This window comes from Thalia democratica, chromosome 2 (genome assembly GCF_965202585.1).
Source record: "Thalia democratica chromosome 2, ktThaDemo2.hap1.1, whole genome shotgun sequence".
Lineage (NCBI taxonomy): Eukaryota > Metazoa > Chordata > Thaliacea > Salpida > Salpidae > Thalia > Thalia democratica.
The window spans coordinates 28,261,570-28,333,658 of NC_139166.1; the positions used below are offsets into that span (position 1 = coordinate 28,261,570).

At 25.3% G+C, this 72,089-nt stretch overlaps 2 protein-coding genes and 1 pseudogene across 2 annotated transcripts; 1 reads left to right on the forward strand and 2 right to left on the reverse strand.

Annotated features, from left to right (window-relative positions):
- The first annotated feature begins 9,720 nt into the window (after positions 1 to 9,720).
- Positions 9,721 to 16,286, forward strand: LOC145829365 (MIT domain-containing protein 1-like). The gene is made up of 4 exons (XM_082937133.1): positions 9,721 to 9,874; positions 11,090 to 11,328; positions 14,161 to 14,365; positions 15,233 to 16,286. Exons 1-4 carry the CDS (start codon positions 9,739 to 9,741, stop codon positions 15,373 to 15,375), a joined length of 723 nt encoding a protein of 240 aa, XP_082793259.1. The 5' UTR covers positions 9,721 to 9,738; the 3' UTR covers positions 15,376 to 16,286.
- A 20,009-nt stretch (positions 16,287 to 36,295) lies between these two features.
- LOC145829603 (interferon-related developmental regulator 2-like) lies at positions 36,296 to 46,208 on the reverse strand. Its single transcript, XM_082937445.1, has 6 exons — positions 45,952 to 46,208; positions 43,026 to 43,126; positions 40,645 to 40,811; positions 38,614 to 38,923; positions 37,676 to 37,861; positions 36,296 to 37,407 (listed from the first exon to the last, which is right to left on the reverse strand). Exons 1-6 carry the CDS (start codon positions 46,187 to 46,189, stop codon positions 37,075 to 37,077), a joined length of 1,335 nt encoding a protein of 444 aa, XP_082793571.1. The 5' UTR covers positions 46,190 to 46,208; the 3' UTR covers positions 36,296 to 37,074.
- A 21,644-nt stretch (positions 46,209 to 67,852) lies between these two features.
- Positions 67,853 to 68,688, reverse strand: LOC145828507 (pyrimidine-specific ribonucleoside hydrolase RihB-like; annotated as a pseudogene).
- Between the last annotated feature and the right edge of the window lie 3,401 nt (positions 68,689 to 72,089).

Consider the following 72,089-nt stretch of genomic DNA (forward strand, 5'->3'; position numbering starts at 1 on the left):
TCAATTGATCATATGTTTATACTAGTGAAAACTAAAAACAGATTTCAAAAAATCTTATATTCAAAAGCTCAATTCTAGTTTTTATTTTTACATATTGTTTTTAGGCTTAAAAATATTCTACAGCCAGAGACGGGGTTGCAACACTTTAAGGCAATAAAGCCTGCCGGAGTGACCAAAAACTAGTCTGTGTAACATTAAGCTAGGCTGAATCTGTCTGTAAAAAAATAAAACTTAAATTGAGCAAAAAAGTGAAAAAATTACTTTAAATATATATTCAAAAATACTAAAATGTTAACAAAAATACCTAACACTTTTTCAAAGCAAAAGTAAGTCTCTATTTACACTTTAATTATGATTTTTTATTCATTTATTTTCAAAATTTGTTTTCTAAAATCTAAAATTTTTTAAAATATTGTAAGGAATATTCCTTGAAAGCTTGAATTCAACAGCTTGATAATTATAATTGAAAACTATTTTTAGTGATGCTTTTTGTAACTTTAATTTGTGTGTACACATGTTTTTTTTTATCATTTTCAAAAAAGATTTTCAGCTAAATATGCGACATACCAGGGCAAATATAAAAAAAAGGTTTCTCTTCAGCTCTTAATGTTGACTCAATTTCAACAACTTACTTGTCATGTTTTTGAACTATATTTGTATCATTATTAAACCAACTTTAAATCGTTTTGTTGTTACAAGGTTATTTTTTAAATAAAATTGATCATGGTGACTCGATAACCGAAAGGTCATTGAGTTTGACTCATACTTTTTCGTACAACAGGCCAGGTCTTTAGAAAAAATTTTTTAAGACTTTTTTTATTTAAAAAATTTTAATAATAAAAAAAGTAATAGAAAATAGTTTTCTAGTTTTATTTTTAAAGAATCTATACTATTATATTATATTAAGTTAGTCAAAACCAGGGACGTAGCTAGCTCAAAAAAGTTACGAGTCTGCAAAAACTAAAACATCTGAAATAACACGTCCTAGCGGGAACACAGCAATTTAAACTACCTCTAATATTATTGAATTTAATCTGAAAATATGCAGTTATGTTAATACATCAAAAATTTAATGCTGAATTACGAGTGATAACTGTATACAAGGCAGTTTATTTTGCTCCACACCCCATATGACTCTTTATGTCATTCCACTTGTGTAAACCCAGAAAAAATTCATAAAAAAAAATCCCAATTTAACTCAAAAACATAAATATTGTTTTCATTCAAACACTTAAACGTATAAAATCAAACATTTGACGTAGTCAATAGTAACAACAAGTTATGCAAACTTTTGTAACATAAAATTGTATGATTTTGATTTTTGAAGCTACAGCTTCCAATAGGTTTAATTTTGCATTGTAGCTTTTTGACAAAACAAAGCTTTAACGCGCTAAATGTTACAATTTGGATGTATTTAATTCGTTCAATTTTTTACGACACTAAAAATTCTAAAGAGTACATATATGTCAAAATTATCTCTCAGGAGTGCAAAACTAAGCATAAATGAATACTAAAAGCTAAGAAAGCAGCGTCTTATCAAGCTGAAATAAAAGCATGTTTTTTCGCACATAAGTATACGTTTCTGTAGATTTGCAGAAACGTACCAAGCCACGTCCCTGGTCAAAACTAATAATTTAAAAAAAAAAGCATAACAATTAGTTTTGTATTCAGTTTATTAACAATATACGAAATACCAAGGCTTGTAAAGAGTATTAAAATTGACGATATTATTTATGCAATTAAGAAAGACTAGTAAATAATAGTAAATAAAGATTTTGCTAGTCAAAATCATTTCAATCAACTATCTTTCTAATTCTAATTACTATAAAACTGTAGTATAAAAGGGTTTTATTAGACTAATTAAAAGAGTATGTTTTATTTTGCAAAATTTCAAAAATCATAAACGTTACTACGTAAAAATTTAAATAATACACTTTATTAAAATTAAAAAATAAAGAAATCCAAACTGTAGAAATTAAGCAAAGGTTGACTTAGCAGGTCGTAGGCCAACGTTTAAAATTTAAGATATCTAATGTAAGTTTCGAAAATCGGTATAATTAACCTAAGCCTTTTTTTTCTCTTCACTTTAAAACAAAAATATCTAGAGTAAACTTTAAAATTTTCTTAAGTTGACCACATCTGCATTCTTTCTTCGCGCGCCGGCTGTACCTATTATTTGCTGATCTCATTTAAAGTAAAAACATAATTGCAGGCCGCACTTTTACTCTTTATGGGCCGCATGTGACCCGCAGGCAACAGGGGAAAAAGGAAAATTGTCTTTGTTAACCTGTTGTTCTATTTAGTTTTTAGTACGACTAAATTTAAAAATAAAGTGGCATAATGTATAATTTTTATTAATTGTACTTTAAAACCCGATATTATTATAAAAAAAATTTGTTGGTGAACTGTTTGGAACACTGATTACTTTAAAATTGTATTTATAAAACTTTATGTCTAAATAAACTATGTAGTTAACCACAATGACAATTTGGAATTAAAATCAATAGTTTTGTATTAATTTATTTTTTAAATTCACTATAAACTAAAGAAGTGACCAAAAACTTTATTATTTTAAGAAACATAAATACTCTGTTTTACTGCAAAGCGGATTTTTAAACTGTAAATCTGTAATAAGATAAAAGAATCATCTATAAAAAATAAATAAATTACAATTAGTATAAAGTTTGGGTGAATTAAGTTACATCTCCTTCTTGGATAGATTATTCTTTCAAATTTTTTTAAACCTGTTTAATATATAAATTTATTCTTTCAAGATTTTGTTTTACAAACTAAGTTTCGGTCAAAGACTTCGTCAGTGCTTAAATAAATCTTATTCAAACAGAATTATATATAAAAATATATATTATATGTTATGGATATATATATATAGATATATATTGTATAACCAAAACTATGTTCACTGAGAATAACTTACTAAAACTAAAACTATTTTAATAGGACCGACTATCCTTAAAAAGTTATTTACAAGAGATTTTGTATTTGGGTAAGTACCATAGTTAAAATAAAAATGTTGAGATAATTCTCTTTTTTGTTATTCTACTGGTTAAAATATTATACTTAATTATTTTTCTTCATAAATTTTTTGCTTTAGCTCAGTAGGCAAATTACAATCTTTAATTTTACTTACCCTTAATTTATCCAAGATTCGGCTGAAATAACTGGTTTTTAAATAAATAAATCTAATAGGTTTGCCACTCACTATTTCTTACTCAGACTAGTTTGAAATTTTTTACTTAGGTTGTTTTCCTATTCTCTACCATTTTTTTACATAATTTTAATAGTTTTTTTTAAATAGTTTTGCATAATGGCATAGGGATCCAAATGATGGCTTTAAAAACTCTCTGATTTAGAGTCAGTGCTGACTGTTGAAACAAAAACATTAGAAAAAAACTACTTAAAATATTTAGAACAAGATGAAACGTTATAGCACAAATTTCCAAACCACATAAGAAAATTAAATTGCACTAAAACAGTTACAAATTATAATGATAAATACTATGCTAAACACAACAACAATACTTGCATAATTTGTAAAGTATAAAAATTAAAATTAAAAGTTGAGAAATATGATTAAATAAATGTTTATTACAAGTATTTTGTCTTAAATAGCCGATTATGACATCAATAGTTGTTTTAATATTTAGAAACTTATAATCCAAAGCAAAGAGCTTTATTAGATTAGCTCTACAAAATATTTAAAGGATATTGTAAGTAAAAATTGAAATAAATCAAATAGTGTTGAATATGAAACTTTGCCTTTGAATATAGAGCCAACTATAGAAACGTAAAACCCTGATAAAATTGAAGTTTCTTTGGCTCCATTTTCCTAAGCTGCTAAATATATTTTGAATACAATGCTGTCATACACTCATGCTACTCATAATAACTCAGGGTACTTTTTTTATTTAAAAATTTTGAACAACTTAGGCTAGTTAAGGATTAAAAAAAAACTTATGCTGACTAAGGTTTTTTTTTTTGTAAAACTCCAGCTACTTATCATTAAATGCTATTCTTAAATCTTAGGCTAGTTTTTTCTTTTTTTAAATGTTTTTGTAAAATGCTTTATAAAATGTTTTTGATACCATATTTCTATTTTAGATCTTTAAAGTTTTTTGAATTTTTTTTTAGAAAAATATTAGAACTCACTCTCCCCTTTTTAACAATAAACGTTTTCTCAAGGTCAAGCAAGTGAGTTTGAGCTCATCATGTGTTATTCCACCTGTCCTGTCTTAAAATTTATTAAGTAAAAATTTAACTTTTAATTAAAAAATAAAAATAAATCTATCTATAGCAAAAAAAAAAAAACAGAACTTTTATTTTTAACTAACAAAAAAAAAAACTAATCCTAACCCTTAATTGAAAAAAAATCCTGGTGACACGTTGTTTAGCAAACACTCACAAGGTTAAAATCTCAACATTAAAAACCACATAGTGTTTAAAAGTCTGAAGCTCAAATCCCCTAGCAAGTGCTGCCGAAGTTCTGAACAAAACAACAATCCAATTATGATATCACTGCCACCAAGTGAATCCACAAATAGTTGTTTAAAATTCAAGTAGCAAATACCATTAAGCAGTATAAGTTATAAACAAACAACTACAAAATAACAAACTTCTAAAAAAAACTAGTGTAATTTGTTGCTAGCAGGCACGTAGCTTGGTACGTTTCTGCAAATCTACAGAAACATAAACATTTGTGCAAAAAAACTGGTTTTTCTTTCGATTATTCAGCTTTTAAGACCTTGTTTCTTATCGTTTATACTTTGTTTTGCACTCCTGAGAAATAATTTTATTTTTACGGACTCTGTAGCACTTTTAGTGTCGTAAATATTGAATAAATTGAATACATCTAAATTGTATACAAATAGCTTGGTGTAAAAATCTATTATCACATAGCAAACTATTGTAAAATATCCATTTCGAAGCTGTAGATTTATTTGGTTTAAATGATGTGAGAGAATAAAAAATAGTAAGTGTGAGAGAGGATCTTGTACTATTGAAATGTTTGTGGTGAGTCAAAAAGAACTTTACGCTTTTTGAAATATACATTTTTTTGTCTTAGAAAAGAGCAAATACAAATACTAGATATATGAAAAGATAAATTTTACAATAGATGAACCTCAAAGTAAAGTAACATGAACAATTAACTTTTTTTTTCAATCAAATTGACTCTCTGAGTTGAATGTTTTAAGATTAAATCCCTGTGGTTGACAAATATACAAAAATAAAAAAAACATTCAAAACAGTGATGATAAACTCACTTCCTTAAGTTTTATCAAGAAAATAAGAATCTATTAAATCAGAAAAAAATAAAAAATAAGACAAATAGCTTGAAACAAGTAGAAAAATTGAAAAAATCAATAATATTAACATTTTTTCAAGAATAATATAAACAATTTTTTTTTTTAATACTTTAGAACTTTATTTTTTAATTAAAACTTGTTTTAAAGATTTTACAAATGCTTAGTAAGTTAAAGTTTTTCTTTTTCAAGATTAATATAAACAAATTATAATTTTTTTATTGTATTTTAGAACTTTACTTTTTAATTAAAATTGGTTTTAAAGATTTTATAACTGCTTACCTTAGTTAAAGTTTTTATTGCATATTTTAGCAAAGTTAAAATATTTGAATTGTATATTGTAGCCACACACTCAAAGTATTCTGGATAACTCTAGGATTTTTAGAGTTTTATTTATGAACTAAGGCTGACTCAGTATATTTTTTTTATCTATGAAAATCTAAGGACATTTTAGGTTTGTTAATAATGTCATGACAGTTGTTTTTCTAGATTTGAATGAGATTTTGCTACCTAGTTTTAATAAATTTTTATTTTATAACTAATTTTGTAAAAAAATCATTGATAAATTTGAAAAGTCAGTCTTATTTCAAAAAAAAAAAAAATTCAAAAAGTAAAATCCTGGAATTGGTGTTGGTCATAGGGTAGAGCTGTTGTTAATACTATTTTACTTGTATTGTTATATTATTTGTTTACAATGAGTTTGTTGTCTATGCATATTGTTTTATTATATGAAGATTTTTTCAGAGTTTTTGGTTTTATTCCCACCTTTTAAAGGTTTTTCATTATCTCTGTTTTTTTATCTTTATATTAACAATTTTTAAGTAGTTTACAAAATTACAAAAAATTTAATTAGTACATTTGTATTTTCTAGTTAGCTTTACATTTTGAAAATTGTTTTTGAACTTTATTTGTATTACTACTGTAAACTTGGTACACTATGTGTGGACTTTAACAAATTTAGTTGTTTTACAGATTTTTAAAACTAAGTTTAAAAGTTAAGTTTTCTAAAGTTAAAATTATGCAAATATCATTTGAAAGTAAAATAACCCACTTTGTACCATTGACACTCAAAGCTATTAACAAAATCAATCAATCTGAGGTTTAGTTTGTTGCAATGAGTTCCAGATAAGTACTTCAAGAAAAAACTCTTTGAATGTTATTTTCAGACAACTATGTAAAATATAAAGTTTGTTTCAACTTGTTTTTAAATATTACTGTAAATTTTATTTTTCTACAAGCAATGTTGTTTACAATATGAAGATTTTTTAATTTTATATTTTCTTTAAACCTATAAAAGAATATGGATTGTATCTGTTGTGTTAAAATAAGTTTATAAATTTTAGAGTGGTTTACTAAATTTCAAAAATATATCAGTTTAATTCTTTAATCTATGTTTGATAAATGATAAAAAGTTATAAAATGAGTTTTATATAATGTTTTCAATCTAAGATTAAAAAGAATAAGTTATTACTATTTATTTAAACAAGTATATAGTTGTATTATAAATTCATAACAAGTTTAAAAAAAAAAAAGTTTATTTTATGTATAAAAATCTTTGTGTTTGAATTCGTTTATATGTTTCACATTGTATCTGAAAAATATTAATGTTTAATATTCAAAGTTTGTAGTTATTTAAATAAGTTGTTTTATTTAACAACTTTGTTTTGTAAAAAAAAAGTTTGATTCTTTTTTACAGCTTTTTTTTAACAATTTTATTTTTTTAAGAAAATGTTTTATTTTTTTTTACAGTTTAAACCTTTATGCTACCAAAGCTAGTAATAACACTTACAAATACGTGTACTCTTCCTTTCTATATAAATTATTTTTGACAAAATAAAGTAATTGTACATCTGAATTTTATCTAATGTTGTTAACTTTTTTATTTTATATCATTTTTGTTTTTTATTCAACTTTTAAATTTTATGATTTTTATATTAATAAAAGCAACAATTTTTGCAAATATTTTCTGAAGTGGAGAAACTGTTTTCAAAGTTATATATTTTAGGCCTATCAGTAATACTGATAAAATTAAATTCTTACTTAATATTTTTATTTAAATAAAAGGTTTTATAGGCTCATAAAAGTTTCAACACATAAAGAATTATAGGGGGTCAAGAGCAGTACAAATTGCCTTGTATTCAGTTATTCATTATACTTCAACATTCTTTTATTTTTAAACTTTTAATAAAACTGCACGCTTTCAATATAAAATTAAAGGTAGTCAAAACTACTCTATCCGGTTATGACGTCATCACACGTTATTCTTGATTTTTTTTTGCAGATTCGTAACTTTTTTTAGCTAGCTACGTCCCTGGTTGGCCAAGTCTTGCTCTAGATCTTTTAGTTACGAAATTTACTTTATTGGAAAACCTTGTGTTGTGTGAGTGAAGAGAAGTAGCAAGAGTAAAACTTTTATGCTCAACATCAAATCCAGTCATACTATTCTGCATTATTTTACAAACTTGCAATTAAACACATCATTTAATTTCAGCAGACAAGTTTTTACAAACAAAGGGTTTGTTGGACTCAAAGCAGGCACATGGCAAACATACCTCACTTTTCTTTTTTGCATACTAACAATTTGTTTAAAATAACATTCAGCAGCACCACCCTAAGCATGTATACAGAATTGAATATGCGGATAAAACAGACTATAATACACCATTTAAGTGTACTCACATCCATATACTACCTCAATTTTGACAACGCAAAACAACTTCTAGACAGTTTTGAACTAAGAGATCTTAAGTGAGCCCTCCATTTTAGTTTTTCATCCAAAATCACACCTAAATATTTTATACTTTCACTCTGTTTAATAATAAATTCATTTATATATACTTTAAAATCATAGTTTTTAAACGTGTTGTTAAAATGCAAAAATTTAGCTTTAAAATAGTTAATTAAAAGTTTATTAGCATGCAACCATACATCAACTTTTCTCAGCTCTTTATTAATAATACTGTTCACACAAGCAGGATCACTATATTGGTAGCTTAAGCAGGCATAATCAGCAAAATATCTCATATTTATCTATCTCAGTAGAAGAAAAAATAACATTTATATGCACAAAAAACAATAAAGGACCCAAACAAGAACCTTGCAGTATTCCAACATTCACAATTGCACGCTCAGACACAACATTATTTATAACAGTTGATTGGCTTCTATTATTCAAATAGCTTAGTAGTAAATTTAAGATAGATCCTTTAACATTATAACCTTTTAATTTTGACAAGAGTATTTTATGATTGACCGTATTGAATGCATTTGCTAAATTTAAAAAAACAGGACAATTAACTAACTTTTTTTCACCAGCCTCATTCAACTCATCCACAATTTGATTCACAGCCAGCTCAGTTGTACTATTTTTCCTAAACCATATTTTTGTGCAATACATCATTTAACAAAAAATAAATGTTCAACCTCTCACACACTAAGAACTCAAAAAAATCTTGAAAAGGAAATAAAGAAAAGTAGGTCTATAGTTATTAAAATTACTTTTTATTTACCAGACTTTTAAATTGGTATCACTTCAGCATATTTAAGCGACTCAGGAAACACACCATAATCTACACATTTGTTAAACAATTTACATAAATAAGGAGCAATAACTTTTGCATTTAGTTTTATAAATTGAATACTTGATACATCAGATCGCACACTTTTATTTGATCTTTTGTGCAAACTACTTAAACCTTTTGTCCGTTTTTCTCATAAGCATAAAATTAAAGTAGGGGTAGGGAGCACATCACATTTTTGGTCAAATTTTCATGGACTGGTATGTTTCGGAGATGTTCTGGCTTCATTCAGAATAATCTAAAAATATCCCAAATAGGAATTTTCCTAAAAGTGCATCTTAAAAAAAAAATTAACTGTTTTGAACTTAATGAAATTGTTCGAAAAACCTGAAATTTCAATGTCATTTAGCAACAATGTGCTTTTAAAGAACAAAATTAAACAATATTTATAAAATTAGCAAAAATTTATTGATATAATAACTAAGAAGTGTAGAATCATGTTTTTAAAGTTATTTTTTTAGTTTTCCACTTTATATCAACTAACTTACTTTTTAAAACAATATTTTGTATCTAAAACCTTTTAACAGGTTCTTTAAAAAAAAAGTTCAAGTTCCTCAAATTAAATAACTGTGACCTAATTTGGATTATAAGCTCTAGAAAAATTCAGAAATTTTAAATTTATTTTATTAAGAAATACACATACATTCTAATTAAATACTTTTTTTTTTCTTTTAAAACTTCTGTTGTAAAAACAGCTTAGTTATTTTATTAACTTATCTATACTGTAATGATTTTTTTCATTTATATTATTTTCTAACTTCTTTAAGATAAAGATTATAATTTTAATTTCCTAAAAAATAAAAGCATTTTTAATATGTAGAAAAGTAGTTTTTTCTAGCAAAATGGACAATAATAATATTAAGGATGAAGGTGTAAAACAAATTACAAAAGCCATTGATTACGAAAAAGAAAGTAGATTTAAAGAATCTTGTGAGTACTATGAGAAAGGAATACAACTTTTAATACAGTATACAAAAAGTATGTTGTTTTTTTTTTTGAAAGTATATAATTCTATATATAAGATAAATAGTTCAATAAATAAATTTTTAACTTATATCTTTATTAAACGTTTTTCACTGAAAGTATGTTGAGCCAATATTAGTAAATTGTAATGATAAAAAAGTAGCATTTGAGCCAAAAAGTTGGATTTTAGATTTTCTTGTTTACCACTAACTAAACAAATATTGTTTTTCAACAAATTTTACCCTTTGAAAAATTAATTGTCTTATTTTTTTTTAATAACTAGCTGTAATTTCAATTAAAATATAATTTGTTTAAAACTTGTTAAATAAGTATTTTTTTAATATTGTTATTAAGTATGTATATTAACTAAAATCAAATATGTGTATTTTTTATATTTGTTATGCATTAATATTTTTCTAAAACTTTCTCAATATCGAAACACACAGTTACAGATTTTAATTTTTTAATATATTTAATGCTATATTCTCAAAACTTTATTGCTATTTTGATAAAAATAATCATTCTTAACTGTTTAAAGTCATAAATAGTTACAAAAAAAACACTCAAGCTTACGAATAACTTTTAGTCAAAACATTGTTTGTTGTTAAACAGTTCATATTGAAACTTTAAAAACCTTGTTTTTAAAACTTTGTTTAGCCTGATAAAAAAATTGTTAACTGTTTTAGTCTTTAGACTCTTTAAATTTTCAGTATAAATTTTCGTTTTGAACTACTTATTCTAAAAGTTAAAAAAAAATTTGATCAGCACAAAAATTATTTTATATGAACAATCTTTGTTTTAAAACTGAAGATTTTTTTTATTGGAAAAATATGTTAATATCTAAATATTATGCAAAACTTTGAATGAACTGTATGGTCTTGATACATTTTCAGATATGTTTTTAAAAACTACAACCTTTTTAGTATAATACTAATATGTTTAGTAATACACAAACTGAAATAAAATCTTTTCACAAAATCATTTATTTACTTTTTTTAGTGAGTAAAGTTTAAACTTGCAATTTTTTTTAAATTAATATAAAGGAAAATAAAGTATATTTTTATACACTTGTTTTCTTTAACAAAATTCTTTTAACTAATATGTTTTATAAAAATTTGAAAATTATTTTAGTCAATAAAGCAGAAAAAAAAACATCATTATTTAAGTAGATTTTAATTTTAAATTTAAAAAGAAATAGATTTCATAATTAATGTATAAATTTATTTCTAGATATATCAGACAAAAAAACAAAAGTTGCTGTTTCATCAAAAATTAACCATTATGTGGAACGTTATGAGGAAATAAAGAAAACTTTAAAAATAATAAAGGAAAAATCAGAAGCTGTACAAACAATTAAAATAAAGGAGGACTCAACAGGACATAGTTATAATACAATATTTGGACCATATTTGCAAGAAACAGTCTCTGAGATTGAAATAGAAGATGCTTACATAAGAATATATCACCAGGTAACAATAGTTTCTAAAGTTCATGTCTTAATTAAAATACAATAAAAATTGTGTTCATTTCTCTTATCAATCCTCCAAACTTTGAGTATATTTTTTTTTACTGAAAATAACATTGGGTCTTATATAAAAGCTTAAAGTACAAACTACAAGCCAGTTTTTATAGAATTAGAAAAATTAAATTAAACTTTAGAGATATTGTAATTTTTATAAAAATTTTCTGATACAAACGTATGGACCGCAAATTTTTCAAAGTTAATTTTCTCTGAAATTTAAAAAATCACTAAAAATCTATCTTCTCCTTCATTTTTTTAGCTAGAGACCTCAAACTTTTAGAAAACGTTCGTTTTATAGTTTAAAAGACTTTGAATGTTGGAATTAAAAAAAAAAAAATTAGATTAAAAAAACAAAATATAGGTGTTTTTTTTTTTTTCAAATTTTAAAAAGTTCCTGTATTTAATCTTTTTAAAATTTAATAATACACTTTCTGTAAAATTTTGAAGAAGATTACTTAAAAAATGAAGTAGAAGATAGATTTTTAGTGAAATGGTCTTTTTTTGCGTTTTTAGTTTTTGCCTTCCATTAGGAACCTATTGAGGTCACCAACTTTGTTCGGTCATATCTCAAAAGCTACTATGATTTTTTTCACGTGGTTAAAAATGTCTGATAGCTCAGAAAAAACTCTATAAAAAAGATCAACTTGTAAAAATCAAGGTAGACCCCCTATGCATTTAAACTGTTGTCTAAATCTCTGCACAACGTGTTTTTGTAAAAAAATTCTTGCTAAAAACTCTAAAGTTGCATTTTTGGGTCTCAGTTTGCATTGGAGTGATTTTAAATTAACCTAAAAGTGTTAGAATGATGTTTCTTTAAAACATCTTAAATTTTCCACAAGGCGTTTTTGTGTTATTTGCTAATAAAAATAAATCAGCTGAAAACTCAAAGGTTGCCCGTTTTATACCTAATGTGTATTTAAAACCAAATGTGTATGCTTCTGTATGAGAATTTAGAAGATTCAACGCTGAAATTTAAATCAATTATGATTTAAAAAACTAAATTTGTGGATAATTTTATGCAACCATGTTAGTTAACTTTATATATGATAGAAATTAGTTTAAATTTTTAATTGGTGCATAGCTTTACTAAAATATTTGACAACACACGTTTCAAAATAAATAATTTTTTTAGAGAATTTTCAAATAAGGCTTCTTAATACAAAATATAATTAGACTGAAACAAAGTTATATCAAAATCTAATTTAAGAATTTAAAACTTTATAAAATATATAATGACATAGTGTTAGTAGTCAAATAAACAATTTGAATTAAAGTTAATCAAGACTTAATGCTAAAACAATTTTCCTGTTTACTTACTGTAAATAAGTTATTAAATTTAATAAATCATAATGATGCAAACCACTGATAAAAACTTAGAATAATAAAATTAAACTTCTAAAATGTTTAAGAAAAAAGTACTATAAAATTATAAAGTTCTAGTCTGATAAACAAAAAAATTCTGTCTACATAAAGTGGGCTTTAATTATCGTAAACATGAAGTTTGTAGAATATGTAGCTGAAAAGAGTTCTTAGCTCGCAATAATATAAAGTTAGTACTTTTACTAGTTACTGAAACACTCAAAATTGTTGATGTGTTGGTCAACTTTATTTCATACATGTACATAAGTTAGTAGGCTTAAACTAAGTTGACAGAGAATTCTGTTTCAAATTTATTTTTGGTTCTTACATGCAATATTTAAATCCAACTTAGTTTTTTTTTTTCTAAATTGAAAAGAAACTTAGAAACTATATTTTTTTTAAATCTTATCTTATTTTTCAATAAAGCTATACCATTTTTAAGATAAATGGCTGATATAATACTAATATATAACATTTTTGGTATTTTGTGTAGATTTTACAAATCGTATTTTGACTAAAACTATGAAGGATTTTTAGTATTTGTACAACCGAATAACTGCAAAAACCAGTTTTAATTAAACTTATATATATTCTAAAATACATGAAGCAAAAAAGAAACAAAACCAGTTTTGAAACCAATGAACTCAAATCCACCCAAGACTTGGTTTATTTTTCAAGTCAATTTCTGCCAATTTCTGCTTGACCTCTTTTTTAATCCCATTATGCAATATTAAAATACAAAAGTGTGTTTTATTTAATAAGTTTTCCAATAAACAATACAAATAATTTACATTTAGTATTTATGGACATAATTTATTTAGTTAGTAAGTTAAACCTTATTTTCTCCTGTTTTTTTTTTCATATTAATTTATAATTACGTAATGTTTTTTACATGATTATAAAATCACTAAAAAGTTGTATGAAAATTATATCATCATTTTTCAAAAATTGCTACAATTTTTTTTTTAATTTAGTTATTGTATTATATAAAACTAATTTCCTTTAGGCTTTTTTGATGATTTTGGTTTAGATAAAGTATTTGGAATTAGTTACCAGATAAAGCAGCAATTTAAGCAATACTGATTTTCTGGCTTAGTTTGTTCTTTAAGATTTGAATAGACTCTTTTTGCTTAATTATTTTATGTGTTATAACATACAGAAGTCGTTCAAACGTTTGTTTAAACTATTTATTTGTTGTTAATAATTCTTAAGCAATTCAAAAGGAGCTCAAGAATAAATTATTTATTTTAAACTTCTTTTAAAAAGAATTATCAATTTTTAATAAACTTAATTGTTTTATTATATCTTTACTATTTTTTGGTGTCAATAAAAAATACTTTTTTTTTTCTTTGTCTATTTTAGGTATAAAAAATAATAAGTTATATATAACATATGTCTCTGAAACATTTATTTTCAACAGTTTTGCAATTTTATGAGATTTTGTGAAATAGCAGTGTTAAGATGTCCGAGATTGAAACGAATTTGTTTGAAAACTAAAAGAGACAACACTCAGAACCAGGAGGAAGCCCTGAAAGAGATGGCAGAAAGTTTGAAAACAAAGAATGTTACACTTAGTGTATGCTACGTTGAAAGTTTGCACGATCGCATGATAAAACTAAGTACAGGTTTAGAATATTTTACAAAAATAATATGTTATAATTAGCTTGATAATTTTATTTTTTATAAATGTTTTGAAGTACTGACTTATAGTATCAAATTCATTTGATATATAGAAAGTTAGAACTTTTTTTTGATAAACAGTGGTATGTTTTATAGAAAATGGTTTTTAGACTAATGTTTAAATAATAAATTATAAGCAATAAGTTACTAAAACATTTTAATTATTATTAACCAAAACATAGAAAGTTTGATTGTATTGAAAAATTAAAACAAAAAATATAATTTATATTTTTGAGAAGTATTTAAAAGTAGCAGTTTTTTTTTTCGATCTTATTATATTCTACTGTGAAATTCTTATACGCATTTCTTTTGAAAAAATTTTTCTTATGAAGTATTTTCAAAAAAGGAATAATTGAAAAACTTTTTTTCAAGTTTATATCCTAGTTTAGTAAAAAGTGACATAAATTTGAGTTCTTGATCTCAATGTAAAAGCAAAAACTATATCTGCAAAGAAACACTATATAATTTGAATTTTACAAAATGGAAACTTGTTAATGTTCTAAATATTTAAACAAGTGTTACAAGTTATTTTTATTTCTCAAAGGAAAATTTTATTAACAATATGTATTTTTTCTGCAGAAAGGTACTGAAAAAAAATGATTTAATAATTTATAGAGACTGAAATTTTGTTTCAAAATGCACTGAGTTAAAAGACGAAAATAATAAGTTTAGAATATCATTTAAAATTTTGTTTTCAATTTTTAAATGATTTGTTTATTTATCAGCGCATATTGAATAAGATTTAATAAGTTTTTATTAAGTAAAATAATATAATAGTTTTTAGAGATCAAAGTATTTTTCAAAACTTACAGGCTGGATTATAAAAATAGGCAGAGGACTGGACTACTTTAAGAAAGTGGAAAAGTGGTCGCTTGGAATGTACGAATGGGACCACAGACCATGCCATGAAACTACAGTCGAAATATTCCATGACAGTAAACAAGTGTTCAGCTAAATTAATTTTTTATTCAAAATTTTAACTTCTTTTAATTTTGTTAATAATATTTCTATTAAGACTATAGTGATTTTGAAAAACAATTTTTGAACAGTTAGCTTTTTGACAAGAAATTAATGAAGAGGTAACTATTTGATATTTTGTCTACTAAATTTTAATATCAGTTTATGTGTTCTATTGCTAAATACATAGACAATTATTAAAACAGTTTAGTTTGAAGTTTAAAAGAAAAACAAAATATATTTTCTTATCAAAAATTTATCTCATAGATTTTTAATTCATAACATTTTTTTTTTTAACAAAATAAATTTATGGTTTTTACTTGAGAGAAATACTTCTTAACATTTTAATACATATACAACTCTGATTTTTATAGACTTGAAAACAAGTATAACAAAAAGGAAGATTTTATTTCTAAGCTTGCTGTCAAGAATAAGTATTTTATAAGTTTTTAAAACCTCTAAACTCTAGATAAGTTTTTGTTTTACTATAACTAAGTTACTTTCAACTTGGTATGCTTAGTACAACTTTAGTGCATTGTCAGTTGAAAATAGGTTAAAGATAAATTAATTTTTTGCACTAATTCTTATATTTAGTTATTGTAACGGACGTAATTACTTCAATGTGCTTTAATTCAGAACTTTAAGTACGCTTTGGTAAAACATTTTGTTTTAATCCCTAATTAAACTATGCATAGCTGAAATTATCAAAGCTTTTTAATGCCAAATTTTTTTAGTATTTGTGTAAAATTTTATTTTTTAAAGTACTTACTATAATTTTAAAGAAACTGAATTTTAATTTTTTGAAGTGAGTTATGTTTTTATTGATATTTGCTGCTTTCCAATGATTCTTTCTCACGTTTAGTTTTAAATAAGTTTTTATCTGCATTTATTTTCTAATTAGATTAATGTGATGACGTATTCTCAAATAGTCATCATTTTTGTTTATAACTATTGATTTAAAGTAACTTACATACACACAGTTAAAAGAAATTACAAAAATAATTTATAAATAAATTTGGTTTTGTAAATAACGGCGTCTTTAAATTATTGATTAAAGATATACAACTTTTATATAGTTTTTAGTATTATTACTTTTTTTAGTTTTCAAAAAATTCCTGGTAATGATACTTATATAAAGATTTCTACCTCGTCATAAATATACTTATTGTCTTAGACTTTATATCTAAGATATTGTTATTTTATCTGGAAGTACAAAACAGATAGGTATGTCTTATTAAAATTTTATGTAAGATCTACATTGCTTCATAAAATAAACTTGTGTGAAACAGTAGTCAACTTCGATAAAACTGAAGACCAAATTAGTGTTACTTGAAATCTAAAAGCAATTTTATTCTGTTTTTTTTTATAGAATTCAAACTGAAAATGATAATGAAATAACGCAGGGATTTAACCTTAATGTTAGTAAAATTTTTGAGGTGCAATTAATAAACTTAATCAAGCCTCTATTTTTAGTTAAGTATTACTTGTCTAAATTATTAAAAACAGCTATAACTAACTACTGGTTTCTTTAGTTACAACACCACTTTATAAATTTGTAATTAATAAAATTGATGTCTGCAAGATTCTTAGTGTCAAGTGTTGTATTGTTTTCTAATTATAAAAACTAACTAGTGTAAGTAACAGCTTTGTAAAAAAAATTCTATCAACTCTGATTGATTTTTGTATAATTTTTTTTAGTTTTACGATTCTAATACAGCCATTAATAAAAGTCATAGTCTTCTGCTAAGTCTTAGTTGCTTAGGTTTACTAATTTCGCTACAGGTAATTTTAAACTGCCTAACGATTTAGTTTATGAATTTTTATCTAATTAATGTTTATTTTTTTAAATAAATAAATAAAAATTGTAAGACTTGTCTAGTTCAAATGGTTGAATATTGATGAACATTATCTACAGTACCTATATACAGATGTAGCTAAAGTTCTTAGCCTAAGTAGTTCAATTTTAAAGCAAGATTTCTTTTGTTAGTTTCTTTTACAAATTGAGTTTGAGAAGTTACAGATCTTATAACAAAAAAACAAATCCTATTGATCGAACTTAAACTTGAGCCTTGTTTATAAACCACTTTTAATGAATATATAGTTTTAAAACCTTTGGTTACTTTGAAAGCATGAGTTTTTATTTTGTAACTAGAATATTTCTAGTTAAAATCCATTTACTTGCACAAAAAATCTTAACTAACTGTATTTTAAGGGAACGGGTCTAAATTGCGCGAAGACAAAATTGCACGAGGTTACTAAATTGCACGTGGGGACTAAATTGCACGAGAACAAAATTGCACGAGGGGACAAAATTGCACGAAGACTAATTTGCACGGAAGCTCAATTTTGCACGGAAGCTCAATTTTGCACGACAGACAGTTTTGCACAGAGGGTCAATTTTGCACAAAATAGTACTAACTTAAAATAACTAAATAAAAAATATATTAAAACCTTTATATTTTATTAAAAAAATAAAATAAGCATGTATTAGTGTAGTTAATTTTAAGTTATTTAGGTTTATATTAGTTATATTTTTAATTTATTTAGCCTTTTTTAAATTGAAACTAAATTATTGTGTTTAAAAACTAATAAAAAATTAAAAAAGTTTTTAATATAAATAAAAATAGGGTTTTATTTTAATAAAAATATCCCTTATTAAAGAATAAACATGTATTGATGTAAAATTTAATTAAAATTTTACTAAACTTCATTATAAATTAAAACAAGATTAAAAAATAATAAATAATATTTACATGGGTAGGTGTTAAAATTGCTTGAGCGTACAAAATTGCACGAGGGGACAAAATTGCACGGAGATACTTTTGCAAAGAAAAAACGAGCATGCAAAACAGTGAACCAGTTTAATAAATTTAGAAAGGAGAAAATCCGTCTGATGAAATTTTTATTGTGGATTTTGTGGAAAGTTATGTAATGGCTGTGAACTTCCATAAATTATACTTAATTTTTTTTTTTTATAAAACTTTTGAACATAATTTATATATCATTATTTTCTATTTGTCTAAACTTTATCTTAGTTGCATTACTATTTGCACGCGTTTTACTCTAGTTATATCTTAAGTTTCTCCTGCTCTGTTTTTTCTCTTTATCTAACCCAGACTTGCGCAAAAGCACTGGCAGAAGCAATTTTCTTCTTACTTTTTTAGAAGAAAAAAAAGATACAAGCTTTTGACATAAATAAAACAAACAAAATAATACAACAGCTAGAATTACTTAGTTTCTATTTTTAACAAAAAAAAATTATTAGTATAAACAAAACTCTTTTTGGTAGTTATATTTTAATAACGGTTAGAATCTAATTTTATAATCTAGTTTTATTTTTATAAATTTTCTTTCGATTGATTTTTGTTTATTATTTAATTTGTTCATTTTGAATTTTTTAATTATTAGTATTTATTTTAAATTTTTTTAATTATTTATTTCATTTATTTTAACATCTTTTTTAATAATTTTATTAACTTTAGTTTTGGACTTTTATTTTATGTATTTATTATTTAATTTATTAATTTTTATAAATCTTATTTACTTTTTGATTTTTTCAAACTTTTTTTATTATTTAGTTATATGATTTTTTAAATTCTGACTTCTTTATTATTTACTATAATCTATTTAACATTTAATGTTTATTTTTTTCTTAAAAATAACTTTTTTTATTTTAAAAATATCTATTTTTTTATTCTAGTAAGTACTATTTTTTTTATTAATTTATTTTTTTTTACTTAATGTTTATTTACTTTTAATTTTTAATTGTTTTTTTTTTTAATTTTTACTTAATATTTTTTACTTATTGTTTTATTTTTTAAAAATTATATAGTTTTTTTCGTATTTTTCTATTATTTAGTTATTAATTTTTTTAATTCTGATTTTTTTTTAAATATATTATACACATTTTTTCGTGCAAAAGAGTTTTCTCGTGCAATTTTGTCCCCTCGTGCAAAAATGTCTACGCGCAATTTTGACCCGTCCCTGGGTAGGAAACAAAACTCGTGCAAAATTGACCCTCCGTGCTAAATTGTCACTCGTGCAAAAATGACCCTTCGTGCATAAGTGTCTGCGTGCATTATTGTCTGCTCGTGCTAAAATGTACCCTCGTGCAAAAGTGTCTTCGTGCAAAAGTGAACCTTCGTGCAATTTTGTCTACGTGCAATTTTATCTTCGTGCAATTTTGTGCTCTCGTGCAAATCAGTCTTCTTGCAAAAGTATCTTCGTGCAATTTTGTGTTTTTGTGAAATTTTGTCCCCTCGTGCAATTTTGTAAGCTCGCGCAATTTAGTCAGCTACCCGTATTTTAAAGTTCTATAGATTTATTTGTTTTTATTGTAATTTATTTGTTTTTATTGTAATTTATTCACTTTTTTCTGGCTTAAACATTTTTTAAATTTAATTCAAAATGTTTAAATTTAGAGTTTTATTTTGTGTTTTAATTACTGTAAAAGTGCAAAATAAAAAGCTGAATAGTAATTTTCAATATTGTTAAAAATAATACGGTTGTAACTTATTAAATAATTTAACATAAAAAATTATATTAAATAAACCAATTTAAAGCCTAGAAATAATTTATGTTAAAGACTTCTTATAACTTGTTTTTATTAGCCATTAAATAAACCTTCTTGTTATAACTTATAAACCAGTAAATTATTTAAATAAGTGTTTTACAGATTACTATAATCTGTTTGCATGTTTCATTAAATAGAAAAAATTAAATACGTTTAAATTTCCTTTCTAAAACTCCAAACTTTAATAAAGTTCTACACAGACGCATACTACAATAAAACAACATTAGAAACTTTTTCATGGTATTTAAAGTTTATGTTTATTAAATGATTTAGCATTTTTATTCAGATGTTTTCCTTGGCATTTTCAATCATTAATAAGTAAAAGAATATGTATAAGTTTTTGTAACCGTCAACTTGAATTTTTTTTTGTAAGTTAATGTTTTTAGATGTAAAGTTATTTTTTTTTATCATTTTATATATTTAATCAATTCAAAAACATACGTTGTATACATATTAAATTTAGGACTAAATTAAAGTAAAAACTTTAAGATTTTATCTTTGTAAACTAAATGCTAGCTTCTCTAGTCGATACTTAATAATTTTTTACTTCATCTTTGCTTTTAACAAAATCCTAAATAACTCTTATGAACACAAGCAGGGTCTTATTAAATTTAAAAATCGTACTTATTTTTAGTAATTTCTGAAAAAATCTCTAACACTAGCAGTTGACAAATTAAAATTTTAATATCTCTAGATCTAAGAAAATATAGGCTGTATTACAAAATTTATTTATAAACAATAAGTTCTACTTTATTTTTCATATGCTTTTGGTGAAGCATTATACTAAAGCTTAAAAGTAAATAAGTGTTAAATAAGTAAATAAAATATAAATAAAAAATTTTACATAATTTACTCAAATATTTCAGCTTTTGATATACTTTCTTACACGAAAAAAGAAATCAAAGAAGTAGAACAAAACTTACATTTCCTTTTTTGTAATAAGTCTTACAAATGGAAACCCATTTATTAGTTAGTTGAAATCAATTATAAATGTATGGTTTTCGAAAAATATTCAAGAAATAAATACAGCAGTCTTTGTTAATTCAGAAAAAAATAATATACTTTTTTTAAACTATTAACTTTTGAATTACTTAGATTTTTTTAAATTGTATTTAATTCAAATCATGAACAGCTACATTCGAAATAGAAAGATACCAAAAGCGAAGATTTAAGTTATATGAGAATATTAGTCCTTATTATTAGTAAAATGCCTCTTTAGTACGCAATTTTAACGGGTGCAAAACTACTAAAATTCCAACAACTCAAAATCTTTAAAAAATGATAACCACCAAAACCTTAAAAGGTAATAAATGTTTTATTTAAATGCGTATGTAAGTGTTATTAATACCTACAAACAACTTTTTTTGAAAGTTTTCAAATATTTTAGGAGATATGGCTAAAACAATTTTTTTAATTACTTCTTATAGTATTTTTTTTAAACATAAAAAGTTTTTGTAGGTAGGAGTTAGTTAGACCTACATATGCATTTGTGGTTTTATTCAAACATATAACAGTTTTTGAATTATGGCTCTTTATTATTTTAAGAACAAGATTTGTCGGAAATTGAAATTGCTTACTTAAGTAGTACAATTCTAAATGGCAGTCAATTTTTAAAGACAAAAATTTTGCTGTAAAGTTTATGTTTACTAAAACTTGACTACTTAAGAGAAAGATTACTGTATAACACCGTCCTAATATAAAAAATAAGTCTGATCAATCTGTTTATGCAAGTGTTAAATTATGTAGTAGTGTATATGTCAATATTTAATTTATATACTCATTGAACTACAAAAAATAAACGCTCAAAATGTTTGGTTCTAGGACCTGGTGCACGAAAAACCTTTCGGTATCGAGTCGCACACCTCTTTGATATCTTTAACGTCTTGTCCAGGACAACTAAGTATTTTGAAAATATATGGGAATATTTTCTATTCGACGCGCCAAATTTAACAGAAAAAGTCTTTTACGGGGTATATTTTTTTAAGTCAGTGGGTTGTATAAACTTAAAAAATTGTACTACAAAAATTTAAGATTTCTCTAATTACAAAATTCAAAAAGTAGTTATTTAATAAGCAATGTTCAATACAAAACTTTAACTAAGAACACAATCAAATATTGTTTGATACAAAAATCTCTATACTTTTTGATTTTCATAGGATATTATAAGATTTAAAGATTATTTTATAAATTCATAGGATATTATAAGATTTAAAGTACCTCGCGGACCAAAGAAATCTGTTGGCGGGCCAGATCTGGCCCGCACATCACCGAACCCAAAATATAAAAACGTATAGCTAATAGAAATTGTTAACTGAAAACCAGTTTTGTTAATTAAATAAAAAGTCTGACTATTAAATAAAAACTAGCAATTTCTTTAAAATATAAAGTAATGCAATGTAATTTTTTTTCTTTCAGTAAATAATTTTTGTACCAACTCAGACTATTTATTTTGATTTTTCTATGTAAGTATACTTTCTTTTAATAATATCAGTGATTAAAAAAATAAGTATTGAATCAGAACTTTTAGTGTGAAAGTTTTAAATGGACAATTACATTTTACTAGATAAAATATTTTAATTTTTTTTTTAAGTATTTAAAAAGCAACAAATACTTTATATGATGTTAGACTTTATTGTGATTTAGAGTTTAGTTAAAAAACACGGTCTAATCTTATCTCGTTTACTTTAAAATTTGTGTTGATCCAGCTTTACTTGTTTTCTTTTTTGTTAGAAATTTCTTTTCTAAATGTAAAATTAACATTTGTTTCGGCCATCATCAACAAGGTTGAGATGTTCGCGCCATCAACAATAAATAATAAATTTTAACAAATTTTAGAAAACAAATCAAATGTTATATTTAACTGTTATAATTGATGAAACTAGTTGTAATATCAATAAAACTGTTATTTTTGGTATAATAAAAGTTAATAACTTTTTTTTTTTTTGTTTTTATCTTCATAAAAAAAAATTGAAGCAAAGAAGACTTTAAAATAAACAGAATTATATCTAATTAATAATAAATTCTAAATTAATTTAATAATTTTATAATGCAGTGAAATTTTATAGAGCAGTGAAACGCCGTTAGTTGAAATAAAGTTTTAGCACAAGAACATCTGTTGTATACATTCCGATAAGCTTAGCTTATCAGGATCTCCAGGATTTAACGCCTTATAACGTTACATCTTATAATTTTATAATGTGTTTTTTAACTAAATCTTATGATTAAAGTATGAAGGATACTTTCTTAAAAAAAAAACAGTTGTTAAAACATAGAAATAGTACTTCAAGCAGTCTGTTTTTTTCGTTAACTTTAAATTTTACTCAAAAATATTTATTTTGCTCTTTTGTTTCAAAAAGCATAAGAGATAGTTATCTAAAACTAACTATGAACAAATTCGTGAGTAATCTTTACAAGAAATAATTAGTAACTAAGTTTTGTCTTAACAAATTCAATAGAAATGTTGGTAGTTATTTTAAGTTCTAAAGTAAAAAGCAGGCATACCTAAGACGTATTTTAGTTAAATTTATACAAAGTTTGTATTACTTACTTTTTAACTTGACATTTTTCTTTGAAACCTTTTGCATTTTAGTCAAACATGAATGTTAACTTTCTTAACAATGAAAGTTTTTGTTTTAAAAAAGTAGGTAGCAAGCATATCTTCATAATATATTCCCATAAATACTTAACTGATTTAAGTTTCATAAAGTTAGTTGTTTAAGAATGTGTATCTTTTAAAAATACATAAATAGCCTTTATTGATGCAAAACTAGTATATTTGTATAATATCTTGAGTATTATATATCTAAAAGTCGATCTCAAAAATACATTGTACATTTAAACACTTTTTTTGTGTTTTTAAAACTAGTATAAATCAAATTTAACGTTTAGATTTAAAGCTAGCTAACTGATAAAGTTATATTGCTTATTGAACAATAAAAAGGCGCTCAAAAAATTTGGTCTAAGGACCCGGTGTACGAAAAAACCTTTAGGTTATCAAGTCGTACACCACATGCTTATAAAATTTTTTACGAGCTATTACACATAATATTTTTATCATCTTAATATTTAAATCTTTAGTAATAAAACAGTCAATTAAACGAAATGAAAGAAAAGAAAACGAAAATTAACTGAATTTTGTATTTAAAAAAGTACTTAAAAACTTGTCTAATAACATAAGAACTAATATGTATATATATAACTGATATGTCTGATAAAAAACACATGTAAATCAGTACTTTATGAACAAGGAAACCTGTGGCGAAAGAAGAGAGCAATTAACACCAGCTCTCTTTTTGATGTAGCGCAGGGATCGTTCATGGGTGCAGAATTGTGTGAATTAGTAGGACTTTTTTTGTTAGACGGGTTGAAAAATATTTTTGGTTTAGAAAGAGTTAGGCTATACAGGGACGATGGTCTAGCTGTACTGCCTAATTCTTCCGGCTTTAAAGTTGAAAGGCTGAAAAAACAAACACACGCCTTCTTCAAATCTATGGGGTTACGAGTCACTTTTGAATCACCGATGTTGACGACTGACTACCTAGATGCGAAGCTCAACTTGTATTATTTCTCCTAGATGCTTTATAAAAAGCAAAACGCAAAAATTATGTATATAAATAAGTGTTCTAGCCACCCAAAAAGTATTATAAAACAAATACGAAAAATAATTAATCAACGTTAGAATAAAAGATCAAGCAACAAAGAAAACTTTTTAAAGACAAAGCACGATTACGAATTAATAATGAAAAAATTCGGTTACGATGAGAAACTTAATTTAGAAACAACGGAGCAAAAAAAACAAAACGACCAATAAAAATAAAATAAAGCGAAATATAATTTGGTATTATCCCCTATTCTGTAGTTCATTCAAAACAAATATCGGCAGAGAATTTATAAATCTAGTAAAAAACATTTCAACAAAAACAACTCATTATTAAAGATCTTTAACAAACATAATACGCGAATAAGTTATTCATGTATAGCGAATATGGAGAGGCTAATTAAGTCACACAATCAAAGGATTTTAAACAAAAGTAATTTAATCGAAAATCAATGTAATTGCGCTGGTAGCTGTAAATGTGATTTGAAAGGGGGCAATTGCCGTTAAGAGAACATTATTTACAAGGCAACAGTTAACTCTGACTTTGAAAAGAAGTTCTACATCGGCTTATGCTCAACTCAGTTCAGATTTTGGTATGCTAACCATAAAAAAAATTTTAAAGGTGGTGTAAAATAAAATAAGACTGAACTTTCAAAGTATGTTTGCGGCCTAAAGCGCAAAAACAATGATTTTTAATTAACTTGGGAGGTGATAAAAAGAGCACAGCCAATAGCAGATGGTGATAACCCTGTTTGTAGGCTGTGCTTAAAAGAATCAACAGCCGTTATGTGTGCGTTTAAAAAGGAAGGATGTTTAAATAAGAGGAGTGAATTCATATCGTCTTGTCGACATATGAAAAAGATCCTCTTAAAATACAATAAATTTTAAGTATTTTATAGTCACTTATTTGTGGTTTTTGTGAATTTTTATTTGTTTGATTAGTTAGATAGAAAGATCAATTTTTGTACTGAATTTTTGTAATGCACAATATTACGTCATAATGTTTTTTTTTTGTATAACTTTTGCATCTCTGTTTAGTATAGTGCTTGTTGATTAAATTGAACTAGCTGATGATTAAATCGTTTAGCTTTATGAAACATATGTACTAGTGTTTTAAAATCTTTTTTTTAATAAACTATTTAAAAAGCTATTTAAGTAGGCTCTGTAGAAGGTGTTCAAGTTTGAATAATACCTTGTTTAAATAAATATATATACATATGTAACTTTAAACTAACTTTTAAAAGGAGATGAACAATACTAATAACAAACATGTGAATACTTTAATGATAGGTTACAACTTCTTTAAAAAAGGTAAAAATGTAATACGCTGAAATATTTTTACATTAAATCTTATCAGTATTTTGTTCTAAAAGTTTAATTTTTCTTTTTTATTTAATAACTTTGCTTGTAAATTAAAAATAATATTAAATTTCAACAGATAAATAAGTGTTGTATAATTTTTTTATAAATTAAAAAAATGAATTCTACTTTAACTAACCTAAATTTTATAAATGAAAATATATAGATAAGTACAGTAACATTTATGCACTTAGGAAGAAAAAAATACAATAACAACGAATAATGATAAAAACAACAACAAACTCCTTCTATTTTGAAATATACTTTATTTTTTGTTTGAATACTTGTCTAAGTCTAAAATTGTAATAAAAAAAAGTAAACCATATTTGCAATCATAAAAAAGAAAAAAAAAAACTTATTTATGAATTCTTTAGAAAAAGAGATTTTTTAGCATAAGTTTACTTGAAACAGTTATCGCCGCTTAGAATTTAAATACTTAGTTTTCTGTTAAAGTATATAAATCTATAACTTATTTTTTTACATTGGCATGCTAAAAAATGAAAAAACAAGAAAGTTTGTAAGTATTCTGAACTTAATTCAAAATAGTGATATTAAAAAATAATCTAAAGAATAACCAGATAGAAAATGCTTCAATCTAGACTAAACCACTGTTATTGTAACCAAACAAATCAACTTTTGAACAATAACAAAATAAATAAATAAATAAATAAGAAAAAAAATTTAAAAAATGGGTAGTAAATGACAAATACTATTAACTACTTAAACAAAAGCCAATAGACGAGTAGCAATAATCACCAATGACCTTGAAAATCACTATTTAATAGATAACTTATAAGTTCATCATGGAACTTTTTAAAATGGCTTATATTTTTATAACATAATGGTAGCTTAATCCATAACTTACTACCAAGGTAGGATAGCGATTTATGACCTATTTTGATCTTGAATCTAGGTAGGAAAAAATTGTTTCTGAAGACCTCGTATGATAATTATTGACATTTTTTACACTTTTATAGTAAATAATAAAGTTAGCCTGTAACAAATTATTTTTCAACTTAAACATAAACCGACCTAATTCATATAGATACAGATATAATATATAATAGATATATAGATATAATAGATATATAGATATAATATAATAGATACAGATCAAGATATAATACTTTTTTATGAGTTTTTGATTCTGTTACACTATCATCATATTTCTTATAATGTATGCATCTAACTGCTCTATTTATGAGAACATTAGTATCATTTATACATTTTTTATTTGCACTTACCGGCACAACAAGCCATATTAAAAATTGCTCATATGCAAAGAATTAAAGATCAATTATAATGATTTTAAGATTTTAAGAAGTGTCTCGTTTTATATAATACAACCAATGTTTTTTGTAATTTCGTTTTTATAGTTTTAATATGTTCTGACCATTTTAAGTTCTTGTCTATAATTATTCTCAAATATTTATAGCTATTTGTGTTAAGATCTAAAAAAGTCTTTTGAAAATTAATCAAATTATAAAAAAAATTGTTCGTATCTACATTTTAAGTTTTATTGTGTTTAACATTAAGACTGGATGTCTTTTTTAGAGTTTAGTAAAAATACTTTCTTTGCGATAGATACATATGTTCTGTCTTTCTTATATTTTGTTTAGACCAGGGTTTCCCAAAGTGGGCGATATCGCCCCCATGTAAGCGATTTTAGTAAGTAGGGGGGCGATAACTGTTAAGGGGGCGAAAGGGGGGCGATTTTTAAATTTTGGGCAGTCATAAATTTTTTACTTTTTATCTTGCTATTTCACTAATTTTAGCTTGCTTTAAAATATTTGACCCTGAGTTAAAACTTAAACAAAACAAGTCCATTTTGTTTACGTAAAATTAAAAAAAAAATTAAGTACCTATGATTCCTTTTTTCAAGTAAATTACATATTTTTCTCATATCTTTTCTTATTTAACAACTACATAGATCATAAACGATCGGAACCCCTCTCACCATTTCATAACCTGACATATATGCTATTTGGGATAATAAATAGTTTGTAAAAATATATTTTATCTATTATTAACTTTCATTTCATGTTATTTCCAATTGTATTTTGAAAAATCACAAAGTTAGACTAAAAAATAAAGCTATACAGGGTTGTCACTTTAACTGGAAAAACCTGGAATTTGACAATTTAGGATTAAAGATCATCTTAAAATATTTAATTTAGAACATGTAGATAAAAATGTAAAGTTTTTCAGAAAACGTCGAAGGACTTTCTCACACCATTGGGAAAAAAACGTTTATTCCTGTTTTAAAAACAGTTAAGGAAAAAGTCATTCATTATAAAAACACCAGTATTGTTTTACGTTTTATCCTTCTAAGCAACAACTGTGAAAAGACGTATAGATGAAATGTCAGAATGTGTTGAACAAAAGTTAGTTCGAATGATGTGCAATTTTTTTTTCGATGCACGTTGACGAGTCAACATTTCCGCGGAATAAATGTCTTCTTCTTGTTCACATGCGTTTAATAGTTAATGATACAACGTACCAGGCACGTAGCTTGGTACGTTTCTGCAAATCTACAGAAACGTAAAAATTTGTGCAAAAAAACTCGCTTTTCTTTCGATTATTCAGCCTTTAAGACTTTGTTTCTTTAGCTTCAAGTATTCGTTTATACTAAGTGTTGCACTCCTGAGAAATAATTTTATTTTTACGGACTTCCTAGCGATTTTAGTGTCGTAAATATTGAACAAATTGAATACATCTAAATTGTATACAAATAGCTTAGTGTAAAAATCTATCATCAAATAGCAAACTATTGTAAAAAAATCCATTTCGAAGCTGTAGATTTTTTTGTCTTACAAAAGAGTAAATACAGATAGAAGATATATAAAAAGATAAATTTTAGAATAGATGAACCTCAAAGTAAGGTAACATGAAGAATTAACTTTTGTTTTAAATCAAATTGGCTCTCTGAGTTGAGTGTTTTAAGATTAAATCCCTGTGGTTGACAAATAAAGAAAAATGAAAAATTTTGAAACACAGATAACAATTTCATTTCCTTAAGTTTTATCAAGAAAATTAGAATCTATTAAATCAGAAAAAATAACACAATAAAACAAATAGCTTGCAATAAGATGAAAAATTGAAAAACTCAATAATATAAACATCTTTTAAGAATAATATAAACAATTTTTTTTCTTATATTTTAGAACTTAATTTATTAACTAAAACTTGTTTTAAAGATTTTATAAATGCTTATTAAGTTAAAGTTTTTATTTTTCAAGATGAACATAAACAAATTATAGTTTTTTATTGTATTTTAGAACTTTATTTTTTAATTAAATAGGATTTAAAGATTTTATAAATGTCTACCTTAGTTAAAGTTTTTATTGCATTTTTTAGCAAAGTTAAAAGATTTAAATTGTACATTCTAGCCACACACTCAAAGTATTCTGGATAACTCTAGTATATTTAGAGTTTTATTTTTGAACTTAGGCTGACTCAGTATAGTTTTTTTTTTTATCTTTGAAAAACTAAGGACATTTTAGGTTTGTTAATAATGTCATAACAAATGTTTTTCTAGATTTGAATGAGATTTTGTTAGCTAGTTTTAATAAAATTTTATTTTATAACTAATTTTGTAAAAAAATCATTGATAAATTTGAAAAGTCAGTCTTATTTCAAAAAATTAGAAGAAAAATTAAAAAATAAAATCCTGGAATTGGTGTTGTTCATAGGGTAGAGCTGTTGTTAATACCTATTTTACTTGTATTGTTATATTATTTGTTTACAATGAGTTTGTTTTCTATGCATATTGTTTTATTATATGAAGATTTTTTTAGAGTTTTTAGTTTATTTCCTAATTTTCAAAGATTTTTAATTATATCTGTTTTTTTTTCATCTTTATATTAACAATTTTTAAGTAGTTTACAAAATTACAAAAAATAAGTTAGTACATTTGTATTTTCTAGTTAGCTTTACATTTTGAATATTTTTTTTTGAGTTTTATTTGTATTACTACTGTAAACTTGGTACACTATGTGTGGATTTTAACAAATTTAGTTGTTTTACAGATTTTTAAAACTAAGTTTAAAAGTTAAGTTTTCTAAAGTTAAAATTATGCAAATATCATTTGAAAGTAAAATAACCCACTTTGTACCATTGACACTCAAAGCTATTAACAAAATCAATCAATCTGAGGTTTAGTTTGTTGCAATGAGTTCCAGATAAGTACTTCAAGAAAAAACTCTTTGAATGTTATTTTAAGACAACTATGTAAAATATAAAGTTTGTTTCAACTTGTTTTTAAATGTTACTGTAAATTTTATTTTTCTACAAGCATTGTTGTTTACAATATAAAGATCTTTGTGTTTTATATTTTCTTTGAACGTATCAAGATTATGGATTGTATCTGTTGTTTTAAAATAAGTTTAAAAATTTTAGAGTGGTTTACTAAATTTAAAAAATATATCAGTTTAATTCTTTAATCTATGTTTGATAAATGATAAAAAAATTTAAAATAAGTTTGATACAACGTTTTCAATCTAAGATTAAAAAGAATAAGTTAGCACTATTTATTTTAACAAGTGTATAGTTGTATTATAAATTCATAACAAGTTTAATAAAAAAACTAATATATTTTATTATTAAAAATCTTTATGTTTGAATTTATTGATATGAATCACATTGTATCTGAAAAGTATTAATGTTTAACATTGAAGGTTTGTTGTTATTTAACTAAGTTGTTTTATTTAACAACTTTGTTTTGTAAAAAAAAGTTTGATTCTTTTGACGGCTTTTTCTTAACAATTTTTTTTTAATAAGAAAATGTTTTATTCTTTTTTTACAGCTTAAATCTTTACGCTACAAAAGCTAGTAATAACATTTACAAAGACGAGTACTCTTCCTTTCTTTATGAATTATTTTTGACAAAATAAAGTAATTGTACATCTGAATTTTATCTAATGTTGTAAACTTTTTTATTTTATATCCTTTTTGTTTTTTATTCAACTCCTAAAATTTATGATTTTTATTTTAATAAAAGCAACAATTTTCGCAAATATTTTTTGAAGTGGGGAAACTGTTTTCAAAGTTATATATTTTAGGCCTATCAGTAATACTGATAAAATTAAATTCTTACTTAATATTTTTATTTAAATAAAAGGTTTTATAGGCTCATAAAAGTTTCAACACATAAAGAATTATAGGGGGTCAAGAGCAGTACAACTTGCCTTGTATTCAGTTATTCATTATACTTCAACATTCTACTTACTTTTAAACTTTTAACAAAACTGAACACTTCCATATAAAATTAAAGGTAGTTAAAACTACTCCATTTCCGTTATGACGTCATCACACATTCTTCTTGATTTTTTTTTGCAGATTCGTAATTTTTTAGAGCTAGCTACGTCCCTGCAACGTACGAAGAACTAGCGTTCTCAAAACTAGTGGAAACGCATAGCACAGGAAGGCTTTGTTTGAAAAATTTAAAAAATATTTTGAAGTAAATAAAATACCTTCAAAACATCTTATAGGAATTGCAACAGATGATGCTCCATCTATTATAGGAAAGTATCGTGAGTTAATCACATATTTTAAAGAGTTAAACCCTGAAATGTTTACTGTTCATTGCGTTATACATCGCTAACATTTAGTTGCAAAAGTTTGAGCGTCCGTTTAAACGACCCATTAAACTTAGTGATAAAAACTGTCAACAAAATAAAAAGGCATGCTTTACAAAGTCGTCTGTTTAAACAGCTGTGCAATGACAATGATGAGGTTTTTGATAATTTGATAATACGTACAGAAGCGCGATGGTTATCAAAAGGAAACTGTCTAGAAAAATTTTTGGCTGTTTTTAATTCAGTTATTGATCCAACGATTTGAACAAAACTTTACAAGGTAAAAACTTGAACTTTGTGAAAGTCAAAAGTAAGATAACCAGTATCAAAAACCAACTTGAACTGTATGAAAAAAATTTTAAAAATAATCAGTTTTCACAGTTTGCAAAAATTAAAACTTCAAATAAGTGAAGGTGAAATAGAAGTACTTTCATCTCATCTGGAACAGCTTTAAGGTGATATTGATAAACGTTTTACTGACGTTTTTCAATAAAATGTCCCGAAGTGGATTTTAGATTCCTTCGAAGCAGATCTTTTGAAGTAAACGGTGCTTTACAGGAAACTTTCTTAGACTTACAAACTGACCTTGAACTTACAGTAAATTTTTTTCAAAAAACGACATGAAAGCTTTTGAACTTAACAAAAACTAAGGCAAAAGTATCCAATCATTTGGGAGGAAGTAAGATTGTTGTTTATAGCTCTAGCTGAACTTCTAGCTATGTTGTAAAGAAAGCTTTCAGTTTAGTTATCAACATCTTCAGCAAAAAATATAATCTAGATATATTTAAAGGAGGTGACTTGAGGCTTTATTTTACTGATTTAGAACCAGATATAGAAAAACTTACAAGCAGTCATGAAGCTCATCCTTCACATTAGATTAGACTTCAGTAGCAGACATTATTTTATGTAAGTTTTTTTATTTGATTTCTAAAAATATTTCTTATTTAACCTGGTTTGCATTGTATTTAAATTTTATTAAGTTTTATTCTTCAACAGGTTTGGTTAATTCCTAATGAATATTAAATACGGTAGACTTCTTCTTCAGTTCGCAGTTTTTACCCAAAAAAACGTGCAAATTTATATTTTCTTAAATTTAACTTGAATAAAGTCTATTTCTAATTAAGTATTAATAAAACAAAAAATTTTATGATACTTAATAGCTTATATATATCTAATGTTTAATGAATGTTTATTTTATGTTTTAGTGGATTTTATGTTTATTCATAACATTTTTGCATTATAACATATTGAAGCTTGCCATTTTGTAAAAAATGATAACGATTTTTTGAGTTCGCACTTTTTGGTTTCGTTCAAAGATTTTTGTTATTACTTGTTTAATCTGTATAATTTTTAAAAATCTTGATAACAATTAAAGTTTTATTTCAAAAAAGTATTTTTTTGTCTTTAAAAGAGTATAGATTTGAGGTCTCTATTTGATATGACTTTAACTATTTCACTTAAAAGATTCTTAAAGTCAATTTTTTTTTCTAACTTGACTTATTATTGTTTAAAAATTTATGTATTAAGGAATTTTAAACTATTAGTATAACCGTTTTTTGTTTTATCTTACTTCAAAATATTTTGACAATTAAAATGTGTTGTTTATTTTAATAGTTCAACCCTAGTTTTTAAATTTTCATTATTTTCTTCTGTTAAATTATTATAGGCTGATAGCTAGAAAAAAAAGTTTATTTTTGAACAGATATTAATAATCCATCAAAAAGACTGCTACAGTTATAAAACAAAATTTTAACCTAATTAAAAGTTTTTTTAATTGATTACTTTCTGTTCACAGAATTAACTGTAAAATCTTTAAGTTTTTTTTTTTAATTTAAATAAAGAAAAAAAAATGTTAGAATTGAGGTTTAGTTTTTTAAAGATTATTCCAAGTCAAGTCAAGTTTTTAGTAAATATGGCTTGCTGACTACAAAAGTTGTCCACCACTGACCTAAAGATTTATTAGTTTCAAAACAATTCAAATTTTAATAGAATTGATTACAGATTACACAAGGCTAATTAATTAAGTATTTTAAATACTTTACTTGGCTTATAGGAAAATAACTGTTTTTTTTTTCTCAAGTCCTGTAAGTAACTTTGAACAAACCCAAAAGTGCGTGCATAAGTAGTACCAGACAAAATTACGTTTCAAACACAATTTTTTGGCTAAAAAGTGCGTACTAAAGAGAAAAATTACGTTATAAAATCACTGGGGGCGATTTTTATTCAAATTTCTGAAAAGGGGGCGATTTGGTAAATGAGTTTGGGAAACCCTGGTTTAGACCTTTAGACTTGAAACATTTTCTAATTTTTTTTTAGTGTACACAGTTTACAGCGGTCTTTTTAATCGAACCTTGCATATATTATAATTTTGATTTTCCATTTGTTGTAGTTTTTGTTTTATCTTTAAAATTATTTGTATAACTAGAAAGTTTTGTTGCATGTCTTTTGTTGGTGAATGCTGTTTTATAGATTATTACTTTTTTATAAGTGCAACACTTGTTGATCTTAAATAAAATTTTGCTTTGTTTTGACTCTTTTGGTGACAGTGATCATAGCAGGTTGTCGGTGTATTTATATAATTGCAACGTCGGTAAACACTTGCTTGGGGATTTGAGCTGTAGGATTACCCCCCAATTTGTCATTTTAATGTTGATAATCTAAGCTTGTGAGTGTATATCAATGGTGAACTACTAAGAGTTTTGTCGTTTAATTGATAGTTTTTTCAATAACTTTTTTAGACAGTTAAGCGGTAATAACTAAAAAACTATTTTTTGACCTTAGTAAAAGATTTCAAGTATGAACTGTAAATTGTTTAGAAGTAAAAAAATATGTATTGAATAAGTAAAATATAAAATAATCAAAATATTTATTTTACTTCGAGTTGTGCTTAAAAATAAGGAATAATTTGTTAAAAAATATAATCATTTAAAAAGTTTACCTAAATTTGTTATACTTGAACTTTTTTATGTCAGAAAACTAAAAAGTGACTTATTATTTTTAACTGTTTTCTGGTAAAATAAACTATTTATAATAAAAACTATTTTGCGTAACAAATTATTACTTTAATATTCTTGATAATTAAATGGTATTAAAAACCAACATATTTAAATAAGGTATTAATTATAACTAAGGATCTCTTTGATGCTATTTATTGAGAGAAACTTTGTTCTATAAATGAATCAACATATTTCTATAAAATGCCATTAAAACTTTAAGAGTTTTCTAAGCTTGTCAAAAAAAACCGTGAATATATAAAGTTACTAGATTACAATTAATACATAATAAATAAATCCGTTGTTAGTGATAAAATATTAGAGGTACATGTAAAATCCAACACTACATTTTACTAAAAATTTCAATTGAGAACTAATCCCAACTTAAAAAAAATCTTTCATACTAAAACATTCAATTATAGTCTTCGTTTTTCGTAGATAAAATTAAATGCTTTACAAATAGTATAAAAGTGATTATTTTTATTCTTGGTATACATTTTTTTTGTTTTTTTTTTGGTATTTAATTGATTATATATTGTCTTTAATATAATATTTTTTTCAATTTAAAATTTTTCTAACTATTATTAAAAATACTTTCTAAGACTATTAAACAAAAACATTATATAGACTGAGTAAATGCAGTTATAACCTTAAATTATTGCATAAAAATATTAAATTGAACTTCAAGATCAGAATCCATTCATCTATCAAGTTTTTAATAATACTTAATTACTGAAATTTCTTTAACTGCATTTTAGAAAAACTAATTTTCAAATAATAGATGATATAACCCGCTCTTACCAAAACATACATTTACAGGTTCGACTTAATCCATATTTCAATTAAGCTTATAAGTTAATCTATTTTTACAGAGTTTTTGTAATCTAAAAACAAATAACTTATCAGGTTTTAACAACATAAATTCTAAAATATGTTCTTCTATGCTCAGCTTTCACAAATAATTCGTGCTATTTTTGTAATACATTTGCTTAAATAGTGAAAAAATACATTGTTAAAATAATAAAGTTAAACTTTCTTAAAAATAACAAACTGTATACTATATACAGCAAAAGTATAACTTTTTTAAGCTACCAGTAAAAATATCTAGTTTTAAAATTTATGCCCTGATAAAACTTTAAGTAATTGTATGTCCCCGTGTCACATGAAGTAATAAAAAAGGTCTATTAAAAAGTTTTAAAAATTCTACAGGGTAGCAATTGAATTTTAAGAAATTTTTTCCACGATTTTAAACAACTTTTCTTGTCTCATATTAGTAGAAAATTAAATTAAAGGTAAAAATAAGGTTTTAATAGAATAAAATTACTAAAAGTTAATACTATGGTAATACTACTAAAAATAATAACATCATTTCCACGTAGAATTACCACTGCTACTGAAAGACGAAACTTAAGTAAACAAATGAAAAATATTTTTTTATTTTGCTTAAAATTGCTAGATAAAAAAAAAAACTTCAGTTTAATAAAAATAATATTTTTGATGAAAACAAGTATTATATTTGCAGTATGCTAAATACATTACAATATTTTTTTAAATATTAGCTCAATCTTATTAACATAAGGTAAATTATGAGTAGCATTTTTTATTTTAATTCAAGTTTACCGGACATATTTTAGAAAAAAAAAATTTGAAAACTAACGAGCACATATAAATAATTTATTTCAATTAGTTACACTTGCATTTCTTAAACGATTTCAATAAACTTAAGAACTTCAGATGAGTTTATATAAATAAAAACTTCATATTTACTAAAACTTTAAATTGCTTAAACTTGATTGTTGAAACTAAATCATCATGTCATTCACTTTATATATTATGTAAAACAACAAAAGTCAAAACAAAAAGTAAAGCTAAAAACTGTATTCGAGATTTAAAAAAACACAAAATTACCTATTATCATTTTATCAATTTTTATTCTTATAAGCATAAGAATTAAAATAAATAATCTTGAGTGGCTAGTTTAATACATTACTGCCACAAAGAAGCATAAGTTAAAATTAAAACAACTAGCATAGAAAGAAAATAAGACACTATTTAATTAATGGATCATCTCAGATTTATAATATTTCACACCAAATGTGGGCTAGATTAAAGTTAAACAAATGACTGAAGCCAGTAGACGATTTGTTTTTGTATATAGATTTTTGTTTCAATTTGTCATAAAAAAAAAAACTTAAGCTCATTTAACTTTAGTAGCGATATTAAAAATTTTTAACTTAGATAAGTTTTAATTGAAAATAAATACAATTCAAAAATATCTTTAAGTTAAAAAAAGGTAAAAATTAATTTATTTGACAAAAAGTTTCCATTTAGTTATAAGCTGTAAAACTTTTAACCTTAATAGTTATGAAATCAAAAAAGATTTAAACTTTTTTTTATAATCTTAAAACTTTAAATTCTGAAAAAAATATAAAAATTTTATAACTTTAACAATTAAGTTTAACTAATAATATTAACTAAAATTTTTTAATAATTATCACAACATATTAAAAAACAAACAAACACAATAAATAACTTGAACCATAAACAAAAGACCATAAACCAGACGATCTTTAGATACCCAAAATTAATGCCAAACTTACTAGAAAGTAGCATTATCTCCAACCTTAAAATTTCTGTCAACATTTCTAGACTGCTTCAAGAATTTTTTGTTGGCCTTGTTGAGATAATGACGGTGAAGATTTTCCTGAGCCCTGGAAGACCGGTCCGGGTCGTACTCCTGAACTTGAACGGCGCCGAGTTGGAACAGCTCCCTGATCATCACGTTGTTGGTCATCTGGAAACTGATCCCGGATCCGAGGCAGGATTTCAAGAAATCGAACTGAACTTTAACCGCCCACGAGTCCACTATGAGCCGGCTCTCGTAAACTGAAAACTGGTGAGACTCGTCGACGCTCACTCCTTCGTCCACCATCTGCGATTATTTTTAACAAACTACTTAAACTTTTTATAGGCATAACACAAAGTTTGCAAAAAAAGAGAAGTAGTGATAGACTTAAATTATATTAAGACAAAAATAGTTATATCAAACATTTTGTTTCTAATATCAAATAAAATATTTAGCCTAAAACAAATAAATATTAATTTAAATAAATAATTTTATTTGTGAGCATATTAAACTTGATTATGAAAGTTTTAACATAAACTGTTGAGATAATATTTTTAATTACTTAGTTGCTAACCAGTAAAACATATCTGAAAAAACTTTTTTGTTCTTTTTTGTCCCTTTTACTTCTACTTTTACTTGATTCAGTTGCAAGATCTTTCACTCTATCAATCAAATCATAAACATCAATCAAATCTTCAACAGCATCTCTGCCACACAACTCGAGCAGCAAGCATATAGCTTGTCCGGATTGCATTCTTACCTTTTAATTAAACACATTTTGTGATTTACTTAAGTTAAATAAAGCAACTTTTAATAGTTTTTTTTTATGTTTTTATTTTCATAAAATATGTATTTTTAGCAACTTTTTACAAACATTAAACTACTGCAAAATAATACATATACTAGCCTAGAAACTAGATTATATTAAAACTTTTTAAAGCTAGGATAATCTAAACTGCTTATCGCACAAAATGTCAAATGTTGAAAATTACAGCAACAGCTAAAAATGGGAATGGGTCTAAATTGCACGAAGATAAAATTGCACGAGGTTACTAAATTACACAAGAACAAAATTGTGCGAGTGCAAAAAATTGAACGAAGACGATTTTGCGCCAAGGGTCAATTTTGCACGAGAGCAAAAAAAACAGAAAAATAAAATAAAATAAATTCTATAAACAAAAAAAACAAAAAAAAAGTTACTGACCGAGGGTAAGGGTTAGAGGTAACAGTGATAGTAAAGATATAAGATTAACTAATAAAAAAGTATTATTAAAAAAAAATTAAAAAAATTACCGACGAGGGTAAGGGGTAACAGTGATAGTAAAAAAAAATTAAAACTAATAGAGAATTTAAAAAACAAAAATAAAAATTTTTTATTTGTGCAAAAATGTCTCCGTGCAAAAGTACCTTCGTTCAATTTTGTACGCTCGTACAAATTAGACAGCTACCCGCTAAAATGGCATTACATCTTATTGACATTAAGTACATATATAAAAAAATTAAAAATCTTACTTGAAGATCGTTGCTATGCAAAAGTTCAACTATCAATTGACAATAATTCTTTAGGACTTGCGAGATGACGCTTTGTGAGGTGATGGTTGCGAGAAGGCACCACGACGACAACGCTGTTGCGTGAATCAGGTGCTCACCAGGTTTCAACACGGGGGAAGTCCCGTCTCCTTTCAAACACGATTTCTTGAACAAGGCTGAAAACTGATCCATGGATCGGCTGATCGATTCCTTGTCGAAGTTTGTGAAAAAAGTCAATGTTGCCAAAGCAACACAACAAGCCGATCTAAACTCACTGTCTTTTTTTGTGTCTCTGTAAATTATAATCAACTCAACAATTAAAGTAAAATTGTATGCTATATTAAATAATCTTCTGAGATAACATCTGAAGTTCATTCGTTATAAGCAATTATTATTTTATTTTTTTTTAAGTAACTATAAAATAAGCCCTCTGTAGATTGAAATAAAAGCTCTAAAGAGAAACTAGACTACTTCTTAAAGCAGGGTTTCCTAAATTCATCTTTTAATTGCCTTTTACGCAGAAATTTATGATATAATCGCCCTCATTAGTTATTTATTGCACACCTTAACAGTTTATTACCAATTTACTTTAACCGCACAACTATTCATTACCACCTGAGGTTGCTCACTTTAGATAAACCGTGTATAAATTCTACCTCATAATAAAATATTGAAAATAAATCTATAATTAGTAACTTGCTTTTAGTAAAAACTCTATGACTGCGGAAAATTTCAAATCACCCATTGGCTAGTTTATTGCCTCTAGAATTACAAAAACTCTTAAAAATGAGCGATATCCATTCTTTTAAAAAACTCTCCCCTAAAGCTTCACTTTTTGTACATGAATTGTAAAAAAATTAAAAACATGACCCTTAAACTAGTTATGGCCAACTGATGTAATTGAAACTGCTTTGGTATGATAATCTTAGTTATGTCACCAAAACAATTTTTTATCAACTAACAAACAAAGCTTTACTGGCATGAGCTTTTTATTAGTTGTATACCACACAAGTAAAAATATGAGAATCCTTAATAAAAAACGTTATATATTAATTAAAGACTTTTTTTTTTTGTTTTGGTCAAACATTGAAACTTTTTTATTTAAGTTTACAATAATCAATGAATGTTTATATTTATGCTCAATCAAAAAAAAAACTGGGTCGCTTTTGAAAAACACAATACTCTGATATACACTATAAAATTAAGTTTATAAAATTAATGACTAAATGTATAACAAAACAGTAATTTTAACTTTAATGCAAAAAAATACTTGAAAAATTCCTGAAAGTACATAAACTATATATTTGAAATACTTTTTTTTTAATACTTAGGTAAAGTTTTTATAACATTTTGAAAATTTTTTGAACTATGTTACCAATTGCTTAAAGTTGATTTTAAGTTCTTAATGACTTTTGAAACATAAATAATCAAAATTAGAGAGTTAATAAATTTTCTTAGCAATATATAGAGAGCAATAAATATAAATTAGTAAAAATTACTTATAAATATATACAAATATCTTATTCCACAAGCTTCAAGCAACAATTTGTAATTTGTTCATAATAGTCTTTATATTGTAATAAATCATAAAAAAAATTAAGATTTAACTTTAAAATACAAACATAATATAGTTTTTTTTTCATTTTTTATTAATATTGTTAATGTAATTTTTATCAATAGAACCATTTTTAAATGTTTTTTTTTCACAAGTTTTAAATAAATATTATAATGAAATGTTACTAAAGATTAAATTTTCATAAAGTTGACTATGTTTTGAAAATAACAAACAATTATTTGTTATAAAATGCAGCTTATAGTTCATTAAAGAATTCACATAAAATTTAAAGAAATCTTTTATAAAAAGGTTGGACGCCTTTCTACCTTGTTAATAACTATAAATTGTCTATAAAAACAATCGTTACAATATTTTGCTTTTAAGTAGATTTATAAAAACTAAATTTAAAAACGCTTTTGAAAATAGATAATTTACACATAGTGGAAAAACTAGCTTACTTAATAACATTGCCTAACAATGTGGAAAACTGATCATAGTATTTAACTTCATCGTCTTCGAAATCAAGTTGCATAATAACGTGTGATAATAACTGTGCTGCTAATTTTCGTTCTACTTTGTCACTTCCTCTCTTAATAATTTTTTCCAATGCATCCAAAAGTGTTTCCTGTTATCAAATATTTTTTGTTATTGTTATTTCTTACCAAAAACAATCAATTTAAGTTTACTTCATATAGATACCATTTGAAAACTCTGTAATACATGGACAAAATCTATATTCAATAAAAATAGCTGCTGAGCTTTAACTAAAACTAAACTAAAACGTATAAGATTCTGAACTATAGATTCGTTATAATACAAAAATAGCAATAGTATTAGTTTCAAGTTTATTTTGATTATTAAGGCCATATGGGGTTTAAGAATTAGAAATAATACTGGTTCTTATTTTCAGCTTAAAGTATAAACTCTATAAAATACTTTTTAGAGAAATAAGTAACAAAAGATTAGATCATTGTTTTAAAATGTTTCTTATACATTAAGGCCATAGGGGGGGGGGGGGGGGGGTAGAAGCCATTTTTTGACCAAAAATAACATATAGACTTATATTATAGTAAATTTCATAATCTTTCAGATGCTTTTTTTAGATTTTAAAAAAATTAAGTAACTTTTTTTTTATGACCGGTTATATAAAGGGTTGTCTTTATAAAGGGTATATAAAGGGTAACTTTAAAGCCGTTTTTCTCGAGTTTTTAAAAACGGGCTTTAAAATCTATCTTCTCCTTCATTTTTCAAGCAATCTTCTTCAAATTTTCAGGAAATGTTCCTTACATTATGAGAAAAAAAAGTTATTTGTGAATTTTAATAAGTTAAAAAAATAAAAATTTTATGACAAAAAAAAAAAAAAAAGTGATTTTTTATCAAAAAAAAGGTATTTTTACTTGAAATTTTTTAAAGTCACAAATAACGTTTTTTTGTTATTGTATAAAGAATAGACTGTAAAAGTTTGAAAAATTGCTTAAAAAATGAAGGAGGAGATAAATTTTGAATGCATTAGTCTTTTTTCGCCGTTTTAGTTTTTCCTTCCCCATAAGGAACCTGTTATGCGGCCCGACTTTGGCCGGTCATATCTCAAAAACTAATTCGAATTTTTAAAAACGGTAAAAAGCAACTTGAAGCTTAGTAAAAACTCTATAAAATAAGATCAACTTGTAAAAAACATGGCCTACCCCCCCTATGGCCTTAATGGAGGATAAATTAGTCATAGCTATTATTATCAGTTTTTTAATACTAAAAATTTAGGTTCTCCTAAATTTTCAACGCAATTTAATCTAAAATTTTTGGAAATTTTCTTTTAAACTTTAAGAACAGTGTTAAAAGAATATTTTTGAATAAAAAAATTTCATAGCCAAAAAAAATTACTTAAAATAAAAATGAACTATTTTATACATACTGTTCATAATTTGTTAGTTTAAACTGAAAAAATAAAAGTATATTTGCTCAAAATCTTTAGAAAAGGAAATGTTTTTTTTGTGAAAAAGTCTACTATTACCTGTTCAGATTTCGTCTTACTATAAGAACCTATTGATTTCTCAAATTTTGATCCCTTGTATCTTAAAAGTTACTTTTGATGAAAACCGGTTTAAAAAAACTGATAGCTTAGTCACCAATGTGAAAAACAAGGCTACTTTTAAAAAGTGATGTAAATTGCCTTTTTATTAATTACTATAATCTTACCTGTTTTTAAAACAAAATTTATCAAATACCCATGTGTTCTGGACCAGTTTTCTTTTTCAAACAAAAAACAATTTAAACAAAAACTTTAAAATTTACAATGAAGTTAAACTTTTTTAAATTTTAGTTTTAACAGAAAACTAAACTTTTACTAAGAGAAATTATGTATAATTCATTTCTCAATACTGATCATAAAACTAATGATAACTGAACTATGACTAATATCATACTAAACGGTATTTTTCAACACTACATTATATAAAAATCATTACTATTTTTAATTAATAAGAGTTACTCTATAAACGTTTTATCAGAAAATCAAGTAAAAATAAATAGTGTATGACACGATAATATTCTAAAAATAATAGATTATTAAAAGCCATACTGTTATATATTGGTTCAAAATTTAATTGATACATAGCAAACCCTATTTGAAAGAACGTACTTACAATAAAATAAAACTGTTGATTATATTATTAAAAACTTAATAAATTTTTGTCATATCTAATTTCAATTAAAACTAACAGCAAATTGTTTAAAAGTAAAAATTTGTGTTTATACTACCATTAAAGTAATTAAGAAAGAATAAAATACATTGCAAATATTGAGTATAAGTAATGCTTTCTAGTAATTTAAGAACATTGCTTACCTGATATCTTTCGAGAAAATTATCTAAAATTGTGTTCATAAAGTGCTTTATGATTGTATTTAGGCATTTCACTCGAAACTTTGCATTTTTTTCAGTCAACCCTGCATAAAAAGTTACATTTATATCAATTTAGAATTAAAGAAATAGCTTAAATTATTAAAAACGCACACAAATCAATAATTATGTGCTTCAGACTTAAACAAAGGACAGTTTTGAACCTTTTCGGTTTTAAGTTAAAGATAGGTTATAAACTATGGGTGGTCTCAGAGATTACAAACTGTAGTACAGTGGTGAAGATTTTGCTGCTTGTAATGGATTAAAAACAAACTTTTAATTTTGTGCAACAGTTAAACCTATGCAAATCGGACACCTACCCATTAGTGATAGTAAAACTTTATTTAAACAAAACAATAAATTCTATTTATAACAAAATATTTAAAATATCATTTACAACTAAAGATGAACAAAAAAATGCTCACTTACTTGTTGTATTTATTTTATAAAGATTTTTAACAAAATCTGTGTATCCTTGTCAAGTGATAAATTAAGTTCAAATTACTTTTTTAATGTTTAAACATATTATAACGTATAAAATTAAAAAGAATTAAAAATAATCAAAAATTTATAATGTAAAACGTGAAAAATAAAGTGAAAATAGTTTAACTTTTAAATAGTTAAATTATATGTTAATCTTAAACAGTTTAAAAAATTTCTTTCCATTTGATGCAACTTAACTATTTAACTAGGTTTCTTTTATTTGTTTAGCATAAATTAAAAGCTATAAAAATCTCTTTTCATGAATCATTTTGAAACTTTTACAACAACTTACATTGGAACTGATAAAAACAGGGTTGCAGTCAAATTCTGACAATTCAAAGTCATTACAAAACAAAAATAAAAGCCATATTTACAAAATCAATTTAAATTTTTTTTAATCTAATGTAGGTCTAATTAATAAGATTATGATTTTAAAAATATATAATTTAAAAAAAGTTTAATTATTAATTTCATTTAGCACATCATCAGAATAATATTGCTAAAAACTATTGCTATTATATTGTAATTTTAGTTATATACAGTGAATTTGAAAAGTCTAGCTAGAAATTGTTACGTCATAAAGTATAAAAGTCTGTTTAAAAGGTTTAAATTAGAGTTAAGTTATACTTTGCTAATCTGAAGTTACAGTAACCTCTCGCATATTTACGCACTCGTGACGTTACGCTTTCTCGTTTAGTTACGCATTTTAGAATTCTAAAAATTTCAAAAAATAAAATTCTTACTTAATTTAATATTGCACAAATAAGGTTTATTGTATAATTTTAATTTAAAATATGTTTTTGAATACTAACTCGCCTCTCTACATCTTTAGACTTTGTAAATTTATGTTCCTTGATTAATTGATAAGCTTTTAGTTATACCTCAGTATATCAGAAATTTTGTTAACAATAAGAGATTAAATTAAAATTCTAAAAGAAATAAGACTGTGTTAAATAATGAAAGTATAATGAAATAATGAGAGTTTAAAACACAAATAGATAATACAGCACTCATACCCTATATATAAATAAACATAGATTAATATAGACACCACACCATTTCTTAATTGTAAACAAGTGCTTAATTATAAATTGAATTTGCTTAATAGAATAGAATGTAATTGTTAAATATCAAATAAGTCACACAAAAATTAAGATAAAATCTTCTTACTATTAAAATTAGTAAAATTTTTCTACAAGTATTATTACTTTATATAAGTTTAAATTCTTATTTTTGAACATATGTATAGTTTTAGTTTTTTTTTTCATATTTATAAATAAAGTAAACAAATTGTTTAAAGTGGGAAAGTCCCCAGTCTGCTTTTAACTAAAAGCAATATCAAAAAAAAACCATTATAGTAAGTATATTTGGTACCTCTGGTATGTTTACGATCTCTCATATCTTTACGCACTTTTTCTGTGGACACAATGTGCGTAAATAAGCGAGAGGTTACTGTATTTAAAAATAAGACAAAATTGTTCAAACAAAAACATTTTAGATAGTAGAAATTTTACTTGAAACTAAATTAAAAAAAAGTACATTACAAAATACAACAAAAAAAGACAACCATAATACTAAAAACAAGCCATTTTTATAAAATTTTAAATTGTAAAAATCTCTTTCTTTGCAAATTTTTAGCTCGTAAGTTCTAATATACAAAGATTCTAGAACTGAGAGATGGTGAATTCCAAAGCAAAAATTCTATCCAGAGCGAGAAACTCTTTTAGTATAATTGTTGTTGTTTTTTGTCGTATTTTGTAATGTACTTTTTATTTAATTCAGTTTCAAGTAAATTTTCTACTATCTTAAATGTTTTTGTTTTAACAATTTTGTCTTATAAATAACTTCAAATCAGCAAAGTATAACTTAACACTAATTTAAACCTTTTAAACAGACTTTTATACTTTTTGACGTAACAATTTTTAGCTAGACATTTTTAAATTATTGTATATAACTAAACTTACACTACACTATTATCAGCTTTTAGCAAGATTATTCTGATGATGCACTAAATAAAATTAATTAAGGGTATAGGGGATTAACACCTTTTTTTTTGAAATTTGATCTTATTTTATATAGTTTTTACTAAGCTATAAAATGCTTTTTACAGATTTAAAAAATTCAAAATAATTTTTGAGATATAGCCGGTCAAAGTCGGAGGCAACAATAGGTTCCTTATGGGAGGCGCAAAAATTTAATCTAACAGAAAATTTCACTAAACAAACATTTTGGAAAATCACCTATAACTATATTTATGCACAACACTTAAGAAATCGGAACTAAATATTTTTTTAAAGTTAATCTACAAAAAGGTATTATTTGATTAAGGTTATGTGTTATTTTGAAAATTTCAATTTCATTAGAAATTCTGAAGTATTAGTAAACAAACCTTCAACTGCTTCTGCCAGTTTGCCTTCAATGAGTTCAATACGCGAAAACTCATTAAGATCATTGGTACCGTTGCTGCTATAATTTGATGTGTTCATTGTGTTCATACTAAAATGTGATTCAGTATCACTATCATCTCCACTCTCATAATTTGGCTTCAGTATTGACTTTAGCAGATCTTCTTCAGGTTGTTTACTTTTTTTGCTATTTCCATTCCGCTTTCTTTTGTTCTTTGTCATTTTGTTGTTTTTTTATAACTTAAGCTATGATTTTTGTTTGAATTATAAAACTAATACAATTTGTTGTGTTGTTAGTATTTCAAATTATTCAGCAAAAGTTTTAATTCTTCATAAGAATATAAAAGCAATATATTTCCATAAGACACATGTAATCTTTTCAATAAACTTGTTGTATTATACTAAAACAAATCTTAAACTTAAAAATTATAAGGTTTTCTATGAATTAAGTATGAGATTAAGGGGCAAGGAAACCTTTTATAGTAACTAACATTGACTTTTATATGAAAACTTCAATTATGAAAGGCTACCTGACTATTCTAACTACAATGATTTAAAATCTTGACAATTTAAAGTTATTGAAAAATGACTAAGGACCACATCTTAAAAAAGTTATAACTTATAAATTTTCAAAAATGTTGGTTTATAAGATTAAAAACATTTTTTTTTAGTTTTATTAAAAGAGATAATTCCCAATAAATATGAATCATTAGAATTTTAATTGTCACTATTTAGTTAGTCCTGTACCTGAAATATAAATCATTCGAAAAATTAATAAAACATTTTTTAAAGTTTATTTTATTTTGCAGAATAGCCACTCAATGAAATAAAATGCCAGCCTTAGTTACATGTTCAAAAATGTAATATTATAAAGAAAAAAAAAATTTAATGGTTAGTAAATTTCGATTACCTAAAATCATCATAACAATAATAATAAATTGAACTAATATTTAGAACAAAAAACCAGTTATAACAAAAAAAAAACACTATAACTGCTAGCCTGATACTTAGGAAAAATATTTAAACAAGCCAGAGTTAAAAAAAAAAGCCTTAACTAGTCTGAGTTGACATACATTAGCAAAAGGAGCCGAGTATGTGGCGACCCTGAAAAAGCTGTTATTAAACAATATTATAAACATTAAAAAGTTCAACTAAAACAAAAAAATGTATGTAAAACTACAGAACTCAAAGTATAAACAACAAAAAGTAGCAGTCATATGCTGAAATGTTTTGATTTAAAGTTAAAATAATTTACTTATATATCAAAATCAATAAAGCAATTTCAAGACTCTTAAAATTTAACCAATTATTTAAACTATTTTATAATATATCTATAGCACTAAAAAACTCTATACTTACTAACTGCTTTAAAGTATATTATATTTAAGTGCAAACATTTGAAATAAAATAGTTATATAAACAATTATAACTAAGTAATTAGTCTATAATCTATTGAATTTTTTCCTGCTTTTTATGTATATCTTTTACAACTATGTAAATTGGTTTTTAATTAGTTACTAAAGTTGTTTAATTTAGTTACTTATGAGCACTAGTAATTAGTCTATTTCAAAACTATAAATTAGTTTTTAGTATGAAGTTAATAGAAGTAAAACATAAACCTTTTACAAAAAATTAAAGACGCTTAAAAATCATGTGTACTTAAAAAAGCCTTCTTTAAAATGCTCAATAAAATAACCTGAATATTTACTTAAAAAATCAAGGAGGTAAACATTAAAATTTTAAACTTCAAACACAGCAACTGATTAAAAAAAATCAAGATTACTTAAATACATTTATACCATTTAGTTAATTTTTTTTTCTGCAATTATTTTAAACAATTATGGCCAGGGAAGAATTTTTTATACAAAGTGGCCCGAAAGCAAATTTTACTTACTAGGAAATTTGGCCACCTACTTACAAAAGTAATCCCTGGCATATAGGAACTTCCTTAAAAATAACCAATACAGATTTTATAATAATAACTGCTGTGTATTTTAGACAACAAGCCAGAGTTACCAAAAACTAGTAGGATTTGCATTAAACTAGCCTGAGTTTGTGAGATATTTCAAACAGTAGTGAAAAGCAAGTACTAAAAAAATCTTGGTAACAATCTGGAATATCACGGTTTAATGAACAAACAAAATAAACGCTCAAAATATTTGGTACGAGGACTTATAAACAAATACCTAAAAACCCTAACAAGACTTAGTATTTAGACTAAAAAAACAATACCAATGTCATTGGAAGAAGTCTGGTGTTTTGAAAAATATATCAAATCTAGTCTGAGCTTTGCACAAAAAGTTTAGACTTAGATGGCCAGAGTTTTAAAAACCCTCAAAAAGATTCAACCTAGCCTAAATTTTACAAGTATTTCAAACTGGCCTAGCTAGCGGGAATGTGAGGCAATCCTGCATTTCACTCACTCTCTGTGGACCCTCCTTTAAGCTTTAATATAAAAGACAATGTTATGTAAGTTTTTGTAAAACAAACTACCTTGGCTTCCAGATGCCTTGATTAATAAAAATTACCTGCATCATTAATAAAACATATTTTTAGCATTTAATTTGAAAAATAAAGTGATCATTTTTGTAATAACCTGCTTATGGTAATTTTAGTATTAAATTTAAGTGTTGTAGAGGTTGATAAACAGAATACGTTTTCAATAAAGTAAATGATTACATTAAAGTTGGAATGACTCATAATTATTTTTTACTATTTATCAAAAACTGCAGTTATACTTCAATAACTACTTATCAAAAACTTATTGATTATATACAATTAGAGCTCGAAGGCATAAATAAATTAAAGATTATTGAAAGATGGAAATATAACTGCAGCATTGCTAGTAAGACTCTTCAATGAATAACAAAACATCTTTCTCCGCACTATGATTATATTTGGATCCAATAAACTGTCTCAGATTGTTTTCTCTGGGTTTGAAATTTTAAAATAACAAAAATACATTTGCTTTTGCTTAGCTTATTTTTGAGTCCTCTGTTTATAACCAAAAGTACATTTCCAGTTACAAATGTCCATTTTTGAATACATTTACTGATGTTGAATATTACATTTGCTAACTTATGTGATATTTAAAAGTATATTTGGTTAGTTATTTGGTCTTAAATAAACTTAACTAGTTGTATTTTTATAGATTAAAATTCTTAATTTAAAATTTTCAATCTAACATAAAGTTTTGGCATCTAAAAAAGTTTTTTTTAATGTAATTTAACTCTGTGTTGATAGAAATTAAGCTGATTTAAAGTATAAATTATATGTTATTTAACTATTCTGTTTTTAATGTAAAAACAAACAGTAGATATTTTCTTCCTTATGCAAAAATAAAAGTTTTTAAATTAAAAAGTAAGTAAGTTTCATCAGTATCTATCCCTTGCAACAATTAACGCTTGCTGGGGTATTATGGGTAATTTAATTTGCCAACTATTTTAAAATTAACACTTCATTGGCCTATAACACTTTAAATGATCTGTTTTTAAAAACTTTTTATTATGTTAACATATATTCTTTAAAATAGACAGTCAAATTAAACTGAATGCTGAGTCTTTTAATCAAAGTTATCTACCAAAAGTTAGCATGAAGAGATGATATAGTATAGATACTACAATAAATTACATTTAATTCAATGTAACTAAAATTGTAACTAAATTTTTTCAGAATATTTGTGAAGTTTTATTATTTTGTTTTCAAATTTAGCTGTTTATTGTTAGAAGTGATTTTATTTTAAGTAGTTTAAACAAATTCTATCAATTATTAGTGCTAGATTTTATTGTTTTAAACTGAATTGTTTAAAAATCTATAAAACAGTTAGACAAAGTTTTTTTTTTTTAATTTTTTTTTTTACCAACAAACACATATACTAGAAATTTAAAGACACTTTTTTAAAATATAAGGCGCTCTTTTAGTTTTATGACATTACTGAATATTTTATGTATACTGACATTACTAACTCTCCCCATTTATTCAATTTTGAGATATATGTTGCATTTTTTGTGGTTGCTCTTGTAGAAAGAGCAACAAGAAAAATGTGAATGTACATGATCATAAAAATAGAAATCTAGGGGAGGAGACGGTGTGGAGCCCATGACTATGGTTTCCATGGTCAATATTGGCAGTAATGGGTTAAAAAAGGGTGCTTACCATTTTTAAACTTAAAAAAAAAAATTTTTTGTATATACAGTTACTTTCTAAGTTTTTGTTTTTATTTTTTCATTATTGTTTTAAAATTAGCTCAAAGAATTAGTTACAAGTAAATGGTGTGCAGCCCGATGACTGAAAGGTCTTTCTCCACACCAATCCATTGACCTTAGTTGTGAGCGTTCACATTTTTCTTTCTTCTTTCTTTCTAAAGACCAAGTAAATTCATAGTTTTTTTTTATTACTTTAAAATTTTCAACATTATCCTCATTCTAACATCCTGAAATGATCAAAAGGTCTTTCTCCTGACCACCCATTGACCTTAGTTGTGAGTGTTCACATTTTTCTTTATTTCACAATATTACTACTTTGATGTTTGTCTAATTATAAATGTTGAAATACTATGAAATTATAAAAATCTATATTTATTCATTTCGCACACCCACAAACTTAAAATAGTCTAGCTCAGGGGTCGGCAGGGAATTGGTGCTCGCGGGCCAAGTTTCCAAAGTCTTCGCGGGCCGCAGTTTTAGTTTTAGTGACATTTGAATCGTATTTTGGTTTTATTCACACTATAGAAAGTTTTACCTTTGTTCACTTAATTATTTAAATGACATTTAGCTGTACACAGAAATTCTATCTAAATCATAAATACTGATTAAAATAAAACTTACATTGACTATTATACTTAGGTGTTAATAAACTGTGTACTTTCTTAAGGACTTAAGAAGTTAAACTTAATATTTTTGTAATTTTGCTTACAACCTAACTCTCTATAAAAATCGAGCTTAAAAAACATTTATGGGTCACTTTCATACATTTTTTATATTATTATTCCTTTTTTCATATTTCTATAATTATTTACTTTTAAAAACTAGTTTTTGCGTCTTAAATACACTTTTTTATAAATTCAGTAATTACTTAACTAAATAAAACTATCACCTATTTGTATTGTAGAAAGCTAAAATAAACTTTTTAAGATAATTAATTCTCGAATACTTTAATGAAATACCTTATTATTAATTAATTAGTATTTTACATGGTTGCCGCTTTAAAAGCAAAAATGTCTGAGTTATATCAAACCAGCCTAGGTTTATTAAAAATTGAAAAAGCTAAAAACTTGCTGTTAATAGATTAAATACCTAGTCAAAATATTATCATTATAAAAAAGTACAAAATATGTAAGAAAACAAAAAAAAAGAAAATAAAGTAAATTACTTTACAGTCATAAAAACTATTTTATTAATTCGAAGATTTATTTAAGTTGTTTGAAAAAAAGTTTAACACACACCTGATTTTTTTTTAAATGTCTGAGTTTTTCAAACTTTTAACTCGCCTGTTTAAAATAAAAAGACAACGAAGTTTATTAACAGTGAATTAAATATATAGAAAAAAAATTCTTCAAGACAGTTTGAATAGTTAATTAACTTAATAAACATTTTTAACAAAAGTTTATTGAGCCATTAATGAAGTAGAAAAAATTATTTTTTATTGAGCGTTATAGTATCGCAATTCTTTATGTGCAATAAAAATATTGCATTTAAAAAGAGTAAATGTGAAACATAAGTAGAGCTATAAATTAAAAACGTTAGTTGGGAGTTGTTGCGAGAAACAAAAAAAAAAGAAAAAAAAATCGATAAAGTCAGTACCAACAAAGCACATGATCATTTTCAGTAATTATAGACTGATAAAAGAAATTGTTAAGGCAAGTTGTAAAGTAGCAAAATTAATCACTAAAAAGAAGATACCGTTTATAATTGAAAACGTATTTAAAAAATTTGTGTTTAAATAAAAGATTTTTGTTTATTACTTCAATGACAACAAGAAGTCGTGTTTAGGAAACGGCTGAAGACCATAAAGCCGCATTATTCAAATTAGGACTTTAACCAATCTGTTAAAATTGAGAACTGGTACAACAAATACTAATTATCTGAAAATTTTTATTAGAGGTAATTTTTACTAACTTCGACATTTGAAAAGAATTTCCAGGTTTAGTTCCAATGCAAAACAAAACAATAGGTAAAGACATTTTAAAAGCAAAGCAAAGGTGCAATGCACCAATAAAAAGTTTATGAAAGTACGATTTTTGCTTCTATTTTTAGTATAAAATTAAATTTAAGGTAAAAATAGTTTAAAAAATAAATAGCAATATTAATAAGATATTGTGAAGCTCCTTTAAATGTGTTTTTTTTAACAAAAAAATAATAATATTGTGAACTTTTATTTTTAAATCGAAATTTCATACCTTTACATGTAAAAATTGTTTGAAATTCTAGGTTTTTTAAAATTCTCAAATTCAAGCTTTTTCCAGAGTTTTTAAGCATTAATTGTCACATTCCAAACTTTTCCGGGATTCAAGCTTTTTGGCAACAATGATTGTTCACACTTATATGTATACAATAATATAAGTAAAATTTCAAGTTATATCAGTTGCAAGACTTAAAATTTAACATATTTTATATTTTATAACAACACTGTGAATTGAACAAAACATACATCATAAGTTTAATTTGTCACTCTTTAAAGCAAAAAAGCCAGCCTGAGTGGTAAAAAAATAACCTTACATTTTCGTATACAAAAAGCTATTCAATTCAAAAAATGACTAAATTGGCCTAAGAGTTGAAGTCTTCAAATAGTCATAGTTTGAGTGTGTGGTAATGTTTAGTTGTTTATTTGCTTAAATTTAACTATTTTGTTTAAAAATGTACAAACTTAATAAATTAAAGTCCATAAATTTAGTTTGTATTAAATAGGTAGTTCCAAAAAACAGCAATTGTGTATATTAGTATGCAACGCATGAAAATTAACTTAATTTGCCAAAAAACACCGTTTGAAAAATGACAATGTATTCCTAACAAAACGTATTATAATATATTTTTATATTATAGTATAAATTTGTCTGTACACACTTAGATATTACATGTAGAAACATGTTCAGTTTCCCGAGAAAAAATAGTCTGCACGCTACTCCTAAAAAAACTTTTGCTTACAGTAGTTATTAAATAACAGATTGTTAAAATCAACACAAAGCCTAAGACTTTCAACTAAAAATTTTGATAAAATACTCAAGGAAAAAGCTTTAATAGCTTCTAAATTAAGTGTCTAATTGTAAGTTTTTGCCACTTCTACTTTATATTTATTATCATAAAAAGTGTATTAGCTAAAAAGTACATCTTCTCTAATTTCGAAAACTTAGGGGTTTAAAAAAAAATCTGAAGTAATGTTAGCTAATATATCTTTTAAAGTTTAAGTTTGTCAAAATACTTTATTTTTTATTGTTGAAATGTTTACTTCCACTTGAAAACATTATTTATAAAAGGTTCTACTTAGTGAGAAAATCATTATAACTAAGAACAAATGTTTTTAGTTTCCGTTCGACAAGTAAAAAATTAACATACAAAACTTAACCATACTTTACGCATAATGCATTGTATCTAAGTCTCAAATATAAACTTTACATGGTCTCCGTTAATCTTCAATTTGATTTCATTTTCTGAAGTAGTCCTGCCTCTCTTAATAAATTTTTTTTTTTGTATTGTTTTATGTTAATGTTAAAATGGTGATGATAACAAATACTAATTTGACATATCATGCTAGTTATTTGAGATGTATAAACTAAATTGTATCTACTTTAAAGAGAATAGTATTTAGTTTTTATAAGTTTAAGGAAGCCAAAATGCGAAACTTGCGCTGTTAATATCAAAGTTTCGTAAATAAAATTTTATTTTATTTTTTAAGATTAGTTTTTTTTCATGCTGCTGACAATATTTCGTTTCCATTTGCAACACTTATTAAAGCAAATACATAATTTATTTTTTGTTACTGCAAAAAGCAGCGTAAGATTTCTCAGTAGCTTTTACAACTAGTTGTTTTTTACTTAATAAACTTATTAATTTTACAACATTTTAGTTTGCATAGAACACTTTGGAACTAATCAAATTAAAAAATACTATCAAAATAGGCTTTAATGGAAAAGACATTAAACTGAATCCGTGGTGTATGAAATGAATCTTTAATTGAAAGTTTTTTTTTGTACACTATATCCTTAGACCTAACTTATTAAGCGCTTTCTTGTCGTTTAGAAAACAATGTGTGTATATAAGTATAAAATATATATTCATAAAAAACCTGTATTTTAAAAATTATTGTTTAATTTAATGCTAACAAGACTAAGTTAATAGTAAAAATATTAAAATCAAATAAACTTTTATTGCATATTTTATCGTAAATGTACAACAAAGTAAAATTTTATAGGGTATTGGAATAAATTTTTATTTATTAAAAACTTTTAATTAACTCAGGTTTTTCTATATTTCTGTGTGAAGGAGCTTTTTGTATAATGCTTTATATGATATGTTTTTTATAAGTTTTTTTCAAACTCTACCATTTAAAACGATAATTTTTTCTGAGCGTTTATAACTAAAGTAACACTAGAAACAAAGTTATAACAATTGAAATGACACATAGGCAATACCTGCGACCTAAAAGATTTAAGTTTTGAAAAAATGTGATAGTATTAGAAAGTTTAGGCAGTTTCCTTTATTAAGGTTCTGTTTCATAACAAGAAGTTTTTTTTGGGGATTCGTTTCAATTCGAAGTTGCAAATGGTAACGATAGTTTTGAGTATAACAAATTAAAATTATAAAAGTTTTATAGTAACTAAAAAGTAACCTAGTTTTATAAAAATTTTATGTGTCAAACGAATATCTAGAAAAATTCAAGTAATCTATAAAAAATAACTTGTGGAAATTTTATTTATACTGTCTCGATTAATATAGTTATGTACAAAATATTTATTTAATGTGATAGCAAACTTCCTAAATAAATAATAAAATTTCACTTAGATTATTTTATGAAAACACAATCATTAATTTTAATCATTTGTTTCATTGACCTTTAAAAGTAAACCAGATAGTTGTCACTTTACTAAACATAACATAAACCGTATTGTATGTCGTACACACTTTAAATATAAGTCATTTTTGTAATATTAATTAAATTAATTTTTTAGCAATCATATACGAATTGCAAAAACATTCAAATTAATTTATAACAACACTGAAAAATATCGGTATATACCGAAAAGTTCTTTACTTTTGTATATAGTTAAGTTACAATTTGACTTTTCATATCTTTTTTTTAACTTATTTAACAATTTTGACCTTAAATTTTTCTTTGCTAAAAATTTCCAGCCACTATTAACGTTTAAACTTTACGTTTTAAAGCAGTAGTTTTAAGCTTAGGTTTACAGTTATTAAAAAAACATTTATTCCTCGTCTGTTATTTTTAAAGTATAGACGATTAGCTGATATTTTGCTAATTTTTTTCCAGTCTTATCTTGGTCTATCTATATTAACATTTGCTCATAAGAAATTGCTATCGACCATAAACTATAAACAAAAATTAACTTTAAATTGTATCAATCCAGTTGAATCTAGTTTTGTTGATCTGGTAGATAGCTAATTATATTTAACAAAAGTACCTTTTAGTCTAGTAACAGTCTGTTATATTTTATCTGTTAAAATTATAATTGAGTTAGATTTTTAATTACTTTTAAATAGTTCTTTTACTGCAAGCATTTTTTTCATTTATTTCAAGCAATCCTACAATGTATAATTATTAATGTATACTTTATTTTAATGCTAAATGAAATATTTAAGAAATATTATAAGATTTTTCTATTAAAAAGTTTTTTTTTATTGCTAATTGTAAAAATACACAAAATTTTTTATTTTATTAAAAGTTGAAGAATCTCAAAAATATTTCCATACATTTATCTAATTTAGGGATATCTCTATCTGTTCAAAAGCGTAAAACGGTATATAAATAATTAAAGCATGTATATCATACTTTGGTTTTTAGCTCTTTCGTTTTAGCAGTTTTACCAAATAAGTTTTAAAGCATGCAAACTAAATATTATTTAAAACTTGGATTTAATTCTCTATTAAAAACAATAAAAACTTTGGGTTATGTAGCTTAATCATTTATTAACCAGTTGTTAGTTTTATCTACTAGTAAAGGATTTTATGAAGACTTTTTTACTTTAGGTTTTACATTCTTTTTATAAAAAACAATTTTTAACTACTCTTATTGTTCTTTATTTTAGTATTTTAGTAGTTTGGAATTAAAATACTTGACATTTTCTTACTATCAAAAGCAGTTCGAACAGATTAGATGCAAATGCTGAAGGTGATTTAAAGTAGTTGAGGTTTTTACTGAAAAATCGCATATAGGTTAGAAACTTTATACAATAAAAAAAAACCTTCAGATATACTTTAAGAATCTTGCAATCAATGTGAAATTAGGTTTTTAATAATTTAAAGTATTTTAAAAGTTTAAGATCGAGATTTTGGAAGTTGTTTGTTCACTTATCAAAGTTATTTATAAAAAAAATAAGTTAAACTTTTGTTAACAAATTTAATATAAAAAATCTGATTAGTTTCAAAAAATTTAAATTACGCAAATATCTTTTGAACTCACAATTAATAATTAAATTAAATTTTTACTTTAGAAATAACAAATAATCAATTGTATTTAAAAATACTTGATTCATATTAAAGTTTATTGAACGACAAAAAAAAGACGCTCAGAATATTTGGTCCTGGGACCTGGTGCACAAAGAACCTTTTGGTTATCAACATGTAACACTTCAGCAGTGTTTTTCTCAGACGAAAGCGGTTCTTTTTTTCTTTTCTCTCAAACTGTTCAAATTACTTAAATTCAGTAACGCGCTGTTTTGGGGATTTAGTTTCGAGTGTGTTAGTTGAACGCTATTTGCTTTAAAGTGTTGTGTTCGCATCGTACACTTGTACGGTCACGACTGTTTTTTACATGAACTTTTGAATTAAAGTAGTTTATTTGTACAGTTTATTATATTGTGACTATCGCCATTTCTATTTTTTCGTAATACATCTTTTTGTTTCTAAGACTCGATTTCTTTTATACTATTAGTTTAAGCATTTTAACAATCTTAACTTTTAATTAGGCTAAGCTTAAATGATAGTTTAAGGTTAATTTGCGTTTCATATTACGACTTAGCTAAATAACTTAGCTAAGTCAATTCTAAACAGTTAAGTAATCGTCACCGATATTGTTATAACGCGTTAAGTCAGTTAATAGCCAGGTTCGCGTAACTAAGTAACAACTTAACATCGTGTGCATGGCAAATGGTGACCCTGGATATTTGAGTACACACCTTAATTAAGTCCGTAACTTCTTCTTTTTTAATTTCTGCTTTTGTAGATGGTGACCCAAAATTAGTTTAAAATTATATTAAGACTTTAAACATGTCTACTAGTATTATGGACATAGACTATTCTAGGCCCAGTAGCGGCCAATTTATTAGGAACTGGAATGAATTTAAACATAATAAATATAAGTTATTAACTTCTGATTTTCCCGCGTATCGTCCTCCCGAACCAGTAGCTTACAAAAAACTTAATTGTAATCACAACCAGTTTAACGTCTTAGAAAGCGACCCATTGTATTGGTTACTACAAAGTCTAGATACTAACATCTATCAACTTGTATTATGGGAAGAGCGCGTAGCTGACCGTTTAATGTCTATCGAACGCGGTCGGGATCCGGTCTACAAAACAGACCATATAGCTCACCAATGGGTTGGATATAGGTGCACCGAAGTAATCTAGTCAGAACTCAATAGTCTCAAAACGATTATAACAGCCTGTATCGAAGTCAGAAATTTTAACCTGAAAATTGATTTGTTAAGAGCTGAGATTAGCAAAAGACAAAGTAGGCGCGATATATTCGAAAAAACGCTGTACGAGAAAATTGTATGGTTCGAGTATCAAAGATTTAGCAATACACAGTACCACGCCATAGTAAACGAAACCTTCAGGGAGCTAGAAGTGATAGAGTTTGTTTTGAAATTCCTTCCTTCATTAAGTCTTATCGAAGAATTCTCGCATATAGAATCCGTAATTACCACATTCGAAAATTTTTATAGGTACAACAGTATCGAAGAGTTATACTATAGTGAGAGAATAAAATTTGTCTTATTTTCTAATATATTACTTTCTAAGGAGATGTGTTTATTTTTCAGTACCACTACAATTAAGCACAAAAATCTCGATAACTTATTGTCACTTTTACGTAACACCGACAAAAGAATTCGTGAGAAACTTAAGCGCGAGTCTTTGCAAGAATTATGCGAATTAGAAACAAAGTAGCCGAACTCAATCGCAGAATAGCTGCTAGAAAATAAAAATGCAATTGCGCTGACGCCATATTGAATTATGAACTTTAAAATAAATTAAGTTAAACTTTAGAAGAGAAGTTACAAAATTATTATTGATTTATACAGTAACAACATTTAAAAAAAGTTACTATAGATTTACATTCAGCTTAGATAAACTCCAATAGCTTCTAACGTTTTCAAACTTAAGATTCACCTAGGGCTTAAGTCCATTATTTATCAATTAAACGAACAACTACCGTAATTACTACTTTGTTTACAAACAGTAGATACACAGCGAAAGATTTATTTTTTTATGAGCGCTCAACGCCTTAGTGACGTAATATGCAAAAAACTCGTCTCAATTTATGAGTTTTATTTTCAAAATACTTTGAACGAAATTTTGGTGTATATTAAAGATACTCATTTCATTTTTTTTAAACAATTATTTGACTCTGTTACGTAACAGGGGTATTGAACTATTGGTAGTTAGAAATATTTAAATATATTAAGTCAATTGAAATATTAAACAGACAAAAAATTATTATATTTTCAAAGTTTGTTTAAGTATGACAACAGGCTATTTTATAATTAAAAACATCTAAAAAGAAAACTTTGTTATTATTAACATTTAGTTTAAAATGTTTAATGTATAACTGGTACTTTCTTTTCTTAACTTTTTGTATTTTATAGGATAGTTACGTTTAAAATAATAGTATGCCTGAATATTGTTTTCTACCATTATGTAGCTTAAACAATCAAGCATTTTAGTTAACATAAGCAACTTTAGTTATAAAGTTGACTTAATTAATTATTTACAAGGTAAACTAACACAAATATAAAACTTAAATTAGTAATTTTTTTTTGGTTTGCACTTTGTATGTTCGCACTTTCTAAGCCAAAACTTTTGTTGACATGCATTTTTCGTTCAAACTGGTACTTTTTATATACTCTTTATCTTTTTACTACGCACTTTTAGCTGTGTTCTAAGTAAGCAGTCATTATGATATTAGTGTTAAAAAAACGATAAACTTATTGTATACAGTTTTCACCTTTGCTTTAACTTTATAATAATCAAAGTTAAGCAAAAATACAGAAAAAATGTTTGTGAAGAGTAATTTACATTAATTTTTTTAGGATATACAACTAACATGCCTATATATCGGTATAAGATAACTCTGAATTAAAAAATGTTTGGCTTTATATTTTTTATTTTTTTATTTATACATATAATATGGGGTTTAACACTTTTGAATAAAATTATTTTTAACCATATCTCAATAGTTAATATAATTTTTGTTTACATTTTCAAATTTTAAATGAGACAAGTAGTAAAAAAAATGTCTAAATATTCAAAAAGTTATTTAATAAACACTTTTTATATAGTTTTTTCAAAGTTACAGTTCTTAAAGTTTTTTAAGTAGAAATTTAACTGCATGCACTAGAAACATAGTTATAAATATATCAAGTATAGAAACAAACATAGCTAACAAACATTCAAAAATATAATAGCAATTTTTCATGAGCTCGTTGTAAAAATGTATTCAATTGAGTATAAAAGACAAAAAACCAACAAACTCTCAATGCCTTAAAGATCTTATATGTAAAAAATACTCTAATTAACACAAAACTTTAAATTTTTCTTTTCAATGGTCTAGTTGTTTCAGAAACTTTTGAATCTGTTAAGATAATAATAGGTAGTATTTGAATTGTGTAAGGTGAACATCATTAGGCATTTCACTATTAAATAAATTTACACGTTCATTTTTGTTATGAGTTTACAAGTTCCGTCTTTATAAAACTAAAAACTTACAGTTAAACATTATTTAAGTTTTTTAACTTTTATTCAGAAGTATTTTTTATAGTTTATAAAATTTAAAAAAGGGTTTAATTTCTTTTAAATTTAAAATACATTCGTATACACTTAAATGTGTTAATTTAGTTGTAGTTTATAAGTTATACTATAAGAAAATTATAAAATTAGACACAATTAACTAAAATAAAACCAAAATTTGTATTACTACTATTCAAAAACTTAAAGCTTTTTAAACTGCTTTCAATTTCTGTATTTTTTAGAAAGCACAACATGTATCTATACTTAGAAGTGTAAAATCTTAAACTGTTTAAATCAAATAAATAGTTTAATGTTTTTTAATTATGATTGAGACTAGAGTAAATAGTTTAAATTAGTCTATGTTTTGTTAAGTTATTGTAGTATTAAATAACTCAATTTGTAGTATTAAGTATTTACTATCGAAACAAAACACAACTTTATTTAATTTTTCTATGCAAAATTTATTAAGAAGAAAACAAGTTTTTAAATAGATAACATAAAATATTTTTAAACAATACTTTTTGTTTATAATACAAAACATGCTAGTTTTAAACACAAGTTTAGTTTTCACTCTAATAAAACACGTTTTACGTCACTAGTACAGCGTCACTTATGCAACAAAAATACTTGATGAAAACCAACATTCTGAGCAACCACGGCAAGCATCACCAGGGCCAGAGTCTACGACTAGCGCCAAAGATCCGAGCCATCTTAGTCAGTACCACATCGGGCAGTCCCAACGGTCAGCGCAATCGCAGCCAGAATCATTAGGGCCAGAGTCAACGGTCAGCGCCACCGACGCCAGCACCTATGCTACCAGCGCCAACGGTCAGAGCCATCTTAGTCAGCACCACAACGGGCGGTCCCAACGGTCAGCACAACCGCAGCCAGCACCAGAACATTTAGAGCCAACGGCCGGTTCAGAAATTTCTTCCGTCAAACCGAAAAACGCACGGGAATTATCCTCATCTACGACCGGAAGCACAGCTGCGACTACAAACACTTTTTCCGGCATTAATTCGTCTAGCAAAGAAACAAACTCACGAAAGTTGCCCTTTTCTCTGAACAAAAGCACAGCAGTGATGCCAAACAACGACGAAACTGAAATAAATGTTAGGCCCGATCGCGAATTCTTAACAAAAAAACACATTTCTTACTTGTAACGCAAAACGATTGCAAATAACAAAAAACCTTTAAAAATTAGCTTAGAGCAGATTTTTAAAACAAACCACGAATTATTTTGGCTTATAATTAACAAATGGCGATATAAAGCCAAAGAAACTTTAAGCAATAACGAAGCACGCATTTTTAAGACAAACCACGAATTAATTTGGCTTATATTTCACAAATGGCGTTTTAAAACCGAAAAATCTTTAAACAATATGGAAGCACGCATTTTTAAAACTAATCGCGAATTATTTTGGTTCACTTTTCACCGATGGCGCTTTAAACATTTTAAAATCGAAAAACTTCTTAGTCAGAAAATAAACCGTTGTGAAACTTTGAGTTCCTGTTCAAACGCGATTTTTCACCGCTGGAAAATTAAACTAAGATGTTATTGAAACTTTACGTTTAATCAACTCTTACATCAGAAAGTTAAGACCACTAAAAGAGTAATTTTTTTTTATTTAATTATAGCAGACAACTAGTCTAGGAAGGTTTCTAAACAAAGCTTATTACGAAATCAAGTCGTAAGAAATTGAAGGAGTATTTTTTTAGAGTGTTAAACTTCAACTTAAATTATATGTCGAGCTCTTAAAAAACTTGCCTTAATTTGTTAAACTTAATTTCAATTTCTTTTTTAGCTACAATTTTATGTTCAAACTTTAAACTATAATTTACAATTGTACTACAATAACCTTAGTAATTACTGGTAACAAACTTTATTACCATGTTTTTTTGTTGTTATATTCTTCAGCGTAGTTATAAAAACACATTTTTAATAAGGTTATTCGAGCTGTTAAAATCTTATTCAGTTTTTAAACGCTAACAAACAACTTGGTTTTTAAAATCAGTACAAAGTTCACTAGCTACATACTTTTACGAAAATAAGTTTAAACTTTTGAAATGCATGTAATTGCTTGTTTTATCAACTAACTCGTGTTAAATGTGAAATTTTTTTAATACGCTAAAAGTTTGTAGAAAATACTTCGTTTAAACTGAAGCTATAAATATTATAAAGTTTCTGATAAAAATACTTGAAAGTACTTCAAAATACTTGAAAAAGTGTCTATTTTTATTTGTAATTAAATTAATTCAAGTAGGTGCTTACACTCTTTTTGCACTTTCGCACAAAAACGGCTCGAGAATCGAAAGTCATCAACGGGTCAGCGAAGGAGACGCAGTGATCTGATGTACCATCAGCGTAAGGTGGCCGAGGTGGAGAACAGATGAGGAGACCAAGGTTGTACGAGGAGCGTGTACGGGAAACAACGGGGAGCGAGTACTATCAGTGATGAATTTCTGAAAGTTCTTTCAGTTTTTTTTGTCATTTTGTAAAGTGTTCAAAATTTATAACTAATTCTGCACGTCATCTACGGATTTTAAAGCATTTTCAAAGTAAAGTAATATCTTTTTACCAAACAAGATATAAGTCGACGACAGTCGGCAGTCATTTTTCATTTACGCTTCTATATTAGAGGTTGTTGAGTGTTTTTTACAAATTCAAAACTAATTAAAGACAATATTTTTCTTAGCCCCAAGTATTAATTCCAAAATGGCGAACTAAGTTGAGAGAATGTAACACTTCAGCAGTGTTTTTCTCAGTCGAAAGCGGTTCTTTTTTTATTTTCTCTCAAACTATTCAAACCACTTAAATTCAGTAACGCGCTGTTTTGGGGAGTTAGTTTTGAGTGTGTTAGTTGAACGCTATTTGCTTTAAAGTATTGTGTTCGCATCGTACACTTGTACGATTACGACTGTTTTTTACATGAACTTTTGAATTAAAGTAGTTTGTTTTTACAGTTTGTTATTTTGTGTTTATCGCCATTTCTATTCATCGTAATACAGTTTTTTGTTTTTAAGACTCGATTTCTTATATACTATTAGTTTAAGCATTTTAACAATCTTATTACTTAATTAGGCTAAGCTTAAATGATAGTTTAAGGTTAATTCGTGTTTCTTATATCGACTTGGCTAAATAACTTAACTAAGTCAATTCTAAACAGTTAAGTAACCGTCACCGATATCGTTATAACGCGTTAAGTCATTTAATAGCCAGGTTTGCGTAACTAAGTAACAATTCTACGTCGGTAGATCGGCAAAGACACACCAAATTTTTCAAATTTAGAGATTTTAAAGATCGAAATTCAATAAATTAAGTGTACGGATTGAAAAACCAAATTATTAATTTTATGTTAAAATACTTTTACAGGTTTTTTTTCAAGGGTGACTTTATCAAAATTATTTTCGAGAAAATACTCTGTAAATTTCCTCTCGCAAATTTGTATAAATCAATTGGAGATGAAACTTTTCGACATGTAGTTTATAAGATACTGCATGTATTTATTAATAATCATAAATATAAAAATTCAAAATTGATTTTTTTTTTTCAGTAACATTTTAACGGTTTAATGATTGCATATAACTTTAGTAGAGAATTGTAAATTCAGAGCTGCTCTAATTTAAAGTTTCTATTTAACCACATTTGGGCTAGTAATCAATTTTTTTTGCTATTTTCTGTAGATGATGTTGTAGATTAATAAAAAAGTAGCTAAAAAAAAGTTAAAAAGGCCTAAATTGAAAATAACAGACCATAGTGCTAAACACATAAAAACTATACTTTAAACCTAGTTGGTGTAATTTCTAAACAACCGCTAACCAGAAAAAAATATATTTGCACTAAAGTTCTGTTTATGTGAACCTTTGTAAAGTATGTCTTTACTTTTACATATAACAATATAATACTAACGAATTAAATTTTACTTTTTTTTTCTATAAAGTACTTAATATAATTCATTGCCAACACATGTCAAATTAATTACACATAGTTTTAATTCAACTAACTTAGTCCGAACTACTTTTAAAAACCTTACTTCTTCTACAACAAAAAATCTAAGAGCTTTTAAATAGGGTTTGACAAGCTGAGTCTTGCAGAGCAAAATCTGCGGCCAACGATGTACTCTTCAGTATTTTTTGTAAAAACAATAAAATAATGCTTTAGTAGTGGTATAACCTTACAATTACGTCAGTTGTATAATAATTAATAACTATTAGTGAATTATTATTTCATGGTGTATAACATTTTTGGTATAAACAGTATTTTTATTGACTACTACAGTTTTAAGTAGCAGTGTCCCGCACTCAGCAGACAATTTTTTCAAAAAACTTGGCCCTTGACTTATAAAAGGATACCTTAATATTAATCAAAAACAATATTTCATAATAATATCAAAATTCACTTTTATTTACAAATATTTATAAATACTTGAGTAAGGTCTGTGAAAAATTAAACACCTATATGTTAATTTGTTAATAGAAAATATATAAACTAAACTAATCTGACTATTTTTAAAGTTGTACAATGTTGTCTAGCAAAAAATAGCTTATCTTAATTTAATTGTCTATTTTAGGGGATTCAATGCTTTTGATAATTTTTTACTGGTCTAATATTATATAGAGAAAATACATTTACTTTCTAACAAAATAGTAATTTTTTTTTAGTTGTTAGTAGTAATTCTTTTCTTTAAAATAACTTAGAAGTCAAATTAAACTGTTATTACTTAATAGTACTATTTCATTAAATAGTTGTACTGTTTTGAAATATCAAATTTACATTAATAAATCCCCTCTTTACATTTTTAGTATTTATCATTATTATAAATATAAGTAGCTTTTAAACTTCAGCATTTAACAAGTAAAAATATAATAAAGTTAAATTGTTTAATATATTTTTCTACAAAACTAGTTAGTTTATACAGTAAAAAAGTAATAATTTTTTTTTAAATATATAAAACGTTTTTAGACAAGTTTATACATTTGATTTTCGAAATAAATTTTGACTTTTTCTTGATGTACAACATAATATGACTTAAAATCTTTTATGCAATTCAAACTAATAAATTCTATTTTGTTACTATTATATCATACTTTAGGGTAGCAGTCAAATCTGCATTAGGGGACAAAATTGCACGAAGACACTTTTGTACGAGGGGACATTTTTGCACGGGTATAATTTTTATTTTTATTTTAGGTATATGTAAAGGGGTAGCTGTCAAATTTGCACGAGCGTACAAAATTGCACGAGGGGAAAAAATTGCACGAAGATGCTTTTGCACGAAGACACTTTTGCACGAGCAGAAAATTTTGCTCGGAGACATTTTTGCACTGGTTGAATTTTTTTTTTTGAACTATTTGTTTTTTTTTTTACTATCACTGTTACCCCTAACTTTTACCCTTGGTCGGTAGCTTTTTTTTAAATTTATTTTTAATTACTAAATTTTACTTTAATAATAGTTTTTATTAGTTATTTTTTATTTTTACTATCACTGTTACCCCTTAGCCTAACCCTTACCCTCGGTCAGTAACTTTTCATCCTTTTTGTTTTTCTATAAATTTATTATTTAGTTTTTTTTTCTGTTTTTATATATACTTTTTTTATTTTGTTATTTTTACTCTCGTGCAAAATTTTCTTTGTGCAATTTTGTTCCCTTGTGCAATTTAGTCCCCTCGTTCAGTTTAGTATTCTCGTGCAATTTTTTCTTCGTGCAACTTTGACCCGTTTCCATGTAAAGAGTTTTTATTTAGCACAAAAAGTCTCGACAAAACTTATTTCGGAGACAATATTGATATTATTTTATTTTTACAAAGGCAACGTCGTTTCACCCAACAAGAACTTTTTTACACCTTTTCGCACTTTAGAAAATTCAACTTTAAAACTTATCGTATTTATAGCTATTTTTTTTTTTTTGCTTGTTAATTTTTTCCGTACTTTTATTTGTTAAATGCCATTTTTGATTTGTGTTGTTATAAGCTATATCTAAAACTGTATAAAACATATCAATACTTGTAAGTATAAAGATTGCTATTTAAAATTTTTATTTTTGTTTATTTAATTATTTTTTTTCAATAATTCAATACTGTTAAATTAACGTATTGATTTTTGTAAACTTTATAAATTTTATTATCTTAATTGTTTTGCACTATTTATTTTTTAAGTTATTCATCGTCTATTTTTTTATTTTGCAGGCCTGAAGATCTCTGTTGGGTGAAACGACGTTGCCTTTGTATAAACAAAATTAATATTAATTATTTTTATTTTGTAATTATTTTATTCATTTTAAATGATTATTATTTTATTTTAATTAAGTTTTTTTTTAATATTACTCTTACCCCTAACCCTTACCCTTGGTCGGTAACTTTTTTTTTAAATTAATTAAACTTTATTTATTCATTTTTACTTTAACAAAAAAAATTAATAATTATTTTTCATATATATTTGCTATCACTGTAACCCCTAACCCTTACCCTCGGTCAGTAACATTTTTTTCTAATAATTTATTTTTTTAGTTTTTTTTCAGTTTTTATATATATTTTTTTTTTTACTCTCGTGCAAAAATGACCCTCCGTGCAAAAATGTCTTCGTGCAGTTTTGTGCCCTCGTGCAATTTTTTCTTCGTGCAATTTAGTCCTCTCGGCAATTTAGTAACCTCGTGCAATTGTGACTCGTTTACTAAACTTTAATATGTATATTAAAAATTAAACTTAAAAAAAAGCTATTACATTTTTTTGATAGCTTGTAATCTTAAGAGTACAAACTGCAACACATCAAACTATACAAAGAGTCGGCAGTCTTCTTAAGTAACAATCAGATTTCTACAAAAATTTATTGCTGGTCTAATTATAAAGCTATAGTAAGTACTGATTATTATATAAAGAGACTGTTTGTAAAGTTCCACAACTTGAACTTTTTGTTTTAAAAAAGATTTCTTTTAGTCTAAAATCACACTGCAAGCAGCATATATGTTGCATATTTGGTGTACATTCAGCCGACTTTTAAACTAGACAAAAGACATACAACTAAACCATTTTAAAAATTATGTGTTTTTTAATTTAAAAGATACCTAAATAAGATATGTATCTAAAAGTTATAGCTACAGTAATATTTTTTATCTAAATTTTTTTTTTGTTAACGTGATTAAATTATGTGTAACGGATTATAGGTTACTCTCTAAAACAAGTGTAAGTATAGATACTGAAAAAATTACAAGTAGATTATAAATTAAACTGTTTGAATTTCTAATAAAAGTTAAATTGTACACTGTAGCGTTTTAAATGCTATCACTATATATTCTAATAATTCTATATATTAACCAGCATTCCAAAATTTTGAAATATATAGATTATAAAAACTTTAAATATAATATTTTATTTCAAATAAAAAAACACAATTAGCTTATTTTAAAAATAATTCAAAACATCTTTTTAAGTTAGTAAGGAAGGCATATACAACGTTTGGTACTTTATACTTTAGAATTTAAATAAAAATAGTTTTAATAATCATAGCATATGGTTTTTAGTTAGTTTTACAGTTTGTTAGAATCATATTTTTAATGTTTTTAAACTACCGCATCTTTTAACATTTCCTTGTACTTTTCCATATCGATTCCACCGTACAAAGTAAACCGTAAAACCGCTCGTCATTCGTTCCAGTTCTGTTCCATATCAAGTGGCCGCGCGAAAAATTTCCCGCCGTTTCAACGCAAACTTAATGATGATGCGAAGCTCTGAGCCCAATGATTTAGTCGAGGGCAACGGCCATGGCGTTAGGGTCGCAAATAATCACATTATCCGTTTTGAAAACGTCTTCGTAAAACTTTATTAAGGGATTCAGCATCATCATTGCGAAAGTTTGCTTATCTGTTTTATTCTTGCCACCCAGCCAATCTCCGACTATCCATTTCTTCGACAAAGCATTTTGTTTCGTCAGTTCGTAGTCAATTAAATGAGCATTACAGCTTTCGGCCGCGGTGAATTCCCTCAAAGTAGTGAAAGCGGCTTCCGGGTCCACGTAAAAATTGTACTCCGCCGCTCCGCCGCTGCTGTAATGTCACCGACCCCGTGACGAGTTCCTACCATTATAAAAATGTTATTCACTTTAATTGGCAAACTGGGATCAAGTCTGAGAGCCACTGCTTAATTGGCCGAAGTTTCCCCCGTGCTCCTTCGAAAAGCGCACTATTGCTTCGGACGCGTGTTTTCGTTTCACTTGCCGAGATCGTCGTCGCTTCTTCTAGGTTTCATTTCGGGGTTGTCACCGAGTCCGTCTTTACCGAAAATTGAATCCGTGTTGTATTCAGAAAGATGGACCAGCGGCTCCTTGCATTCGGCGAAAAGGGGAATTTGGTCATAAAGGTTGAAAAGTTTAAGCAACCTGATATTATTGAGCACGACGTTGTCCAGCGGCGTGTTTCCGTTGACGCACGTCATCCCCACCACGTTCAGTTTCCCCTGCAAGTGATGACGTAACAACATCATGATGGCGACCCCTTCATTGCCACCCGTGTCGCAGTCGATGAGCACGTTTCTGATTTGTTTGCTCATAGCTGACTTGAACTACTGTAGTTTACGACTGTTAAGTATGTTATTTGAAAAATAAATAGGTTTAAGTGCAGTAAAAAACGCTTTAAGAATTGTTATAAACTTATTGAAGTAAATCAAAGATAAAGAGAATCATTTTTTTATTTTATATCTTTTAAAAGATAGAAATACTAAATTGTAGTTTTTGGTCTTTTAAAACAGTAACTTTAAGTAAGGAGCCTTAAAGAAGCGTTCGTACTGATGTAGCGTGCTAAAGAACTTAAACAGGCATTACGTAATATTCTACAAATTGTTAAAATTCAAATAAAATACTTTTTACTCGTAGAATAAACCTATGTTAAATTATAAATGCTTCGTTTAATTTTGCATAGTAATGAAAAACAGTTAATAACCCAGGTGTCTCTGGAAGATAAAAGTTTATTTTTCATTAGCTACATTCGTAGCAAAGTTTAAAAAAAAACTTTGTACGTTAATATACATATTTATGATCATAACAGTTTAAAACTAATAAAAGGTTTGTATTATCAAAATTTATACTTACTTTGTAAAATTTTAATTTAAAATTTTAAGTAAATTTCACAAAATTTTTTGCTTTAACAAGCTATATTGCTTTTAAACATATATAAAGCGTTTGTTCAATTTTTTTTTAATTTAAAGTAAAGATAAGTTAAATCAGTTTTCGTGCGCGTCAGGCTAAATCAGGCAAAGTCAGGCTAAATAAGTTTTTTTGAAAAAAGTTGAAAAACGTCAGGCTAAATCAGTTTTTTTATTTAAAAATTTGAGAATCTCAGTTTTTCACAGTTCAAATGCATCAAATTTTTGATAGAAAAAGATTGAGAAATCTTCATAAGATCAAATTGAGATGTAAATTTATTTCTAAATAATGATTTAGTTATTTAAAACAAAATCAGTCAGTATTTGTAAAAATAAATGCTAAAAACCTTTTGTTGAATCTCTAAAAAAAAATTTAAGAATCTTCATTATTTTTTTTGAGTAGATTATATACGTCATAGTTATGAAAATTCATAAAAAATATACAGTTTAAACATTACAGTTTAGTTCAAGAACTTAGCTGTTTGTTTGAATTTTAATACTCATGTAAGCGTTACATTTTAAGTTATAATAAAACACAACAATGCACGTCGTTTTATTATAAATCTTCTGGTTATATTATAATGTTTTTACTTAGTGCTTAATAAAACTAAACAAATGTGTTTAGTTATATATATTATATTTTTACACTAGTAATAGATTAGATATAACACTTATTTTAAAACTTATCACTGAATTTGTTATGTTAAGGGCATAGGGGGTCAATCACCTTTTTCACAATTTTGTCTTATTTTATTGAGTTGTAACTAAGCTATGAGTTGCTTTTTGCAGATTTTTAAAGCTCAAAATACTTTTGAGATAAAGCTATTTGAAGTCGGAAACTACAATAGTACTAATTAAGATCCCCCAATATCTAAAATGACTTCTTAAGGGGATTTTCCTTACTTTGAAAAAATGTCAGGCTAAATTGGTCCCAGTCAGGCTAAATGAAAAAAAATTCGCGCACGAACCCTGTTAAATGAACCTTTAAAGTGTATAAACTAAAGTACAAAGAATAGAATATAAAAATTCATTTATATCTTTCTGATAATAGTTTTTAAAGGGAATAAATGATAGCTAGAAGTTAGCCAATGAACGAATTGAATTAATACAAAAGATTATAAGTTTTACACCAAAAATTTTGTCCTGGCTGAGTAAGTTTTGATAATTTTAAGCATTTTTTAAATTCTGCATTGTTTTTCCATAATAAAAGTATCTAAAGTTGTTTTAAATTCATAAAAACCATGTCTACCTTTTTAATTTTATTACTTTTCTAATTTAACTTTAAAGCTTTTAAAACCTAAAACTAAAAAGAAATAACCTAATTGTTTTTTTTTTAATTCTTTATTTGACTTCATTAGACCTACAAGAAAAAATTTTAAACACGACCATCAAAAACAAAGTTATCATTTAACCAAATGACATCATAACCATTAGTTATTAAAGAATAATACAACTGATTGTAAAACGCCTTTCTTATGGTAGAAAATACTAAATTGTCTGACAAAGTATTAAAAAATATGTTTAATTTCGTTTTTACAAAAACTTTAGTCAAAATAAATGAAATAATGAGCACTTTAAAAACTTTCAAGGTTTATTTATATGATTTTTTTCTTCCTTGTTGCCTGTCAATGTCACGGTGAGAAAAACTCAACATATTAAAACTTATCGTCTATAGACGTCTATTCCTTATTGTTTTCAACACATAAACGTTAGCAGGCAATCTTTGTTTACTTTTCAACATATTAATCAATGTATGACTTCCTATTTACTTTTCTAACAGTACTTAAACTTTAAAAACTTCCATGTTGTTTAATAATTACTTTGAAAATAAGTTTGTTGTAACACTTTGAACTTTTTAGTTTTTTCAATTGATTTTGTTTTATTAACGCGTACTCTACAACATTTTTATCCAGTCTAATTTATAAAATAAAATCGCTTTTTATTTAACAGAATAGATAAAAAATATCGCAAATTATCCGCAAATTAGTCTTAAAACTAAGTTTAGTTCAGAAACTATAATATTTAGAGGTTGCATAAATGCTCAACTAATTTTTATATTTAGCTAAAACATATTCATATTTAAAGATTTTTTAACTAAAAAATTGAAATACATTAACAATATTGTTTTAATGAAAAATGGATAGCTGAAGATTGAACAGTTAAACAAAAAACTCTTAACCGAAAAACTGTTTTTTTTTGCTTTAACATGTACTACCTAATGTCGAAGAAGTTGAGAAACTTTTTGTTGACTACTACTGCAGGATGAACAATTTTAACAATTTTTTTATATAATTACATATCCATTACTTTTATGTTAAAATATTTATTTTTCTAAAATACTGGTATATTGCATAGTTGTTTTGAACAGTGTTTGTTAATTTTATGTTGATAATTTTTCAGTAAAGCTCTTGTCAAATTTGTATTTTAAGGTTAGTTAAGTTTTTAACTCGCTTAAACTGTTTCTTTTTGAATTAGTTTTGTTAGTTTAGTAAAATATTTTGCAGTTAATATAACTAGTTTTCTTAATTACACACTTTTTGACTTGAAAATTTTTTGTTTTATTTTAATGAGAACGTATAAACGTATATTTTATAAAAGTTGTTTATTGCTATACAATATATTTTATGTTTTAAATAGAACATCATAATCTGAAATTAATGTTAACAAAGTATTAAGGCGAGAAAAAGTTAATGCATAAGCGGAAGAAAAATAAATTTATATAAATAAAATGAACTACCACACGATTATTAAAAAAAAATTCAAAAAATATATAGAGTGTTTGTAAAGAAAATGTTTAGATACTTCATGAC

Excerpts from the sequence above, each read along its gene's own strand:
- LOC145829365 (XM_082937133.1), top strand. The coding sequence starts at position 9,739 with ATGGACAATAATAATATTAAGGATGAAGGTGTAAAACAAATTACAAAA. Across the intron at positions 11,329-14,160 it reads ACATAAGAATATATCACCAG|TTTTGCAATTTTATGAGATT; the intron begins GTAACAATAGTT and ends TATTTTCAACAG. Across the intron at positions 14,366-15,232 it reads CATGATAAAACTAAGTACAG|GCTGGATTATAAAAATAGGC; the intron begins GTTTAGAATATT and ends CAAAACTTACAG.
- LOC145829603 (XM_082937445.1), bottom strand. The coding sequence starts at position 46,189 with ATGACAAAGAACAAAAGAAAGCGGAATGGAAATAGCAAAAAAAGTAAA. Across the intron at positions 43,127-45,951 it reads ACTGGCAGAAGCAGTTGAAG|GGTTGACTGAAAAAAATGCA; the intron begins GTTTGTTTACTA and ends CTTTTTATGCAG. Across the intron at positions 38,924-40,644 it reads TTGTTAGGCAATGTTATTAA|AGACACAAAAAAAGACAGTG; the intron begins GTAAGCTAGTTT and ends TATAATTTACAG.